At 37.5% G+C, this 72,089-nt stretch overlaps 4 protein-coding genes and 1 pseudogene across 4 annotated transcripts; 1 reads left to right on the top strand and 4 right to left on the bottom strand.

The window, feature by feature from the left end:
* Nucleotides 1-14,122: 14,122 nt before the first annotated feature.
* On the bottom strand, nucleotides 14,123-16,242 carry LOC100714401 (ubiquitin-conjugating enzyme E2 D2-like). Its single transcript, XM_063227078.1, has one exon. The coding sequence runs from the start codon at nucleotides 16,055-16,057 to the stop codon at nucleotides 15,614-15,616; it is 444 nt and encodes a 147-aa protein (XP_063083148.1). The 5' UTR covers nucleotides 16,058-16,242; the 3' UTR covers nucleotides 14,123-15,613.
* A 17,386-nt stretch (nucleotides 16,243-33,628) lies between these two features.
* LOC100731842 (olfactory receptor 1N1-like) lies at nucleotides 33,629-34,558 on the bottom strand. The gene has a single exon (XM_013153278.2). It carries the CDS (start codon nucleotides 34,469-34,471, stop codon nucleotides 33,629-33,631), a length of 843 nt encoding a protein of 280 aa, XP_013008732.1. The 5' UTR covers nucleotides 34,472-34,558.
* Nucleotides 34,559-56,924: 22,366 nt separating this feature from the next.
* LOC100732387 (olfactory receptor-like protein OLF4) lies at nucleotides 56,925-57,866 on the bottom strand. The gene has a single exon (XM_063256309.1). The coding sequence runs from the start codon at nucleotides 57,864-57,866 to the stop codon at nucleotides 56,925-56,927; it is 942 nt and encodes a 313-aa protein (XP_063112379.1).
* Nucleotides 57,867-61,245: 3,379 nt separating this feature from the next.
* On the bottom strand, nucleotides 61,246-62,175 carry LOC100714676 (olfactory receptor 1L6-like). The gene has a single exon (XM_003470802.1). The coding sequence runs from the start codon at nucleotides 62,173-62,175 to the stop codon at nucleotides 61,246-61,248; it is 930 nt and encodes a 309-aa protein (XP_003470850.1).
* A 3,841-nt stretch (nucleotides 62,176-66,016) lies between these two features.
* LOC100715140 (ribosomal biogenesis factor-like) lies at nucleotides 66,017-66,317 on the top strand (annotated as a pseudogene).
* Nucleotides 66,318-72,089: the final 5,772 nt, after the last annotated feature.

The following is a 72,089-nucleotide window of genomic DNA, read 5'->3' as shown; positions in this document are numbered from 1 at the left end:
CATTTTCTGAGATCATCTTCAATTTCCTTTTTCAGTGTATTATAGTTTTCACTGTATAAGTCTTTCACTTCTTTCATAGGAGTAATTCCTAAATATTTCATTTTTTGCTTGCTAATGTGAATAGTCCAGTTTCTCTTATTTCCCTCTCTGTGATTTTGTTGTTTGTGTATAGGAATGCTATTGATTTCTGAGTATTGATTTTGTATCCAGCCACATTACTGAATTTATTTATTGTATCTAAGAGTCTTTCAATGGAGTTTAGGGGGTCTTCTATGTAGAATATCATGTCATCTGCAAACAATGATAACTTAACTTCTTTTTTTCCTATCTTTACCCCTTTTATTTCTCTTTCTTGCCTAATTGCTCTGGCTAGTACTTCCAGTACTTTATTAAATAGGAGCAGTGATAAAGGACATCCTTGTCTTGTGTCCGATTTTAAAGTAAAGGCTTTCAATTTTTGGCCATTTAGTATGATGCTCAATGTTGGTTTGTCATAAATGGCCTTTATTATATTGAGGTAAAGACCATCTATTCCAATTTTCTGTAAAGTTTTTATCATGAATAAATGTTGGACCTTATCGAAGGCTTTTTCTGCATCTATAGAAATGATCATGTGATTCTTATTTTTGGCTTTATTGATATGGTGGATTACATTTATTGATTTGCATATGTTGAACCATCCTTGCATTCTTGGGATGAATCCCACTTGGTCATGGTGTATAATCTTCTTGATGATTTGCTGGATCCTATTTGCCAATATTTTATTGAGGATTTTTGCATCTGTGTTCATTAGGGAGATCGGTCTATAGTTCTCTTTTTTAGTTGGTTCTTTCTCAGGTTTTGGTACTAGAGTAATATTTGCTTCCAGGAATGACTTAGGAAGGATTGCTTCCCTTTCAATTTCATTGAATAGTTTGAGGAGTGTCGGCATTAGGTCTTCTTTGTATTTCTTGTAGAATTCTGCAGTGAATCCATCTGGGCCTGGGCTCTTCTTGGTGGGTAAGGACTTAATTACATTTTCAATTTCATTAACAGAGATTGGGTTATTCAACAGTTTTACATCCTCTTGATATAGCTTTGGCACTTCATATGCTTCTAAGAATCTGTCTATTTGTTCTGTGTTATCAAACTTTTGAGACTAGAGGTTTTCGAAATAGATGTTGATGATCTTCTGTATTTCTATTGGGTCTGTAGTGATTTCTCCTTTTTCATTTCTTATTGCGTGAATTTGAGCTTTTCTTCCCTTTTTAAAATAAGGTTGGCTAGGGGCTTATCAATTTTATTTATTCTTTCAAAAAACCAACTCTTTGATTCGTTGATTCTTTGGATTGTTTTCTTAGTCTCTATTGCATTGATTTCTGCTCTGATTTTTATAATTTCCTCTCTTCTTTTGGCTTTGGGCTTGACTTGCTCTTCTTTTTCTAGCTGTTTGAGGTGTAGCATCAAGTTATTTATTTGTATTCGTTCTGTTTCCCTGATGTGGGAACTCAGTGCAATAAATTTTCCTCTCAGGATGGCTTTCATTGCATCCCACAGATTCCGGCAAGTTGTATCTGCGTTTTCATTTTCTTTTAGGTATTGTTTAATTTCTTCTTTAATTTCTTCTGTGACCCACTGATTACTCAAGAGTGTGTTATTCAGTTTCCATGTATTTGCGGGATTTTTGCAGTATCTTTTATCATTAATTTCTAATTTCAGAGCACTATGATCCGATAACATGCAAGGTATGATTACAGCTCTTTTGCACTTGTTTAAATATGTTCTGTGAGCTAATATATGGTCTATTTTAGAAAATGATCCATGTACTGCTGAGAAGAATGTGTATTCTGATGTTGTTGGGTGGAACATTCTGTATATGTCTATCAAACCCATTTGTTCACAGGTATGATTCAGTTCTGTTATTTCTTTGCTCATTTTCTGTCTGGTTGATCTGTCCCTTGGTGTCAGTGGTGTATTAAGGTCTCCTGTTACAATTGTGTTACTGATAATTTGAGTTTTCATTTCTGTTAATAATTGTTTTATATAACTGGGTGCTCTGGAGTTTGGTGCCTATGTATTTAAGATAGTTATCTCTTCCTTTTGGAGTTTTCCCTTTACGAGTATGTAGTGACCTTCTTTGTCCTTTATTGTCATTGTTGGTTTAAAGTTCACGTTGTCTGCAAACAGAATGGCTACTCCTGCCTTTTTTTGGATTCCTGCTGCATGAAGAATTGTTTTCCATCCTTTGACTTTCAGTCTGTGAGTATCCTTCTGGGTTAGATGGGTTTCCTGTAAACAGCATATGGTTGGATTTTGTTTCTTGATCCATTCTGCTAGTCTGTTTCTTTTGACTGGTGCATTGAGACCATTTACATTAATGGTTATTACTGTTAAATGCTGGTTAATTGTAGGAATGTTATCTCTCTGCTGTTGCATCTTTATCTTTCGGTTCTGTTTAATTATTTGCTTTGCTTAGTGGTTTTTTCCTTTGTGTATCTAAACTGTCTTTCAATATTTTTTGCAGGGTTGGTTTGGTGTTCATGAAGTTCTTCAGCTGTTCTTTGTCATGGAAGTATCGTATTTCACCATCTATTTTGAATGATAGTTTTCCAGGATATATCAGTCTAGGTTGGAAATCATTTTGCTTTAGGATCTGGAATACTTCACTCCATGCTCTTCTTGACTTTATCGTTTGTGCTGAGAAGTCTGCTGTGATTCTGATAGGTTTTCCTTTATAAGTGATTTGTCTTTTCTCTCTGACAGCTTTTAATAATCTATTCTTGTTTTGGATTTCTGGGATGGTGATTATTATATGTCTGGGTGTAGTTTTATTTTGGTTATGACTATTTGGAGTTCTATATGCTTCACTGATCCTGATGTCAGTTTCTGATCCCATGCTTGGGAAATTTTCAGCTATTACTTCTCTAAATATCCTCTTGATATCCTTTATGTTGTCTCCTTCTTTTTCATTAATCCCTATCATTCTTATGTTATTCTTCTTTGCATCGTCTTGCAGTTGTTGAATTGTTGTTTCCTGATTCCTTGTTATTTTTAAAAGAACTTTCCTTTCCTGTTCACTAGCTGCAATCCTGTCTTCAAGGTCTGAAATTCTATCTTCACTTTCATTAAGGTGGTTTTTACAACTTTCAGTGGAGTTTTTTATTTCCTGTATATCTCTGTGCATCTGCATTATGTATTCTGTTAATTTCTTATATTGCTCGTCTAGGGATTCTATCTTTTTGTTTAGTTCCTCCAATTTTTTATCTGTGTTTTCTTTAGATATATTTAGAATCTCTTTCATTTCTTTTATCATTTCTTCTTTTATCTGGGAGATTATTTCGAGTGTGAATTTCTTTAAAGCTTCCTGGAGTTGCTTGTCAATTTCAGTAGCTATTGTGTCTGATATATGAGGTGGATGGGATATGTTTTCTTCTAAATACATTCCTCCTAGGGTTTCTTGAGATGGGCTGGAGGTTTGAGGTTGTAATTTGGTCTTTCTTTTTGTCATTTTCCTATATTTCTGTGTTTCAAGTGTTATTTGAAAGCTTCCTCAGGATCTGTTGAAAATCCCCTTCTATGTTTGCAGCTACTGAGACTCTGGCACCGCGCTACCCCAAGCCTTTGAGCCTGCAGAACCAATGGCCCTCCTCTGCCTGCTCAGAACTCCGCAGTTCCAGACAAGCTGGGCCTCAGGGACACTGTGCGCCCACCTGCCCCTTGGAAGCTCCACAGCTCTTCAATCGCAGCTGGGTTAGGGTACTCACCACAGGCCGCGGTGCCTCAGGAGCCTGTGATCCCTCCCTGCTTGCAGAGATATCCACAGTCCTCTAGACACACAGAGAGGCCGATACAGGCACCCCAGATCCGTCCATCTCCTCCTCTGCACACAGATGGCTAGGCGTGGCAGCAAAACAGGCTGGGCTGGGGGCGGGGAGAGAGGATAGTGTGGGCCCGCCCACCCGTCGGAAGCTCAGCAGATCTCCAAGTGCAGCCGGGATGGGGAGGCGGATGTAGTGGCCTCTAACCCACTGCTCCACTTCACTGCACCTGGAAGCCTGGGGGGTCCGGAACAGTCTGAGATTTGGGCAGAGTGTGCTGAGCACTCACCACAGGCCGAGGTGCCTCAGGAACCTGTGATCCCTTCCTGGTTGCAGAGATATTCACAGTCCTCCAGACATAGGAAGGGGCTGATGCAGGCACTCCATATCTGCCCAGCTCCTCCTCTCACCACAACTTTTTATCTACTCCTCAGTTGATGGACACTTGGGTTGTTTCCAAGATCTAGCGATTACAAATTGTGCTGCTATAAACATGGGTGCACATATATCACTGTGGTATGATGTTTTCAGTTCTTCTGGGAATATGCCTAGAAGTAGAATAGCTGGAAAAAATAGCAGATTTGTGAGAAATCTCCAGACTAACCTCCACAATGGTTGTACCACTCTACACTCCCACCAACAGTGCAGGAGAGTTCCTTTTTCCTCACAGCTTCTCCAGCATTTGTTGTTGGTAGTTTTCTTGATCCTGGTCATTTTTTCTGGAGTGAGATGGAACCTTAGTTTTGTTTCAATTTGCATTTCTCTAATGATCAATGATGCTGAACATTTTTTCATGTATTTATTTGCCATTTTCATTTCTTCATCTGAGAACTGTGTATTTATCTCAGATGCCCATTTTTGGAATGAGTCTTTGACTTTTAGGGATCTGATTCTTAAAAATTCTTTATATAGTCTAGACAGAAGTCATTTGTCTGAGGGACCATTCATTAAAATTTTTCCCAGTTTGTGGGTTTTCTTTTCACTGTGCTGGAGATTTCTTCTGACATGTGAAAACTCTTTAATAGGATGAGATCCCAGTTACTGATTCTGTGAAGTACTCTGCATGCAGTTTCTTTCTTGTTCATGAATTCTTTATCTACCTCTATGTCTTCAATATTTCTACCTACCTTATCTTCCAACAAATTTAGTGTTTATGTTTTAATATTTAGATCTTTTATCCATTTAGACTTTAGTTTAGTACATGGTGATAGGCATAGGTGTAGTTTTAGTTTTCAGCATACGGAGAGACAATTTTTCCAGCACCATTTATTGAAGATACTATCTTTCTTCCAGTGGATGTGTTTGGCCCCTTTTTCAAATATAAGGTGGCTGAGTGTGTTTGTAGCTGTAGTTATATCTTCAAATCTATTCAGTTGATCTTCAGGTGCTTTTATTCCAGTACCATGCTGATTTTATTACAGTAGCTTTGCAGTGTAACTTCAAGTCAGGGATTGTGATGCCTCCTACCTTGTCTTTGTTGCTTAGAATTGCCTTTGCTATTCTGGTTCCAGATGAATTTTAGGATTGATTTCTCTAGATCTGTGAGGTATGCTAGTGGTATTTGATTGGAATTGTATTCAACCTATATAACAATTTTGGGAGACTGTCCATTTCACAATGTTTGTTCTTCCTATCCATGAACAAGGGATGCCTTTCCATTTTCTGAGGTTGTCTTCGATTTCTAATTTTCCCTGAATAGATCTTTTGCTTCTTTTGTTAAATTAATTCCTAAGTATTTCATTTTGTTGGATGCTATTTTGAAGGGTATGGCTTCTCTTATTTCTCTCAGTGATTTTGTTGTTAATGTATAAGAATGCTGTTGATTTTTGAGTGTTGACTTTGTATCCAGCTATATTACTGAATTTATTTATTATGCCTAAGAGTCTTTCAATGGAGTTTTGGGCTCTTCTATGTAGAGTATCATGTCATCTGCAAATAATGATAGTTTAACTGCCTCTTTTCCTATCCTTACTCCTTTTATTTCTCTCTTATGTCTAATTGCTCTGGCTAGTATTTCTAGTACTATATTGAATAGTGATAATGGACAACCTTGTCTTGTTCTTGATTTTCGGGTAAATGCTTTCAGGTTTAATATGACGCTGGCTGTTGGGTATACATAGATGGCTTTTATCATATTGAGGTAAACACCAGCTATTCCAATTTTCTGTAAGTTTCTTATCATGAATAAGTATTGGACTTTATCAAAAGCTTTTTCTGCATCTATAGAAATGATCATGTGGTTCTTATTTTTGGCTCTGTTGATATAGTGGAATACATTTATTGATTTCCATAGGTTGAACCATCCCTACATCCCTGAGATGAATCCCACTTTATCATGGTGTATAACCTTCTTGAGTATTGGCTGCATTCTGTTTGCCAAAATTTTATTGAGCATTTTTACATCAATGTTCGTTAGGGAGATTGGCCTGTAGTTCTCTTTTTTAGTTGGGTCTTTCTCAGGTTTTGGTACTAGAGTAATATTTGCTTCCAGGACTGAGTTATGAAGAATTGTTTCCCTTTCAATTTCATTGAAGAGTTTGAGGAGTGTCAGCATTAAGTCGTCTTCGAATTTCTTGTAGAATTCCTCAGTGAATATATCTGGTCCTGGGCTCTTCTTTGTTGGTAAGGACTTAATTACATTTTCAATTTCATTAATAGAAATTGGGTTATTCAGCAGTTTTACATCTTTTTGACCCAGCTTTGGTATTTCATGTGTTTCTAGGTATCTGTCCATTTCTTCATGTTATCAAACCTATGATAGTAGAGGTTTTCAAAATAGGTGTTGGTGATCTTCAGTATTTCCACAGAGTCTGTGGTGATGTTACTTTTTCATTCCTTATTGCATGAATTTGAGTTTTTTCTTTCTTTTTAAAATAAGATTGGCTAGGGGCTTATCAACCTTATTTATTCTTTCAAGGAACCAACTTTTTGATTCATTGATTCTTTGTATTATTTTCTTGGTGTCTATTGCATTCATTTATGCTCTGATCTTTATAATTTTCTTCCTTCTTTTGGCTTTGGGCTTGACTTGCTATTTTTTTCTAGATGTTTGAGGTGTAGCACCAGGTTGTTTATTTGTGTTTGTTCTGTTTTCCTGATGTGGGAATTTACTGCAAAAACTTTTTCTCTGAGGACTGCTTTCATTGTATCCCACAGATTCTGGTAAATTGTATTTTCATTTGCTTGTAGATATTGTTTAATTTCTTCTTTAATTTCCTCTATGGTGTACTGATTTCTCAGGAGTATTGTCTTAGTTACTTTTTACTCATTGCTGAGACAAAATACCTGAAGCCCAAGTTGGGAAAGGAAAGGTTTATTTCTTACAGTTTTTTGGACGTCTCAGTCCATACTGAGTTGGCTCCAAGGCAGGCAGGCATGGCTGGGCTGCAGTTCACAGCAGCTGCAAACAGCAAGCAAGAACCAGCAAAGAGCAAGACACACCTTCTTCCTGCCATTGCATCATATCCTGGCTCCACCCCTAGGTGGATGTAGCACTATCACCATCAATCCAAGCACTAGACAATGAACCATCACAAATTCACAATGCAAAATCATGAGGCCTGGGGGCCACAGACATAAATCATGACAAGTATGTTATTCAATTTCCTTGTTTTTGTGGTGTTGTTGCAGTGTCTTTTATAATTAATTTCTAGTTTCATGATGCTATGATCTGATAACACACATGGGATAATTTCAATTTTTTTGCATTTTCTTTTGTATGTTTTGTGGGCTAGTATATGGTCTATTTTAGAGAATGTCCTATGTATTGCTGAGAAGAATTTATATTCTGATGTTGTCAGGTGGAAGACTCTTTATACGTCTATCAAGTCCATTTGTTCACAGGTGTGATTCAGTTCTGTTATTTCTTGTTAATCTTCTGCTGGTTGATCTGCCCCTTTGTTTCAATGGCATATTAAGGTCTCCTAATATAATTATTGATTATTTGATTTTTTATTTCTGTTAATCTTTGTTTTGTATAACTGGATGCTCCTGAATTTGGTGCATATGTATTTAAGGTGGTTATCTCTTCCCCTTGAAGTTTTCCCCTGACTAGTAGCTAGTGACCTTCTTTATCTTTTTGGATCATCCTTGGTTTGAAGTTCACCTTGTCTGCGAATGGAATAGCTACCCGTGCTGTTTTTTGGGTTCCTGTTGCCTGAAGTATTGTTTTCCATACTTTGACTTTTAGTCTATAAGTTTCCTTTTGGGTTAGATGGGTTTAGATGGTGTAGACAGCATATGGTTGGATGTTGTTTCTTGATCCATTCTGCCAGTCTGTTTCTTTTAATTGGTGAATTAAGGCCATTTACATTAATGGTTATAACTGATATATATTGGTTTACTTCTGACATGTTATCTTTCTGCTGTTGATTTTTTACCTTTCCACTTTGTTTAATTGTTTGTCTTGCTTAGTGGATTTTTTCCTATGTCTGTCTAGAATGTCTCTCAGTATTCTTTGCAGGTTTGGTTTGTTGGTCATGGAGTTCCTCAGCTGTTCTTTGTCATGGAAGTATCTTATTTCTCCATCCATTTTGAAGGACAGTTTTTCAGGGTACATCATTCTAGGTTGGAAGTCATTTTCCTTTAGGATCTGAAATACTTTACTCCATTCTCTCTTTTTTAAAAATTTTATTTAAAGAAAAGGAAACAAAAAAATACATGGAGATAAAAAAGGGTAGAAATAATACAAAATTATAGAAAAACAAATGGTAAGAAATTGATGGTTGATAAGTTACACATTGTCATCTTAGAAATAGCTGTTCATGTTATAGAATTAAAGTATTTAGAATGACATTCAAAAAGTGACACTACAAACCGTTCTGCTCTATGATCGAACAAAAGCTCAGTATTATGGTTATCAGTCCTACACATTTGTTTTACATCTCAAAGAGGGTAAGATCAAACATATCAAAACAGAACAAAACAGTTAAAAAAAACAATTTAAAGAAATACAGATTTCAAAGCAAGTCCACTGGAGACCTTCACTGTCCATCTAACTGTCTCTAGTTTCTTACAAATAGTTGTCCCCATCTTCACCCACATTATATACTTATTGCATATTATAGAACTAATCAAATCATTACAGGATGATGAAGGCTTTTTAGGTCCTCAAGTTCCAAATTAGGGAAGACAATAATAACCACCATCGCATCTCTCATTCTCTTTGTGATAGCTGTCCCCATCCCTACATATGCTGAAATTGAACTCAAGAAACCAGTCCAGTGTCCTTCTAATCAGCGAACAATGGTATTGCTAGAATTTATATCATAATGCTACAAAATTAGCCTTGGGTTTCTTAGTGTCTCTTCCTCTGAGTATCTGTTCATTACATCTTGCATTATATAGTCTGTTCCCATAAATAATTTTAAAAAAACCCATGTGTGAATTTCTACATATATATTTATCCTCTCTGTATTATAGGGAAAACCAAGTCATAGCAAGACAGCAAAACAATTTTCTAGAAAAACATACAATGGATAAGACATATAAGACCACAATATAGATGATCTTCCGTAGTTACTATGTTTTCTCTTGTTATTTTCAATAGATTTGTCCACAACACCGGCTTATTATAGTTAAACATAGTATCACCTATTTTTATAAAAACATAACTTTGACAGCATTGTAGGATTTGGGAGCTGTTACTAGTTAATACCAGTATGGATATCCTTTACATCTTGTCATCTTCAGAGTAGTTGCCTCTACTTTTAGGGTTGATACTAACAAGCATACCAAATTCAAATAAAATCAGCCATGGCCAACCCATAGTCTTATGATTCAGATTCAATTAAGATCAGTCATAGGAAGACAATGTAAGTAATACAGGATTTCAGTTTAAGTTAATAGGATAGTAAGGATAGTTACCATGGTATAACCTGCTATTTTTGGGTCAAGATGTCTGTGCCCTCAAATCTGACATGAGTGGACAGACCAGAACAAATTAAATTCAAACTAAATATGGTGATAAGACTACTGTGTCTTTTAAATCCTTATACACCTCTGCCTTTTTTTATAGTGTTTCAGAGCTGCCTTTTTTTATAGTGACCTCTGCCTTTTTTTAATAGTGTTTCAGAGCTGTCTATACTAAAGACTATAGCTTACCGTCTCTGCCTCATGTCTGCTACCCCACTTTTCTGCTATAATTTGTCCACCTTATTCCTTCATTCCACTGTCTGCCCCATTCATTGAGGCCTCTTTGCCACTGTTGCTGGAATCCTGGTATCCCTTCCTCTCTTTCTCTGTAATGTCCTTCAGCACTCTCTGTAGGGTTGGATTGGTGGCCACGAACTTCCACAGTTCCTCCTTGTCTTGGAAGCATCTTATTTCTCCATTAATTTTGAGAGAGAGTTTTGACGGGTATATGAGCTTTGGTTGCATATTATTTTCTTTCAGGAATTGGAATATTTCTCCCCACTCCCTTCTTGACTTAAGAGTTTGTGTTGATAAGTCTGCTGTTATTTTGATAATATTCCCGTTGTAGGTAATCTGCATCTTTTCTCTGGCTGCTTTTAATATTCTGTTCTTTTGGTGGATTTCTGGAATCTTGATTATTATATGTCTAGGCATAGATCTGTTTTGGTTGTAGGTAGCTGGTGTTCTGTATGCCTCTTTTATCTGGGTATCATTTCTTTTTGCTATACATGGGAAAATTTGCTTTAATATATCTGTGAATATTCTTTGTATTTCATTTTTGGTTGCTCCTGCTTCCTCATTCACATTCTTTATTCTTAAGTTATGTATCTTTTTGTCATCTTCAAGTTTTTGAATTGTTTCTTTCTGGTTCCTTGTTATTTTTAAGAGGCTTTTTCTTTCACAATCATATGCCATAAATCTCTCTTCAAGTTTCAAAAGGCTGTCTTTAGTTTCTGTCAAGGCATTTTGCCAGTGTTCAATGGAGTTTTTAGTTTCCTGGTATTCTCTTTGGATCTGTTTCATGTATTCTAAGTTATGTTTAAATTCTTCTTCAGAAGTTTCTCTTTCTTTTCTGATTTCCTCAGTTCTTCCATCTGTGTTCTCTTGGGCAGGGCTTGTCATTTCTTTAATTAATCTCTTTATATCTTGCCTCACTTGGATCAGGAGTACAGCTTTAAATTCATCTATGAGATCATGAAGGTATTTTTTAATTTCGGCGGATGCTGTGTCGAGTAATGGATGGTTACTGTGCTTGTTCTCTTCAGTGTTTACTTCTCTTGGGCTTATTTTCTCATGTTGGGCAGCTGGAGATTTTTTTTTAATTTTTATCTCTTGTCATGTTTCTGGTTTCTTTCAGACTGGAGTGTCCTGGGGGTCTCTGGCCCTCTCCGAATTGCTTAGGGCCTTTCGGAAGCGTGCTGACTTGAGTTTTTGCTGTCCTCCCCAATTTGCTGTTATCTGGGGTAGGCTGGGATGCAGGGGCAGTACAGGCTAGCCTCCAGCCTCTGTGCCAGTCAATCCGTAAATTAGGCTGTACTTTCTGGATGTCACTGAGTTGTGACTATTTTGTATCTGCTTATTGGGCCCCAAGCAGAGGCTTGGTTTAGCCCCAGTAGCTCCTGCCAGTTCTCTCTGTACCAGAAGCAGCTGACTAATGTCACTATGGCACAGGGTTCTGCCCAAATCCCAGCTGTTCTCTTCCAGACCTCTCTGTGACAGGAGCACCAGAACAGTAGATCTGCCCAAATCCAAGATGTCTTCCAGTAGTTCTCTGTATTGGGCATCAGGCTCCACCCAATTTCAAGATGTCTTCCACCAGACCTCCCTACAGGGGGACTTGCTGATGTCACTGAGCTGTAGGTGCTGCCCAACTCTAAGATGTCTGCCTCCAGACTCTCTGTTATTGATGTCCCCGTGGTGGCGGGCACTGCCCAGTTCCAAGATGTTCTCTGGCCAACCCCAGCAGCCGTGGGGTCCCCAGTACTCACCAGGGTTTGGCGCAGGTCCTCCTCCCGGGTCCACCACACACCACGCCGCCCGCCCTCCCCGCGCTCCCGGCACAGTGCGGAACGGTCAGAAAACTGCACAGCGTTCAGTTTTGGAGCTCCAGAGCCTTTCACAATCTCCTCTGGTGCAGCGGGGCAGTCCTGGCTGCTTCTCGGGGTCCCAGGTCTCAGTTTCTAGCAGTCACCAAAAGCCAACACAGCTTTTCCTGTTGGGTCCATGGGTCAGTTTGCTGATTTAAAGGTGCGGGATTTGTAGCCTCCTGTTATCAGCCTTCACAGTCTCAGCATGACTTTAAATCCTCCAGCTGCGCTGTCTTGGTTAATAAGAATCGTTATCCATTCATCTTGCCCTCTCCATGTTGTCATATTCTAGCTTCTAATATGATTTCTCCGGAGAGACTCTCCGCCTGATCCCCTAGCAAGCTGCCATTTTTTCTCGCTAAGTCTTGGTTTTAAGCATAACGCTCTACTCCATTCTCTTTTTGACTTCATTTTTTTTTGTGTGTGTTGAGAAGTCTGCTGTGATTCTGATGGGCTTTCCTTTATAGGTGATCTGTCTCTTCTCTACCAGCTTTTAATATTCTGTACTTCTGTTGGATTTCTGGGTTGTTGATTTTTATATGTCTGGATGTAGTTTTATTTTGGTTATGGTTATTTGGAATTCTATATGCTTCATTGATCTGTATGTCAGTTTCCATTCTCATGTTTGGGAAATTTTCAGGTATTACTTCTGTAAATAGCCTCTTGATATCCTTTGTGTTGTCCCCTTCTTTTTTGTTTATACCTATCAATCTTATGTTGTTTTTCTTTGCATTATCTTGCAGTTGTTGAATTGTTATTTTCTGGTTCCTTGTTATTTTTAAAAGGCCTTTACTTTTCTGTTCACTGGCTGCAATCATGTCTTTAAGATCTGAAATTCTAGGGCTGGGGATTTAGCTCAGTGGCATAAGCACCTGCCTTGCAAGCAGGCAGTCATGAGTTCAATCCCTGGTACCAATAAAAGGGAAAAAGACAAAAAAAAAAAATACAAAAGATCTGAAATTCTATCTTCACTTTCATTGAGGTGGTTTTGCCAACTTTGATGGAATTTTTGATTTCTGTATATCTCTTTGAATCTACTTCATGCATTTTGTTTATTTCTTATATTCTTCATCCAAAATTTCCATATTTTTGCATTGTTCTGCTAATTTTTAAACTATGTCTTCTTTAAATGTGTTCAGTATTTCTTTCATTACATTTATCATTTCTCCTTTTACCTGGGTGACTATTTCTGATTTGAGTTCTTTTATAGCTTCCTGGAGTTGTTTTTTTACTTCAGTTGATATCATTTCAGGCATTTCTGGTGTATGGCTTATATTTCTTCTGTGTCCATGTTTCCTATGCTTGCTTGGGTTGGTCTGAAAGTTTGAGATTGCATTTTGCTCTTTCATTTTGTCATTTTTCTATATTTCTGCATTTTGAGTGATCTTTCAAGGCTTCCTCCATGTGCTGAGATTCACCTGGCCCACTTTTGGCTCCTGGGGCAGACAGCGGGCAAAAACTAGCCGCTTGGAGTTCACTGGGCTTGAGCCAGTTAGGCTGCAGGGACTCCTGTGATTTCAGCTGTGATTTGTGGTCTTACAGCCTGGGAGTGACGTTCTAAGGCTTCCCTGTGTGCTGGGTTTCAATCTGTGCACCTTCTGGGTCTGGGACTCAATTTGAGCCTCTGCTAGCTGCTTAGAGTTCACTGGGCATGGCCCAGTTAGGATACTTGGTCCTCTGGAGCCTCCTTGGGTGGTTTCAGATGCAGGGTGTGGTCTTGCAGCCTGGGAGTGATGTTCCAAGGATTCCCTGTGTGCTGAATTTCAACCCATGCATGCTCTGGGCCTGGGCAACACTGCTTAATTTCTGCTTGAGAAATGTTTATTATATTTTTCCAATATGAATTTTAACCCTCAATTTTAAGTAATTACTTACATTATGAGAAGCCTATGAAGCCACTATCACCAATAATTAAATCAAAGATGAATGGTAATTTTTTAAAGAGTTAATGTAGCTAATACTTTAGAGTTTTACTATTTTGTTTTACTGATGTCAATGTAATGATTATTCTATTGCACAGCACTATTACAATTCCCAGTCACAGGAAAAATTATTTTCATTTGTTGCTATATTATTTGCCAACATTTTAGTTTGTACTTTGTGTCTGTTCAGAAAGAGAACCTTTTTGTGTTTGTGTTTTTGTATTGAAGCTATATTCACTTCCAAATGCAATTAGTAGCATATAATCTTTTTTTTTTTTAAATCCAAAAGCAACGGACATTTATTCCTCAGTTTTTGTGCAAGAGTGTAAAGATGCATTTTAAAGAACCTGATGGCTAGAGAGCATCGGCCATGGCCTTCAGGCTGGCCTGGTTTACAGTTAGATTTGGAAAAGGAAAAATGTAACTTGCCTAGTTCACATGAATGATGTTTCTGGCAAACACAGTTGTTTACAAGTTTCAAACTACATTTTACTATAGTCAAGGGAAGACTTCAAAAAGCCACATACAATACAATTTAAAACTGGATGAACATCCTTCTAAATGTTAGTGCAAAGTAATTATGCAGACTCTCCAATACAAGATTGTGCTCATGTTTCCCAGGTCTGGTCAAGTTGCACTTCTATAATTACAATCACAGAGGCTTAACTTACCGAACAGCAATGCCTTTGTGTTTTTATCTCTTACGCACCAAGGGAATGTCACAAGATTTTGGTGAAATGCAGCTTAGATTCATTAATAAATCAAATTTCTTAGTTAACAGTCATGTTCCCAAAATGCTGCACATATACATTTCATGAAAATGCTTTCAAGTTTGTGTCATAGTTCAATAAAATTACTCAAGGTTTTGTTTTTTTACTATGTAAACTGGAATTGTTTCATGATTTTGAAATGTAACCAGTATAATAAATGAAAACATTTTAGGAGTGGGGGGAAATCCACCACTAATCTCAGCTAGACAAAGTTCTTAAAATCAAAAAGCCTATTCACACAAAATTAAATGTAATGACTGTAGTAATCAGTTTATTACACAGATTAATCATTCTTGAACGTACCAGCTCCAGAGGAGCAATTGGGTCTTTAAATATACACAAGTATTTCCATCACATGAATTTCACCCTTACATCCAAAGAGACCTAAGCAGTTAAAAACATAAGAAAAATAAGAGCTATTAGCTATGTATTAACTGAGAAACCTCGTACAAACCAAAGAATATGGAGAGAAAGGGGCTAAAAGGACAAAAGTTCAAGGGGCAGAGAGATATAAAGAGTTGGGAACAAAGCCCATCACACTTTATGTGCTAATAGCTCCAATCCATTTAAATGTTGACCAGTTAAACTTAGACCTTCAAAATACAGGATGTGGGTAGAATTTAATCTGGTTGGTCGTAACTTTCAGCTAAATTGTAGGTCCTTCGGAATAAATGAATACAGAAACAGCTTCATGTTCTTCACTTTGCTTTTCATAACTGTTTGGAGTTTAAACAGATTCCACTTAAAAACATCTCCTACAAGTCAGTGGAGCTTCTCCCCACCCAAGCACACACATGTACCCACCACCCCTCACACCTTGCTGTTATCCAAATTTAAGTCAATATGGAAAGCTTTTTAGTCTCATATCTAGGTTATGTCTGAAGAACTGGCTTGTCACACATACACTTCTCTGCTAGGAGGCAATGTTGGTACAGAAGTACAGTATTTCTAGTTTGTTGTTTCCAAGTATGTACAACACGCAGCACTGCTGTATCAGGTAAACATGTGCACAGTGGAAGATGAGGCGTGGGCTCATAGAAAGCAGTCAAATGGAAATCAAAAGGACTTTCTCTTTCAGAGTTCCCCTATCTTTATTTGTAGAGGTTTTCCAATAATTTCTTTAATTACATCGCATACTTCTGAGTCCATTCTCGAGCTATTCTGTTGTACTTTTCTCTATCTGTTTTGTAGATCCGAGCAATCTCAGGCACTAAAGGATCATCTGGATTGGGATCACACAACAGAGAACAGATGGACAAGAGTACTTTTGAAATAGTTAGTGCTGGAGACCACTGTGACTGAAGAATATCAAGACAAATGTTGCCATTACTGTTAATATTTGGATGATAAATTCTTGTTGTAAATGCAACCTTAGGTGGTTTGAAGGGATAATCTGTTGGGAAATGAATTGTCAAGAAAAATACTCCACCCTGATAGGGGCTATCATTTGGCCCCATTATTGTAGCTTGCCAATGGAACATATCATCTCCAACAGGACCTGCTGAACACTGTGCTGGTGGGTCCCGTGCCAGATCATTCAATTCCTTGTGGATCCTTTTCAGAGCCATGGCGGGAGGCGGGTGGCGGCGGCCCCCCGGGGTGGGGAGGGGGGCGGGGAGGGACGGGGAAGGGACCAGGGGGCCTAAGACCGCCTCGGCGGTAGCGGGTCAGATGGTAAGTTCGGGAGCGCAGGTTAGGCAGGACGGGCTGAGAGCCAGGGCCCGCACAGCTTCCGGGCCCTCAAGGCTTCTGGGCCTGCCGCAGCGCTCACCGCATCACCCGGCGGCGGCTCCTTTATACGCTGCCACCCCAGCCTTCGCCGCCGCTGCCGCTGGCGCCCCCGCCACCACCGCCAGTAGCATATAATCTTTATTTATTCCTCAAACATTTCAAGAAGCTAACCAGTAGCCTGTCAGAGATAATTCTAACTCATCAGAAAACTGCACTGGATTATAATATCCCCTAAATTCTTAAATGTTTTTTATTGGCTACAACTTGTCTCATTTCCAACTGGTTATTTTGCATTGGTTTTAGGAAATAATATATTCATTTTGTTGGTTTTTAAAATGATCTTTATTTTGGCTCAATCTAATACTTTTTTCTTATTTCCTTTATACTGTCTTTTACAACTTTAGACTGTTCCTTTTCTCAATTTCTTATGAATAATCTATGTTCCTGAAAAACTTTTTAGTGAGGCTGAATTGCTTTCATCTGTTGTACCTTTATATTTAAAATATTGCTATTTTATTTTATTTTATTTTAAAGCTTTTTTTTTCAGTTTTATTTAAGGAGAAAAAGAAAAAAAACAGAAAAAGGGTACAAGTTATACAGAATTTCAGAAAAAAACAGTAGGAAATCACTAGTTAATAAATTACATATTGTCATCCTAGAAATAGTTGTTCAAGTTACAAAATTAAATCATATAAAGTGGACATTCAAACAGTGAGACTGCACACAGTTCTGTTCAATGATCCAACAAAACTCAGTAATATGGTTATCTATCTTATACACTTAAATACACATGCAGTTATATCCTTTAGAGCACTTTCTTTTCCTCTCTTTTGTACAATGACAATTACACATTTTGGGTTTTATTACTCCCAATATTGCTATTTTATATGTTACCAGATATTTCAGTTGTTTTGATAGGTTTCAATTTTAAGATCCATCAAAAATATCACTTTACTATATTTAAAACATCAATATTAATGCCAAACCATGATTTTTCTACTTTCAGTAAGCTGTAACTCAAATCAGGCTTTAGGAGACTCAAAAAATGATGACTTGATAGGAAGCTGGATAGAGAACCTCTGTGGGAAAAACAGCTCAGATGCTAGAATTTGACAACATGGAGAGGGCCAGACGATTGGAGAATGAGTCTTATTAAGCCAGAAGAAAACCAAAGGGAAAAATAAAATTAGGAAGAGGAAGGAAAAGCATGGGTGGAGGGCTGAAGCCTGACATGCTCACTGAGACCCATTCCGTGCTGGGTACGCCCTAGCATTGGAGAATCCAAAGTTGCACCAAAGCCGCAGCTGCCAATAACGGGAGTTGATGAGTCCAGGACCCTTGACAGGAGCATGCAGCACAGTTTGGAGTGGAGCCAAGGTGGAGAGCTTTATTGGCTCTCGGTGAGTACTGGAAATTGGGTCCCGGAGCCCTGCGGAGCAGCCAGAACCTCCTGGCTGCACTGGAGGAGGCCTTGGAGAGGACCATGCACCTGGGCGCCAAAGCCGGCCACTGCACAGTTTTCTAAAGAGGCAAAATGCTGATCTAGACGTGGAAAAACCACATCAAGCTAGAATCTAGCTCTGCAGAGGAAGGAAAAACATGAGTGAGGGCTGGAGCCCTATGCGCTCACTGAGACTGGTCCATGCTGTGCTGGGAGCACCGTGAAGTTAGGTGATTCAAGGTCGAGCTGAAGCCATGGCCACCAATTACAGAAATTGTTGAGTTCCGAGCCCTTTGCTGGAGGATGTGGCACAGCATGGAGTAGAGCCAAGATGGAAAACTGCATTGATTCCTGGTGAGTGCTGGGGATTGGGTCCCGTGGCTGCTGCTGCTGGCTGGAGGACATCTTGGAGGTGGGCAGAGCCTGGTGCTGTGGTGGTGTCTGTTGGCTGTCCTGGGCATAGAGAGGATTGGTGGGATCTGATGGGGCTGAGCTATGCCTCTGGTTGGGACCCAGTAGCCAGGGACAAAACTGTCATAACTCTGTGACGTCCACAAGGTACAGCCTAAGTTGCTGAAGGAAATTGTGGGGTGACTGGCTCGAGGCTTGAGGCTAGCTTGCACCATCCCTGCATCCCTGTGTGTACCTCAGATAATAGCAAATTGGGGAGGGCCACAAAACCCCAGTCAGCACACTTTGGAAAGACCCTAAGCAATATGGAGAGGGCAAGAGACCCCAAACACACTTGTCTGAAAGAAACCAGAAACATGACAAGAGACAGAAATAAAAAAAAAAAAAGCCTCTAGCCGCTGACCCAGGAGAAGTAAATACAGAAGAGAACTAGTGCTGTAATCATGCAATATTAGACACAGCATCAGCGGACATAAAGAAATACCTCTGTGACCTCATAGATGAATTTAAAATGTACTTCTGATCAAAGTGAGGCAGGATATAAAAAGAAATGATAAGCTCCTCCCAAGAGAATACAGATGGAAGAACAGAGGAACTCATAAAAGGAAGAGAAACCTCTGATGAAGGATATAAACAAAATCTAGAATACATGAAACAGATCCAAAGAGATTACCAAGGAAACTAAAAACTACACTGAAAACTGGCAAAATGCCTTGACAGAAACTAAAGTTAGCCTTTTGAAACTTGAAGAGAGATTTATGATGTGTGATCATGAAAGAAAAGATCTCTTAAAAATAACAAGGAACCAGGACAAAACAATTCAAAGGCTAGAAGATGATAAGAGGATTTATAAGTTAAGAGTAAAAAATGTGAGTGAAGAAGCAGGAGTAACCTCAAATGAACTACAAAGACTATTCACAGATATAATTAAGGAAAACTTCCAAAGCAAAGGAAAAAAAAATGATATCCAGATAAATGAGGCATATAAAACACCAGCCACCTAAAACCAAAACAGATCTACACCCAGACATATAATAATCAAGATTCCAGAAATTCACCACAAGAACAGAATATTAAAAGCATTAAAAGCATCCAGAGAAAAGAAGCAGATCACCTACAAAGGAAAAATTACCAAAATAATGACAGACTTATCAACACAAACTCTCAAGTTGAGAAGAGCCTGGGGGGGATGGCCCAAGCCCTGAAAGAAATAAACCCCCAACCAAGACTGATGTACCCAGAAAAACTCTCTCTCCAAATTAATGGAGAAACAAGATATTTCCAAGACAAGGAGGAACTGTGGGCATTCATGGCCACCAACCCAACCCTACAAAAAATACTGAAGGATATTCCAGAGAGAGAGGAAAAAATATGAGGATTCCAGCAACAGTGGAAGAGAGCCCTCAATGAACAGGGCAGACAGTGGAATGAAGGAGTGAAGTGGATAAATAATAGCAGAAGGATAGAATAGCAGAAATGAGGCAGAGACAGTAAGCTATAATCTTTAATACAGATAGCCTTGATACACTAACAAAAAAGAAACACAGGCAGAGTAAATTAGGAGGCAGGATCCATCGAGATGCTCTGAATAGGAAATACACTCAACCTGAAAGAGGGTTAATAAACTGAGAGTCAAAGATGAGAAAACAATGTTATATGTAACAGGAAACCAGAGAGAAATAGGGACAACTCATCCAGCAACTGCAGATAGGTTGGAGAGTCATAACACTTTTGGGCAGCATAGAACTACACAGCTGGAAGGAAGGAAAACCTTGTGGCTTTAGTAAGTAAAGGAGTACAGCTCAAGATCAAGCTCAGGGGTAAAAAGGTTCAGCAACACTAGATAGATAACAGGTTGACCCCCTAGTCTAAAAACTAAAGGAGCTAGTGGAACCCAAAATATACAAAGCATCCTGAGAAAGGAAAAGGGGAGGAATAGCCTAAAAAAGAAGGCCAAGGACATTGTTAAAAGTGTATCAGGATTTAAAAGCCACAGTAGTCTTATTGCTCTATTTAGTTTGATTATATTTTGTTCTGGTCTGTCTACTCATATGAGATTTGAGGGCACAGACATCTAACCCAAAAATAGCAGGTTATATCATGGTAACTATCCTTAATTTCCTATTAAATTAAACTGAAACCCTGTATTACTTACATTGTCTTACTATGACTGATCTTATTTGAAGCTGGTTTGTTAGACACTATTTTGCCTTGACTGATTTTATTTGAAGTTGGTATGCTTGATAGTATCAAGTCTAAGAGTAGAGACAACTATTCTGAAGATGACAAGATGTAAAAGATATCCATTCCAGTTTTGATTATTAACTGCTTTCAAGTCCTACAATGTCCTCAAAGTTGTGTTTTTATAAAAATAGCTATGTAATGCTATGCTTAACTATATAATGCATGATGATGTGGACAATTCTATTGAAAATAACAAGAGAAAGCATAGTAACTACTGTAGATTGTGGTCTTATATGTCTTTTTCATTTCATGTTTTTCTAGGAATTTGTTTTGTTGTCTTGTTTTGATCTGTTTTTCCCTAAAACACAGAAAGGATAGATATAAATGTAGAGATTCACACATGGGAAGAATTTCTAAGTTATTCACGGGAACAGATTATATAATACAGGTTGTAATGAACAGATACTCTGAAGAAGAAGAGACACTAAGAAACCCAATGCTAATTCTATAGCATTATGATGTAAAATCTAGCAATACTATTATTCACTGTTCAGAGTGATATTAGTCTAGTCTCTTACGTTCAATTTCAGCATATATAAAGATAAAGACAGCTACTATGAAGAGAATGAGAGACACTATGGTAATCATTATTGACTTCCCCAAAATCAGGTCTTGAAGACCTAAAAAACCTTCATCATCCTGTAATAATTTGATTAGTTCTATAATATTCTGTATGTATTCAACGTGTGTGAAGATGGGGACAACTATTTGGAAGAAAACTAGAGACAAGATAGACAGTGAAGATCTCCAGTGGACTTCCTTTGAAATCTGTATTTCTTTAAATTGTTTCCTTATGAACTGTTGTTCTGTTTTGTCATGTTTAATTTTACCCTCTTTAAGATAAAAAACAAGTGTGTAGGACTGAGAACCATATTACTAAGTTTTTGTTGGATCTTTGATCAGAACTGTTTGTAGTGTCATTATTTGAATGTCACTTTGTATGCTTTAATTTTGTAACTTGAACAACTATTTTTTTTGACTTTTTCCTTTTTATTGGTACCAGGAATCGAACTCATGACTCCCTGCTTTCAAGGCAGGTGCTTATGCCGCTGAGCTAAATCCCCAGCCCCTGAGCAACTATTTTTAAGATGACAATATGTAACTTATCAACTAGTGATTTCTTATTGTTTATTTTTCTGAAATTCTGTATTATTTCTGCCCTTTTTTCTGTTTTTTTTCCTCTTTAAATAAAAAAAAATCAGCCTCGTCTCATTTTTTTCTCACAGAAGAGAAAGGAGAGAACATATCTTGGTGTATTTACATTTTTGTAACATAATCTTCAGATTGAAATACATATTACCAAAGAGCCGTATTTTATTAGAACATAGCCACATTCTGTTTAAGGAAGATTCCCAGCTCTAAGTGTACATGCAACATTTCTTTGATTCTATAATATGCTGTAGAATTGGCATCTGTCTACTCTTGTTTCTCCAAAGAGATTCTAATTTTCCCAGGCACATTTCCTTCTCGTGTAGTAACTACACTTCTCTACTGAACATTAACAAAAAGATTAAAGGCTTAGGGACCAAGAAAGACTAAGTTAGTTTCCAGTGTTGGCTTCTCCACACAGCAAAAAATTGGTAACTGAGTCTCCATTTCCTCTTTGAAATTATACCATATCCACCTTACAGTGTTCTTGAGAAACCGTTATGGAAAATACAGGATCAAGTATCTAACGCACAGTAAATTCCTCATTTCAGAGCAAAAACTATGGAAGGGTCTTCCCTTAAAGGATCATTATTTTCTTCCTGGTATATGGAATGGGATTAGATGAGGAAGAAATTCACGTCTTCTGATAGTCCTGCAAGTTGTCAACACTGGAGTATAACTAGATTCATGATTTCTGGTGGTTGTATAGGGAAAAGTATTTCTATTCTCTGTAGACAACTGTCAAGAGGCAAACATGATTAATTTTTTTGTCTTTTGAGACAGAGTCTCACTATGGGGTTTAGGCTGGCCTTGGGCCTCACTTTGTAGCCCAGGCTGGTCTCAAGCTTGCAATGATCCTCCTGCCTCCTGAGTGCTGGGATTACAGGACTGTGCCACCCAGACTGGGGCAGAAATGATTATGAATGCTATTACCTATTTGGTGAGACACAAACTTACAGGCATGATAAATCCTACTTTGATTCATTTTATAAATTTATGTTAATTAAAGTGGTACAGCCAACAGGTGATACATTCCATTCTGAGGAAACTTAGGTGAGGAAACCTATTTACAGAGGGCTTAAAAACCATTTGTAATCCCAAGTTAAAAGTGCTTCATTCTGTTTCTCTTAAGGAATTTCAGAACAACGATCCTGAATCATCGTTTCCTAGGGTAATCTATTTTTTTTTTTTTTACCCACAGTACTTGTTCGAAGTTCTTTTCCTTCAGGTGCCAGAGTAGAGTTCTGCTGATTTTTTTGAGCTAATTTTATCCCTTAGGTTTTCTTTGGAATGTACCCCCAAATGAGCTCTTCAACTATCAACTAGACTTCAGTTTCTTTTTGTAAAGCAGAAGATTATAGTGGTGTCATCATTTCTCTTCTTACAAGGCCTAAGTAAGTAAATTAAACAATGTATTATAAACATGAAGCCTTCATAAAACTAAGGATCATGCAAAGCCAATCTTTTAACGACTACAGATGATTGTTTTTTTTATCATATTGACACTTTTGTTAGTTGATAATTTTCACTACCAACTCTATATTATTTATATTAAACATAAAAGACTCACATAATGTGTTATTTGTATTTCTCTATTCAGAGGTGATAGAAACTATAATAACTACAAAAATAACTAACGTATTTCTTATATATTATTAATTATTCTGTAGACAATGATAAAACCTGAAAATCAATTTTATCTTTCTTTAAACAAAGTTGTTAATATGGAATTCTCACATATATACCCAATATTAAGATAAAGCTAACCCTCTTTTAAGTTTCTGGAGCATTAAGCTGATTCTGAAACAAAAAGTCCAATAACTAAATAAATCGGTTACTGATTAATAAAGATCTTCAATAGCTAATGTCTCAAAAAGACTTAAAGACAACATCTGCATAGCATTCATCACGTAATGACTCCTAATTAGTCATATGGACAATTGTCATATGGAAAAATGATAATATTCTGATGCCAAGATGAAGTGTATTTCTTTTTATTTTTTTCAATTTTTTCTGATACTGTGATCTTGTGCTTGCCTGGCAGGCTGTGTACCACTGAGCTATGTTTGTGGCCCAATTAAGTGGATTTCATGCTTGCTATTCTCTAGTTTTGAAGGTGGCTTTCTAAGTATTTGTTCTCCTCAGGAGAGTCTGCCTTGTAGGAGGGGAAGCATCTGGTAACAGTTGCTGATAAAGGAAATAAGTGTGAATTGAGGCTGGAGCTCTGCTGAAGTGTGATCATGTTTTAATAAGATTGCTTCTTATAATGTTACAGTTCTTCTAGCGGCAATGAATTTGTAGGTCCTCGCTGTTTAAAGTCTTTTGTTGTTGTTAGTAAGTCAGTGGCACAGAAACAAGACAAAGTGCATCTAATCACATCTGAGCATACGAAAATGGATGTGTGGTCCATTCCTGCAGTCCGTGTTATCAGTAAGTGCCAGCATCCATCACGTACACATTTGAGACTGGACCTCTTCTCGGGGAGGCTGCTGCTAGACTCCTTCCACACACAGACCACCGCACCCCACATCCAGCCATTCCTCAGGCAGGACAGGAAGATGAGATACCCCAAAGAGGACTGCCAGCAGATCGCCGAGGTTGACGTTGGCCAGGAAGACATGGGTATGTGTGTTTGTGTGTGTGTGTGTGTGGGGAGTCTCTGCAGCTTGGAGGGGACCAGTACCAGCACCAGCAGGCTGCTTCTGCTGTCCAGCAGCCCGAAACCGAGCAGCAGCCCAAGGCGCTTGCAGATGCCGGGCTGAAAAGCGGGCTGGCTCAGCGTCCCAGTCCATGCGGACCTCTGCAGTTCCTGGAGTAGGAGCCTGCTCCTCTGAGAAACGTTACCTGATACTCATTTTCGAAACTTATTTTTGTTCTTGACAGATTTTTGGTGCATGTGTTTTAAAGACATTGTTTCATTATTTTCTGTCTTGCATGGTTTTGATGAGACATCTACAATTATTTTTGTTTGTCTATATGTAATAGTCTTGTTTCTCCTTCCCAAGTCCCTGATGCACATTGCTAGTTATATTCAAGGTTTCCCAGTGTTTTAAAAAAATACAACTTTTTAAGTTCTATGTAAGCTTTTCCTTGAGAATTCTTTGAGCATTGCATACTTCTGATGTATTCTCTTGATAAGTTTGGGAAATTCTCAGGAATTATATACTCAAAGATCTTTTTTTGTGTGTGTCATGGTCTGTCACTTTTCTTCTTCTAGGATTTAAACTTCACTTAGGTTGTACCATGTTATATTGCCCCATAGATTTTTTTTTTGCTTCATTTTTTTCCTCTTTGTGCTTCTATATTGGATTATTTCTAATGAGCCATTTTTAAATTCTCTTATTTTTCTGCTTTATCTAGTCTGAGGATAACCTTTCCAGATAATTATTTCTCATGTTTTTATTTCTAGCATTTTATTAGACTTCTGACCTCGCATTCTTCATTTTTTTGTGCAGATTAACTTTTATGATATCCTTTAAAATATACATAATAGATATTTTAAAAATACTTTCCCAACTGTTACGATATCTAAGCCATCTTTGAATCTGGTCCTATTGTTTCATCTTTGACAATACATTTTTTCTTAATTTTTGTGTTTTGTATATTTTGATTGAGCAACAAACTTTTTGTGTAAACGAACACTAAATCTATTGGAAGACAAGTTGGGTAAAAACCTTGAAGACATAGGGGTAGGTAGAGAATTCATGAACAGGAATCAAACCGCATGGGAAATACTTCCCAGAATCAACAACTAGGATCATGTCTTATTGAAAAGTTTCTGCATGTCTAAAGAAATCTCTAGCATAGTGAAAAGAAAACCTACAAACTGGGAAACAATCTTAGTGAACTCTGCCTCAGACAAACGATTTCTGTCTAAAACATAAAGAATTACAAAAAATCAGAGCCCCAAAATTCAAAGATCCAATCCAAAAATGGGCATCTGAGATGAATACATAGTTCTCAGATGAAGAAATACAAATGGCAAATAAGTACATGAAAAAATGTTCATCATCACTACTCATTAGAGAAATGCGAATTAAAGCCACACTGAGATTCCATCTCACTTCTGAAAGAATGGCCATGATCAAGAAAACTACCAACAACAAATGCTGGAGAGGCTGCGGGGAAAAAGGAACTCTCCTGAACTGTTGGTGGGAGTGTAGACTGGTGCAACCATTGTGGAGGTCAGTCTGGAAATTTCTCAAAAGGCTGGGATTGGAAGTCCCATTTGATCCAGCTATTCCACTTCTAGGCATATTCCCAGAAACACTGAAAACATTATACCACAGTGATATATGTGCACCCATGTTTATAGCAGCACAATTTGTAATAGCCAGATCTTGGAAACAACCTAAGTGTCCATCAACTGAGGAATGGATAAAAAAGTTGTGGTATTTTTATACAATGGAGTACTACTCAGCTGTAAAGAAGGATCACACTGAGATATTTATAAATAAATGGATGCAACTTGAGACCATATTCACAAGTGAAATAAATCAAACTCACATGTATAAATACAGAATAGCTTCCCTAGTGTAAGAAATGATAAGAATACATAAAAGTATGTGGTGATCATGACTCCCCATTCCTTTGAAGCCTTATAATGTTTTCATTCATTAGTTGGAATGGTTTTATTCTGGGTTTGTCTTAGTTACTTTATGATTGTCGCTGAGACAAAATACCTGAAGCCCAAAGTTGGGAAAGGAAAGGTTTATTTCTTACAGTTTTTGGAGGTTTCAGTCCATACTCAGTTGGCTCCAAGACAGGCAGGCATGGCTGGGCCGCAGTTCATGGCGGCTGCCAACAGCAAGGGGGAACCAGCAAAAAGCAAGACACACCTTCTTCCTGCCATTACATCACATCCTGGCTCCACCCCTATGTGGGTGGAGCACTGACACCATCAATCCAAGCGCTAGACAATGAACCATCACAAATGAACAATGCAAACTCATGAGGCCTGGGGGACACAAACATAAACCATGACAGGGTTGTTTGATTTTATTGCCTGTGATGGTATGAACAGCTATTTTGAAGAAAAAAAGGCATTATAATAGCTAGTGATGATTTAATATCATCTTGTTTTGAAGTCTCACCAAGCTTTTGTCCTTTTTTCTCCATCAGTTTTATCATGTTGTATCTTATTGGATTTTATTATATGTGATAGTATAAACAAAATTTTTTATAGACAAGAAGATAATATAGTAGCCATTTTTCTTTTTCTGTTAGTTGGTTCTGAATACCCTGCAATACTTTCATTCTCTTGAATGGTTTTACACTGTCTTGTTATGTTTGATACTATAATATATGAAGGTATACTCAAATATTTCAAGGAAAGAGACACTATGGTAGCTACTGTTATGACCAATTGTCTTGTGGTGAAACACTATGTTGCTTAAATTGTTCTGTTCTGACTTGTGTTGTTATGTCCTCTTTTATCTTAATCTTTTTTTAAATTAAAAAAATTTACTCAGCTAAAAAAAAGAAACATGTGTGCTTTCATAGCATTATTTATGATAGCCAAGAAGCATAAAGAAACTTAATGTCCTCCAAGTGAGAATGGATAAGGAAAATGTGGTTTGTTAGGTACCCTTATCTGCAGAGGACATAGTCTAGGATTGGCAAACAGTAGATAGTAGCAGTAGATATTAGCAAACCCTATTTATACTATGTTTCTTCCCCACATATAGAGAAGTAAGATACAGTTAAATTTATAAATTTTAAGTGCAGTAAGAGATTAACAACAGTAGCTAATAATAAAATGTAAGTTATAACAATATAGTTAATAAAAGTTATTTAAACTTGTCTATGAAAGTTTCCATTTAATATTCTTGGGCTTCAGTTGGCCATGAGTACCTGAAACCATGGATGGGGGCTATTGTACATCCATCCATACAGTGCAATGATACTTGGCAATAAAAAATGAAGCACTGATATATGCTGCGAAATGAATGAATACTTGAAAACCTTACGCTAAGTGAAGGAACCAGACATGATAGATCACATGTTGCTTGATGCTATTTATATGAAATGTCCAGAATGGGCCAATGTACTGATATCGGATTGATAGTTACAGAGGGTAGTTACAGAGACTTGGAAGTAACCATTGACAGTCTCTCCACTAATGGAGGGAGTTTGAGTTTTCTGTGCTTGTCAACCCTGTTATTGTTCTTTTTTATTAAAGATGTCATCATGGAGTTAAGTAGTTTTGATTTTTTGTTTGCTGTTTTCACTGGGGTGGTGGGAATTGAGCTCAGGACCTCACACTTGCCAGGCAGGTGCTGTGCCACTGACCTAAATCCCCGACCCTGCTAACTGTTTTTTGGTGTTGAAGATTGAACCCAGGGCATTGCACATTCTAAGCACATAATTCATTCTGAGTCTCACCCCTGTCTCTGCCACTTGTACTTTTTCTGTGAAAGAATGTCATTCAATGCTTTGCTTATTTTATTTTATTTGGTTCTGGGAATTGGCTTTGCTCATTTTATTCATTTATTCATTAATTGGTTACGGGAGGTCAAATACATGACCTCATGTTTGCCTGGTAGGCACTTGTGCCACTTAGCTAAAACCCTGGCCCACTTTGCTCATTTTAAATTTGGTTATTTGTGTCTTTATTGTTGAGTTGGAAAAGTTCTTTAACAGTATTCTAAGTATAGCAATACTGTACTTCGGTTCATGAATACTTTTGCTCAGGAACAATTTGGTTTGTGAACAGAAGCATTTGGCAAAATTTTGCTTCCATTCCCAAACTCCACATCAGATGACCAGTGTGACCTCAGCCATCTTCCCTGCACGAATATGAATGCAGCCAGGTTCACCAGAGTCATGGAACAAATTAAGTTTGTGAGCTAATGTACAGCATCTCTTACCACACATGCATTTGCTTACATTTCTCTTTTCTGGTGATTTGTTTATTCACCAGGTCTTTACATTTGATGGCATTTTATCTATCTATGTATATTGTTATTTGTCTTTTGGTGTCATATCAAACAAAACCATTGCCTGATTTTAAGGTCACAATAATATGTTCTATAATTTTTTATAGGTTTTGTAGTTCTAACTCATATTTATATCCATTAATCATTTTGTATTAACTTTGTATGTGGGGTGAGGCAAACATCCAACTTTCTTCTTTTACATGTAGTTATCTAGTTACCTCAGCAGTATTTACAATGCTTTCCCCACTGTTTTCCTGGTGCCCTGTCAGAGCATAACTTTATTATGAACATAAGTGTGGATTTGTGGAGTCTCAATTCTATTCACTTGATCTATATATCTATATATCTATGTACCTATAAATATCTATATCTTTGTGCAAATACCAAATTGTCTTTTTGTGTGTGTATATCCTTTTGAGACAAGGTTACAGGGTTTCACTATTCAGGATGGTCTTGAACTCGTTTTGTAGCCCACGCTGGCCTCAAATTTGCAGTGATCCTCCTACCTCACCCTCCCGAGTGCTGAGCTTATAGGCATGTCAGCCACACCCAGCCCACTTTGTCTTGGTTTCAATAGTTTTGTGGATCATGGTGAGTTGCCCAGTCTTGCCTCCAATTTACAATCCTCCTGCTTCAGCTTCCTTGGATCTGGAATCAAAAGTGTTCCATTGTGCCTGGCTGTATTATTTCTTTTACTCCTTCTGAATGTTGGGGGATGAGGATAGAAGGGAAGGGTGAATATGTGCAGAAGAAAGGTTAATTACATCCAGGTGATTAAACAAGAGGCTGGTATGAGAATAATTGCTGTAGATAATTTTAGATTTAATCTTTGTGAGACAAAATAGGGAAAGGTGTGGCAGAGGAAAAGCAGCATTAGAAAGAAATTCTGTAAGGGAAAATGCTCACGGTGTGTATGATGATAGTTCAGAAATAGTCGGGCTTCTATCTCTAAATAATTATGTGACAGGAAAAGGAAGAGAAAATCCTGCAAAAAGTAAGAGGGGATATAAAAGAAGGGAACCACTGATATCATTCCAAAATTCATATTTTCACATTCCATTCATGTATCACGTTTCATCAAAAATAGCACACCTCATATGGAAAACCACTGAACTGTATATGTTCAAAGGATGAATTTTGAGCTGGGGATATAGTTCAGCAGCACGGTGCCTGCAGAGCAAGTGTGAGGTTGTGAGTTTGATTACGGGCGCACACACACACACACACACACACACAAAGAAAGATGAATTCTATGGTATATGAATTATATATCGATAAAGGTGATAGTGAAGAACAACATACTATACAAAAATGAAAGAAATTCACTGTGAGAATTTTCTAACATTTGTAGAAGAGTCACAAGGTAGAAGGTTAGTGGTTTATTGTATGTTAGTTTAAAACTTTCTTGTGTCAATGAAAGTGGCAAGTAGAAGAGAATGGAGCGGGCTTCAGGGAGGGCCCTGTGGGATGGGTGTGACCCCAGTATGTTATAAACCTATATGAAAATCACGTTTAAAACAAATCCTTTGTAAAATTAACATGCACTAATAAAGAAATAATTTTTATGTCAAAAAATTTTAAAAAATGAAAGGGGGGAAAATGGTGAAATTTTGCACTAGAAATAACGAAGAGTACAGTTTAAATTTTTAAAATAAAACAACTTAGTAACATGGTCCATCACTAAAACATACCAAATTATGTTAACAAGTTGGAAAACACATTAATTAATGTATTTATTGAAACAATAATTTAGAACAAAAAGAAACAAACAAAATGGCACTGTTTTTTGCTGAACATATTAACAAATATTGAGGCCAATATTTGAACCTAAAGTAGGGTGAGGACATCAAGAAATAGTACTTATAGACTGTTGTTTGGAACATAAATGATTAATAGTTTGTGAAATATTTTGATCAGATTAATCATGAACTGAAAGCATCCATTTCTTTCTTTTGAATTGGGAGTTTAAATGTATAGTTTATTTGTAAAGACTTTCATCATATTATAATTTAAAAACCTAAAATATTGGAAGAAATTGTCTTTTTTGGCATTTGAATATGGTACTTCGGTTATATGAATCATTTTACATGCTTCTGGTATAGAATTAATTATACAAGTGTTAATATTTTCTGTTAAACAAGTAAATTAGAATTTGGAAAATAAAGAACAAAGTGTTGTCATAACTAATCAATCTGTCTTCCTGAGTCTCAGTTTTTATTTTATTTATTTTTATTTCTTTGAGACAGATTGTTGCTATGTAGTTCAGGCTTGGCTTAAACTCACTATGTAGACCTATATGGCTTTCCACTCACAGTGATTCTCCTGCTTCAGCCTCCCAAGTCTGAAATTACAGGCATGCAACACCATAGTAGGCTGAATCTCAGTTTTAATTACAGAAGTTTTTCAGATAAGCCACTTACTATTTGCATGTCTTTGTTTCTTTTCTAGAATATTCTTCACCTTTCAGGCCAAACATACTATCTCCTACTTTATGCCGTGGGCTCCATGTTGAGGCCAATTTGTAAGAGTGCATTTCTTTCAAAGCAGGTTTAGAATTGATTCTGAAGTTCAGTGTCTTTTTTTTATTAAAAAGAAAAATTAAAAAAGAAGGAGATTAAGATAAAAGAGGACATAACAACATAGGTCAAAATAGAACAATTTAAACAACATAGTGATTCACCACAAGACAACCCAACATAACAGTAGTTACCATAGTGTCTCTTTCTTTGAAATATTTGAGTATGCCTTCATATACTATCAAACATAACAAGACAGTGTAAAATCATTCAAGAGAATGAAAGTATTACAGGGTATTTAGAACCAACTAACAGAAAATGAACAATGGTTACTATCTTATCTCCTTGTCTATAAAAATTTTGTTTATAGTATCACATATATAAAATCCAATAAGATACAACATGATAAAACCGATGGAGACAGAAGAATGAAAGCTTGATGGGACTTCAAAATCAGATGATATTAAATCAGCACTAGCTATTATGATGTCTTGTTTTCTTCAAAATAGCTGTTCATACCATCACAGACAATAAAATCAAACAACCCAGAATAAAACCATTCCAATTAATGACTTTAATAAATGGCGCTGGAAAAACTGGCTCTCTATATGCTGAAAACTAAAACTATCACCATGTACTAAATTAAAATCTAAATGGACCAAAGATCTGAATATTAAAACAGAAACAATCTGTTGGAAGACAAATTGGGTAAAAACCTTGAAGGCATAGGGGTAGGTAGAGAATTCCTGAACAGGACTCAAACTGCATGGGAAATACTTCCCAGAATTAATAACTGGGATCATCTCTTATTAAAAAGTTTCTGCATGTCAAAAGAAATCTCCAGCATAGTGAAAAGAAAACCCACGAACTGGGAAAAAATTCTTAGTGAGCTGTCCCTTCTGTCTAAAACATATAAAGAATTAAAAAAAAATCAGACCCCCAAAATTCAAAGATCCAATTCAAAAATGGGCGTCTGAGATGAATACACACTTCTCAGATGAAGAAATACAAATGGCAAATAAATACATGAAAACTTCAGTGTCTTGATGGAGGTCACGATATCTCTCTAGTCTCTACAGAACTTTTTTTTGCTTTTCTTTTTTCTTTAAAGCATTTCTTGTCCTTGGAGATGACTTTGTAATACTACTCCATGGTCCTACTAGGGTTTCTCCCAGAAGCCATCTGGTCTGTTGCCCTTTTTGTGCCCCCCGTCTTTGGATTGAATGTGCTTGGATACATATACCAACCAAATCATGTGATTCCTGTACCAACCGCTAGTCATTTCCTCTCACGACTACACCTCCGTCGTTGGTTAGCTGCTTTTAGCCCAGCCCTGACATGCCATACTCTTCATTTTTTTGTTTCTTCTTCTAAAGTTAAGTATCCACCCTCCCTTGAATGCATGCATTGAGGGCATGGAAGGGCATTTTACGGTGCAGAAATGTCTTCCCAAGGGAAGTAGTCTCCACAAAGCCCCCTTCATGTCTTTGTTCCTCAGGGTGTAAACGAAAGGCTTTTAACATAGGAATGGACTGTAACTGAGAGGTGTCTCTTTAACTAATAATCACACACTGCCGAAATCTTTAGATATGATCCCAGGTAGGTGGCTTGGACCAGTCCCTGGATCTATCTGTACTTGATTTTCTCTACCAGAAGTCTTGCTAAGTCTCGGTAAAAAGTATAACTTCTCAGTTCAGCTTTTATCCTACAGAGATAAATCCCTGGGAATGATCAGCTTTCAAAGCTGCACCTCGAAACAGGCCCTGAGGCTCAGAGTGCTTGGCCCTTTCAGGTCCTGTCAGCATTTCTGGTTCCTGGGAGGGTCCTCTTAGTCAGGACTGAGCTGCTAACCAGGTTGCCTCTCAGAACCTAAGTGTTGTCAGATAGTTATTTTATGTGCATCTCGCTCTGTGATTGAATTTTCTGGACAGCTGTTCTGACTCACTAAGTCACCTTTGATCAAGAGTGACTTAACGATTCCCTAAATTTGAATAAACTTTGGAAGCTCTTTCACTTCACTATAGCCCCTTAACCTCACTTTCTTTATAGCATTTACAGTAGAAAACTTACATTAATAAATTCCTTTTTCTGTCTCTTTTTGAAAAGATTTCAGAAAGATCTTTCTCATTTTGTAACCCAGGAATTCCTTTCTCAAGATCCTGGGAGCCATCTTTTGGAAGAGGAACTGTCAAGGCTGGTGGTCCCGTCTTCCAGGCTCCGTGGAAGGGCAGAATTAACATTTTCATAGACATTGCTTTGTTCCAAATTCTTCTGATTTAAAGAGATGAGAAACTTATTTATCCTTTGGCAAAGCCAATTAGCAAACACAGATAACCTATGTTCTTTGCACCACTTTAAAAGCATCCTGACCATTGTTTCCTTGGACTCATATTCAGACCGAATTCCCATCTCTTGCCTGTATTGCAATGGCTTTGAATTGTCTATTTAAAGTTGTATGGCATATTTTTTTTTTTTTTTTACTGTGACATCCTGTAGAGATTCCTGGCCACTGCATCTCTCCAGGATGCAACTCTCCTTGGCTACTTGGTCCTACTCTAATCCTGCCAACTCAAGCATTCTCAGTCTGTTAAATTTGCTTGCAAACTGAGCATTTATTCTGCTTTGAATTCAAGTTCTTTATAAATTGCAACCAAGGAATCCAATTAGAAATTTCCAAGAGTCTGGGCTTCTATTTTGAGGAAGTACCCTTTATTCAGTACAGTACTTTCCTAAGTTAAAGAGTTTCCACAAAGCTCGCTTCATGTCTTTGTTCCTTAGGCTGTAGATAAAAGGGTTCAACATTGGGGTGACCATTGTATATACAATGGATGCCACCATTCCAGTGTCTGCTGAATAGGAGGATGATGGCTGGAAATACACTAGAAAGACTGTTCCATAGAAAAGAGAGATCACTGTCAAGTGAGAGCCACAGGTGGAGAATATCTTGTGCTTTCCCCCAGCAGAGCGAATCCTGAGGATGGTGTGCATGATGTGGGCATAAGAGACCAGGACACAGGTGAGAGGGACCACACCTGAGAGGGCAGCTTCAGCAAACATCATGAACTGAAATGTATGGGTGTCTGAACAGGCGAGCTTGAGGAGTGGGGTTACATCACAGAAAAAGTGTGGGATGGTGTGGGAGGCACAGAAGGAGAACTGAGCCATCATCGAAGTGAGTGAAAAGGCCAGCAGGTTGGAGCAGAAAAAGGATGTGGCCACCAGCAGCAGGCATCGTTGAGGACACATGATTGCTGTGTAGTGTAGAGGAAGACAGATGGCCACATAGCGGTCATATGCCATCACAGCCAGCAGGAAGTCATCCAGCAGGGCCAATGCCATGAAGAAGTACATCTGCACAAGGCACCCAGTGTGGGAGATGGTGTGGCGCTGTGTGTGGATGTTCACCAGCACCTTGGGGATGATGGTGCAGGTGAAGCAGGTATCGATGAAGGAGAGGTTGGCCAGGAAGAAGTACATGGGGGTGTGGAGGTGCTGGTCAGAGCCAATGGCCAGAATGATGAGTATATTTCCCAGCAGGGTGGTCAGGTGCATGCTCAGGAAGAGCCCGAACAGGAGAGGCTGCTGCTCTGGGTATTCAGAGAAGCCCAGGAGCAAGAAATCAGCGAGTCTGCTTTGGTTGCTATTTTCCTTATAAAGCAGAGGAATTAGCAGAAAAACTTGGTTAAATAAACTAGGTTTTAAAAATTATAGGGCCCAAGATTTGTCATTTTTTCTTTGCGGAAGTGATTGAGACTGACCATGGATTATAACTGCCCACTCGCAAATACGTAAAAATAAGAGGAGTGTGGACTGCATGGTGAAGCATGGGGATGGGAAGCTATTTGGATTTCTAGATTCTGTCATGTGAAAACCTACCTCATATATTGTTTGAACGAAGCAAAACCAGGATTCACCTTTGAATATCTCTTCAAGTTTAACTCCCTTAAAAATCCCCTTAGAACAATTGTTTCAACCTACTGTCTTACTGCAGAGATTACTGCAGGGTAATGAATTTCTAAATTTTAGTAGACACTACAAAGGGTTCTCTCTCTCTCTCTCTCTCTCTCTCTCTCTCTCTCTCTCTCTCTCTTTCTCTCTCTGTTTTGATTGAGACGGATGACAGAAATTCTTCAGGGAGGAACCAGCTAAAACTTAAGGATATCTAGGGGTGCTGGCAGTGCTCTGTAATGAGTTGATATGTATTTGAGAAAGTTGCACCTGAAAAGACTTTTATCATTAAGGATGCCTTTTCATTTTATCATGAACATCACCACTAACATCTATAGTTTAAGAACTGGACTTTGGTATCTTGGAAACTGGATAGGAATTCCTTTTTGCTCTTTATTCTCACTCTGCTCTAGGCAAATTAATTCCCCTCCCTGAATCTTCATTTTCCACTTGTACCATGTGTACATTTGGGGGTTTGATGCTATTATTGAGGTGATACACATGCAAAGCAGGTGTTCATGAAGAACAGTGACAACTGTCATTTTTAGTAGCATCTGATGAAATCTGACCTGGGACACTGTATAATGTTAGCATTAGACGATGTGCTGTCCAGTTATGTTCCTTAAATACCTTTTAAGTTTGGTTACTACTTGCTCATGGGAGCCTTCTTTTTCTTAACACATAGACAATAACAATCTCACCTGATGGGTTTGTTGAAGGAATCAAATGCTGATGTCATCTGAAGTTTCTTCATGAGTTGTGATGTGCAATAAAAGGAATAATTCCAGCATCCCTGTGTGCTGGTGTAGAGAAACAGATCCTGAAAATGAACATTGGTACAGCATGTGCTAATGTCAAGTTTGTTTAGTGTAAAGAATAAAAGTTAACATTTCTTCTGGAGTCTGACAGAATTTCCCCACTGTTTATGTGATCCTGAGAGTCATTTGACTTCCCTTGACTTTACTTTCTTTATCCATTTTAATGGGATAATAAAATAATTTACTATTTAAGGTTGTTATGAGGATTAACTTCAGTAACAACTGCAAAATATTTAGAGCAAGGTGGTCACATAGTAAGTGCTCAGTAAGTGTCATTCATTATTACTAGCATTTTTAGCAAAATGAAGGTAACCTGGACTCATGGTCTTGTCTTAGTTACTGTCTGAGTGTTGGATTTATGAATAGAGAACTGCCAATATTAGGTAAAGATCATTGTCTCCACTACTATGTCACCACCACTGCCACCATTATCTTCACCACCACTTCTGAATGGTTCTGGTTCTATTCAGAGCTATAATGGGAAAACATGTGTTTTGGTATCTGGAAAGCAAGTTATCAGCTTGGTCAAATAACTTAATTATTAGAGCCAAATATTATTAATTTTGTAGTGGGAATGAATGTTACTCACCAGCTTGATTATTTAAGAAAGGGATGTGAATGAAGCTGGTAAGGTATAAATGGATACAGGAGTTAATTATTGGTGAAGACCTGGTATGGTGGTTGACAGTGATTTTGGGAACCATAATACATTCCCATGAAGTGAGAATAAGTTGAAATTTTTCAGTGTTCAGATGCTGCGTACATCTGATGGGGGACTTAGGGAAGGGAATGACCTCAGGCTGGACCATCAGGGATCTGACACTTACCAATCATTATTAATGTGAGTTAAAGGTGCATAGTGAGATCATCAAAAGAGTGTAAAGAAAATAATTCAAACACTGCTAGTCACCTGAATAATAGCTGAAGGAGACAAAAAATGATAGGCAGAGAGAGAGAGAGAGAGAGAGAGAGAGAGAGAGAGAGAGAAAGAAATTGGGAGAAATAATTCAAACACTGCTAGTCACCTGAATAATAGCTGAAGGAGACAAAAAATGATAGGCAGAGAGAGAGAGAGAGAGAGAGAGAGAGAGAGAGAGAGAGAGAGAGAGAGAAAGAAATTGGGAGAATGAGAAAAGAAGCTGTATGTACTTCTCTCTGTCTCTCCCTCTCCCTCTCCTCTTCCCTCTCCCTCTCCCTCTCTCTGTCCCTGTCTCTCTCTGTCTCTTCCTGTGTGTGTGCAGAGGTGTGTAAATGAGCCTTAGATAGATTCTGCTTTCCCTTTTCATCTCTATGCCTCAGTCCTTACCTGGAGACACTGGCTAGACTCAGACTAAGGCACTGCCACCAAGGAGACTGAGTTTGCTGCTCTGTTGTCAACTCCAAGAAAACATGGCCAGAGCCCTAGAGCCTTCTCACATCTTTTGGAGCAGCATAGAGTAAGTCTCAGGGTTTTGGTGACATCTCCGGACAGGAGCCAATAGGAGCTCTGACTTTTCATATGCCATGCCTCCTGGGACCCAATCCCAGTCCTGCTAGTTAGAGACAAAGTGGGGCAGTTGTCCAATAACCAGATGTCCCCCCTGGACTGTGGCCCCTTGAGTCCTAGCAGTGTCACTGATGCTCCTCCATCCAGATGACCAGGTCTGGGATCCACAGGGCCACTGTCCCTGAATTTTCTCTGTATGAGTTGCAGACTGATTTTGTCATTGTCCTTGTCAGCCCTCACACTGTGTAGGCCCCTTTCATGACATGGTGTCCAGCATTTCTAATCAAAGCCCAGCCGTCGTGTATAGAATGTAGTAGCTCCAGAAAAGAAATAAAAAGTAAAAAATAAAATGGATCAGAGGTCATGATCATTACTTTCAAATGCCATTCTTATTCTCTGGAATCTCAGGTAGCATAGATTAGACTAACATGTAGATTCTATACTTGGAGCAGGTGCTATTTTTAGATTTATGCATTTTTTGTTAAATATATCTACTATTTAAATGAATGATAATTTAATGCCAATTTTCTTTCTGCTCAGTTGAAATAGTAAAGGACTCCATCTTTTTGAAGCCCTGTGTGTACCTTTTTCCAATCATAATTTGGTCTTCTCACTTTAGAGAACTCCCTTTGTAAGTACTGGGTACCATTTCCTAAGTTTGTAGTTTTTGCCATAAGTTCTTTTATGTCCACCAGTATACTCTGGATTAGCCTGTTAGGTCTTTTGTGAATGGAATGATACTTCTTTGTATTGTTCAATTGCTGATTTTGTTCAACACTGTTCTTTTAGGTTCACTCATGTGGATTCTTGTAGCTGAAGGGCCTTCATGTCCACTGCTGTCTTACACAGGCTGATGTTCCTTCATTGTACACTCATTTTGCCAGCTGGATTTCAGAGGTCAGAACTTTTGGAGTTGGGACGGTGTGTATGTCACTCAAGATTTTCTCAGCAGATCCTATACTGATAATCAGTAATAAAACACACACTATTTTTCACAACAGAATGAATGTTTCATAACTATAACTAATTACTAAGTACAATTAGTAAAGACTATAAGTAGCCTTGTGTAAATTCAAAACACGATTTGCTGCTACATGGGTTCAACACAAACTATAACAACATTTTTTGGGGGGTCAGGCCTTTTTGGGTGATAGAAACAGAGATAGACATTCCTGTTGTTGTATAGTAGTTATCTTATTATATGCACTAAAAATTAAATAGTGCAGTAACACATAGAAAAAGGTACAAAGGATAAACATACAACACAAGAAGTCATCAGAAATCTATTATATATTTTATGAGTAGAAAAAAGGATCTTGAAGACTCCAGATATAATGATAAGAAGATAAAATTGATAATGATCATGATTTTATTTATACATACTGCAGACATGTTTTAAAATTCACACCATACCTCACAAATATGTAGAATTATATTTAAAAATTTCAAAAAATGTTTAAAAACATGGCAGTTCTAATTACTCTGATTTTATCATTACATATTATGTGCATGTATCAGATTATACTATATACATAAATATATACCATTAAAATAATAATTAGCAAAAATACATGAAAAAGAAAACATTTTAAGGTTTCACTGAAAGGAAAAAATCAAATTATATGAAATAAGAACTGGAAATTCCAATTCCTAAAAATAGATTAATGAAAAGTTTACAGTTATGGTATAATTAAAATAAAACAGTCACCTAAGTATCACTTTCCAGGTCAAGAAATAGAAATTTGCCAAAGGCTGAAGCTACTTTTGTGCATGCTGATCAGCATTGTTTTCCTTCCTGGAAGTTAAATTATCACTCTCCTCCTTCTAACAATTTAATTTAGCCTTAATGTCTTTTGAACTTCTTGTAAATGTGATCACACCCAATGTATTGTTTTGTTCTTTGTGGATGTTGTTCCAAATTGCCCACTGGTGTGATTATCCAGCTTTTTGTGGGTTTTGGTACTTTGTTCGTGTCCAATATTATGAGTTGCTCCATGATTCAATGATACTGTGCATTACTCATGCAATCTACTGTTGAAGGAATAGCTGGTTTTTGCCTATTAGCAATACCACTGTAGTGATCATTCTTGTACGTGTTTCTTGATCCCCATGTCGTTCCTGCCTGCTTCATGTGAACCTAGACGTGCAATGGCAGAATTTCCCAGTTAAATTTCTACCAGCAGTATGTGAGGGCTCCACTCCTGTCATATCCTTGATAACACTTGGTGTCAGTCTTTTTTATTGTCATTTGGAGTGTGTGTGTATACGTGTGTGTGTGTGTGTGTGTGTGTAATGTGTGTGCACGTGCATTCTTGCATGCCCATCTCCTGCTGGACTGATTTCATATTTCAGTGATAAATCATGAAATCAAGCACTTTTAAAAAAATTTATTTAAAGAAAGACTAAACAAAACAGAAAATGGATAGAAATAATATATATGTTCAGAGAAAAAATAAACAGTTAGAAATCACTAGTTAATATTTATACTGTCCTTTTATAAATAGTTGTTCAAAATACAAAAGTGGGACATATAAAGTGGGAATTCTAACAGTGAGACTGCAAACAGTTATGTTCAACTATCCAACAAAAACTTATAAATATGGTTATCAATCCTATACACTTTAACATACATGTAGTTATCCATATCTTCAATTATGTTGAGATTGAACAAACCCAAGCAGGCTAATATCACTCTGAACAAAGAATAATACTATTGCTGGGTCTGACATTATGACACTCCAGGATCAGCACTGGGTACTTTAATGTCTCTTTTTCTTCAAAGTATTTCTTCATTTCATCATGTGTCATAAGATCAGTTCTCATAAACTGTTTATAGGTTCTACACATGCATAAATCTTAACATGTGTTTCTATCCTTTCTATATTAGAGGGAGAAACAAAACAAAGCAAGACAAAACAAAACATATTCCTATAAACACATGAAATGAAAAAGACATATAAGACTGTTGTACAAGGAGTTCTACCATAGTTCCTGTGTTGTCTCTTGTTATCTTCAATAGAATTGGCTATATCATCAGACACAGTACAATTGAATATATCAGTATATAACGATATTAATAAAAACAGAACTTTGCATATTAGTATAAAACTTCAAAACCAGAAAGTAAATCATAGTGAATCTTATCATCTTCAGTGTAGTTACCTATACTCTCAGACTTGATACTATCAATCATCTCAGTGTTAAATAAAATCTGTCAATACCAAACAGCAATTAGACAAACCAGATTTAACTAAGATCAGTCATGATAAAACAGTATAAGTCATATAGGGTTCCAGGTTAAGTTAATAGGAAATTAAAAATGATTACTGTGCTGTATCCTAATGTTTTTGGGATAGCTGTCTGTGCCCTCAAATCTAATGCAAGTAGACAAACTAGGAAAGAATAAAATCTATCAAAAAAGAATAAAATCTATCTAAGCAGAGTGGTGTGAGTAATGTGGGTTTTAAATTCTGATACACTATTAATAATATCTTCTGCCATCTTTTTTAAGACTCTCCCTCCCCTTTCACTTCCCCAGGGTACACTGTGCATTTTTGGGTCTCACCAAGACCCTTGGTTTTAAATTGGGGGGGTAACCTGCTATTTACTTAAGTGGTACTGAACCTTCTCTCACTTGGACTTGGTCTCTAATTGTATTCCTTTACCTATTAAATCCGGTCTTTCCAACCTATCCACAAATACTCGTCTATTTGCCCCTATTATTCTCTGATTCTCTGTCACATAGAGTATTGTTTCCTCACATTTGATTTTCAGTCCATGTACTCTTTTTCATGTTAATTATATTTCCTAAAAATAGCTTCTTGGTGGACCCTACTTCCTGATCTATCTACATGTGGTTCTTTTTTTAAATTTAGTGTGTCAAGGCCTTCTATATTAGAGATTATAACCAACCTTCTCTGCCTCATTTCTGTTATGCTCTTTTTTTGCCATCAGTTGTCTGCTTGTCTTCTTCATTCTGTTTTCTGCTCCATTTGTTGAGGCCTCTCTGCCACTTTTCCTGGAATCCTAGTACTTTTCTCTCTCTCTAGAATGCCCTGCAGTATTCTCTGTAGAGTTTGATTGGTGGTCGTGTATTTCCCAAGTTCTTCTTTGTCTTGGAAGCAACTTGTTTCTCCATTAATTTCTAGAGACAGATTTTCAGGGTATATCAATCTGGGCTAGAGGTTATTTTCTTTTTTTTTCTTTCTTTTTTTTTTTTTATTTAAGAGGAAAAAGAGAAAAACACAAAACAAACCAAAGCGGCGTAAGGGTACACGCAATACAGAACTACAAAACAAAACAAAACAAAACAAAACAAAACAAAACAAAACAAAACACCATAACAGTAAGAAATTACCTGCTAGTAGATTACACACTATTTTCTTGAAAATAGTTCCTCAAATCACAGTATCAAAGAACACAAGGTGGACATTCAAACAGGGAGACTGCAAACAGCTGTGTTCAATGTTCCAAAAACATTGATAAAGTCAGCTATTTAACACCCCCAAACACACTTGCTGTTATATCCGTTAGAGCTCTTTTTCTTTTTTTTTTTCCCTCTCTTTTTTACAACAAAATTTACACATCTTGGATTTTATTACTCCTTAGTGCTTATTACTTTCTTTGGGGGGGGGGGAAGAATACAGTCAAATATGGCAAAACAAAGCTGTCAGTCAATACCAAGGATAGACATAGCGCATGGTGTAGAACAGAGTACAAGTTTATCAACAATGGTTATCAACGTTGTCCCTTGTTTCCTTAAAAAGAATTGTCTATCTTATTAGATATTATAAAGTTGGACAAAACAGTAGAGAACAAGACCAATAAAACTTAGGCATTGTAAACATTACAGGACTTCCAAAGAAGACAATAGTCAAACCAGAATGGGTATCTTAGTGAATCTTATTGTCTTCAAAGTAGTTGCCTATGTCTTCAAACTTGATACTATCATATAGAATGGAACAGAGTCTAATCAGTCAAAACAAGATCGTGGGAGTACTACAGGACTTCAAAACAAGTTAATAGGAAATCGAAAAGAGTTACTATTTATATATCCTAATTTTTTTGAATTTTTTCTTTAATTAAGACAAACATAAGAAATGACTAAATAATTTTTTTTGAAACAATAAGGGGGAGATTGAGATAAAACAGGACATAACAATATAGCAATAGAGGTCGCAGCATGACTGTTTCAATAACCTAGTACTTCACCACCTTATAACCTGACTTAATAGTAGTTACCATAGTGTCTTTTTCCTTGAAATATTTGGATAAAATGTCATATACTCTAGCTTCAAACATTTTCATATCAAGAAGCCCAGAAAAAAGCCTTTCTAATTAATGAGTGAAAACTTTATAAGGCTTCAAGGCCACCTAATGGGGAATCATGGTTACCACATATTTTTATATATTTGAATCATTACTTACATTAGGGAAACTATTCGGTATTCACACATGCGAGATTGATTTATTTCACTTATGAGTATGGTCTCAAGCTGCGCCCATTTATTGATAAATATCTCAATGTGGTCCTTCTTTATAGCTGAATAATACTCCATTGTATAGAAATACCACAACTTTTTTATCCATTCCTCAGTTGATGGGCACTTGGGTTGTTTCCAAGATCTGGCGATTACAAATTGTGCTGCTATAAACATAGGTGCACATATATCACTGTGGTATGATGCTTTCAGTTCTTCTGGGAATATGCTTAGAAGTGGAATAGCTGGAATAAAAGGGATTTCCAGTCCCAACTTTTTGAGAAATCTCCAGACAGATCTCCACAAAGGCTGTACCAGTCTACACTCCCATCAGCAGTGCAGGAGAGTTCCTTTTTCCCCACAGCCTCTCCAGCATTTGTTGTCGGTTTTCTTGATCCTGGCCATTCTTTCAGGAGTGAGATGGTATCTCAGTGTGGTTTTAATTTGCATTTCTCTAATGACCAATGATGATGAGCATTTTTTCATGTATTTATTTGCCATTTGCATTTCTTCATCTGAGAATTGCATATTCATCTCAGATGCCCATTTTTGGATTGGATCTTTGAATTTCGGAGGTCTGAGTTTCTTTAATTCTTTGTATGTTTTAGACAAGAGGCCCTTGTCTGAGAGAGAGTTCACTAAAATCTTTTCCCAGTTTGTGGGTTTTCTTTTCACTATGCTGGAGATTTCTTTTGACATGCAGAAACTTTTTAATAAGAAGTGGTCCCAGTTATTGATTCTGGGAAGTATTTCCCGTGCGGTTTGAGTCCTGTTCATGAATTCTTTACCTACTCCTATGTCTCCAAGGTTTCTACCTATTTTGTCTTCCAATAGATTTAGTGTTTCTGTTTTAATATTCAGATCTTTGACCCATTTAGATTTTAATTTAGTACATGGTGATAGACATGGGTCTAGCTTTAGTTTTCGGCAAATGGAGAGCCAGTTTTTCCAGCACCATTTATTAAAGAGACTGTCGTTCTTCCAGTGAACCTGCTTGGCTCCTTTATCAAAAATAAGTTGGTTGAGTGTGTTCGTAGTTGTGGTTGTATCTTCTAATCTATTCCACTGATCTTCAGGTCTGTTTTGATTCCAATACCATGTTGATTTTACTACTGTTGCTTTGTAGTATAACTTCAAGTCAGGGATTGTGATGCCTCCTGCTTTGTCTTTGCTGCTTAGAATTGCTTTTGCGATTCTAGGTCTCTTCTGGTTCCAGATGAAATTTAGGAGTGATTTCTCTAGATCTATAAGGTATGTTGATGGTATTTCTATTGGGATTGCATTGAATCTGTATAACAGTTTTGGGAGAATGGCCATTTTCACAATGTTTGTTCTTCCTATCCATGAGCAAGGGATGTCTTTCCATTTTCTGAGATCATCTTCAATTTCCTTTTTCAGTGTATTATAATTTTCACTGTATAAGTCTTTCACTTCTTTCGTAAGAGTAATTCCTAAATATTTCATTTTTTTCTTGCTAATGTGAATAGTCCAGTTTCTCTTATTTCCCTCTCTGTAATTTTGTTGTTCGTGTATAGGAATGCTATTGATTTCTGAGTATTGATTTTGTATCCAGCCACATTACTGAATTTATTTATTGTATCTAAGAGTATTTCAATGGAGTTTAGGGGGTCTTCTATGTAGAGTATCATGTCATCTGCAAACAATGATAATTTAACTTCTTCTTTTCCTATCTTTACCCCTTTTATTTCTCTTTCTTGCCTAATTGCTCTGGCTAGTACTTCCAGTACTATATTAAATAGGAGTGGTGATAAAGGACATCCTTGTCTTGTACCCGATTTTAAAGTAAAGGCTTTCAATTTTTGGCCATTTAGTATGATGCTGGCTGTTGGTTTGTCATAAATGGCCTTTATTATATTGAGGTAAAGACCATTTATTCCAATTTTCTGTAAAGTTCTTATCATGAATAAGTGTTGGACCTTATCGAAGGCTTTTTCTGCATCTATAGAGATGATCATGTGATTCTTATTTTTGGCTTTATTGATATGGTGGATTACATTTATTGATTTGCGTATGTTGAACCATCCTTGCATTCCTGGGATGAATCCCACCTGGTCATGGTGTATAATCTTCTTGATGATTTGCTGGATCCTATTTGCCAATATTTTATTGAGGATTTTTGCATCTGTGTTCATTAGGGAGATCGGTCTATAGTTCTCTTTTATAGTTGGGTCTTTCTCAGGTTTTGGTACTAGAGTAATATTTGCTTCCAGGAATGACTTAGGAAGGATTGCTTCCCTTTCAATTTCATTGAATAGTTTGAGGAGTGTCGGCATTAGGTCTTCTTTATATTTCTTGTAGAATTCTGCAGTGAATCCATCTGGGCCTGGGCTCTTCTTGGTGGGCAAGGACCCAATTACATTTTCAATTTCATTAGCAGAGATTGGGTTATTCAACAGTTTTATATCCTCTTGATCTAGCTTTGGTACTTCATATGCTTCTAAGAATCTGTCTATTTCTTCTGTGTTATCAAACTTTTGAGAGTAGAGGTTTTCGAAATAGGTGTTGATGATCCTCTGTATTTCTATTGGGTCTGTAGTGATTTCTCCTTTTTCATTTCTTATTGCATGAATTTGAGCTTTTTCTTCCCTTTTTTTAAAAAGGTTGGCTAGGGGCTTATCGATTTTATTTATTCTTTCAAAGAATCAACTCTTTGATTCGTTGATTCTTTGGATTGTTTTCTTAGTCTCTATTGCATTGATTTCTGCTCTGATTTTATAATTTCCTCTCTTCTTTTGGCTTTGGGCTTGACTTGCTCTTCTTTTTCTAGCTGTTTGAGGTGTAGCATCAAGTTATTTATTTGTATTCGTTCTGTTTTCCTGATGTGGGTACTCAGTGCAATAAATTTTCCTCTCAGAACGGCTTTCATTGCATCCCACAGATTCCGGTAAGTTGTATCTGCATTTTCATTTTCTTTTAGGTATTGTTTAATTTCTTCTTTAATTTCTTCTGTGACCCACTGATTACTCAAGAGTGCGTTATTTAGTTTCCATGTGTTTGTGGAATTTTTGCAGTATCCTTTGTCATTAATTTCTAATTTCAGAGCGCTATGATCCGATAATATGCAAGGGATGATTTCAACTCTTTTGCATTTGCTTAAATATGTTCTGTGAGCTAATATATGGTCTATTTTAGAAAATGATCCATGTACTGCTGAGAAGAATGTGTATTCTGATGTTGTTGGGTGGAACATTCTGTATATGTCTATCAAACCCATTTGTTCACAGGTGTGATTCAGTTCTGTTATTTCTTTGCTCATTTTCTGTCTGGTTGATCTGTCCCTTGGTGTCAGTGGTGTATTAAGGTCTCCTGTTACAATTGTGTTACTGATAATTTGAGTTTTCATTTCTGTTAATAATTGTTTTATATAACTGGGTGCTCTGGAGTTTGGTGCGTATATATTTCAGATAGTTATCTCTTCCTCTTGGAGTTTTCCCCTTACGAGTATGTAGTGACCTTCTTTGTCCTTTATGGTCATTGTTGGTTTAAAGTTCACGTTGTCTGCAAACAGAATGGCTACTCCTGCCTTTTTTTGGATTCCTGCTGCATGAAGAATTGTTTTCCATCCTTTGACTTTCAGTCTGTGAGTATCTTTCTGGGTTAGATGGGTTTCCTGTAAACAGCATATTGTTGGATTTTGTTTCTTGATCCATTCTGCTAGTCTGTTTCTTTTGATTGGTGCATTGAGACCATTTCATTAATGGTTATTACTGTTAAATGCTGGTTAATTGTAGGAATGTTATCTCTCTGCTGTTGCATCTTTATCTTTCGGTTCTGTTTAATTATTTGCTTTGCTTAGTGGTTTTTTCCTTTGTGTATCTAAACTGTCTTTCAATATTTTTTGCAGGGTTGGTTTGGTGTTCATGAAGTTCTTCAGCTGTTCTTTGTCATGGAAGTATCGTATTGCACCATCTATTTTGAATGATAGTTTTGCAGGATATATCAGTCTTGGTTGGAAATCATTTTGCTTTAGGATCTGGAATACTTCACTCCATGCTCTTCTTGACTTTATCGTTTGTGCTGAGAAGTCTGCTGTGATTCTGATAGGTTTTCCTTTATAAGTGATTTGTCTTTTCTCTCTGACAGCTTTTAATAATCTATTCTTGTGTTGGATTTCTGGGATGGTGACTATTATATGTCTGGGTGTAGTTTTATTTTGGTTATGACTGTTTGGAGTTCTATATGCTTCACTGATCCTGATGTCAGTTTCTGATCTCATGCTTGGGAAATTTTCAGCTATTACTTCTCTAAATATCCTCCTGACATCCTTCATGTTGTCTCCCTCTCTTTCATTAATCCCTATCATTCTTATGTTATTCTTCTTTGCATCATCTTGCAGTTGTTGAATTGTTGTTTCCTGGTTCCTTGTTATTTTCAAAAGATCTTTCCTTTCCTGTTCACTAGCTGCAATCCTGTCTTCAAGGTCTGAAATTCTATCTTCACTTTCATTAAGGCAGTTTTTACAACTTTCAGTGGAGTTTTTTATTTCCTGTATATCTCTGTGCATCTGCATTATGTATTCTGTTTGTTTCTTATATTGCTTGTCTAGGGATTCTATCTTTTTGTTTAGTTCCTCCAATTTTTTATCTGTGTTTTCTTTAGATATATTTAGAATCTCTTTCATTTCTTTTATCATTTCTTCTTTTATCTGGGAGATTATTTCGAGTTTGAATTTCTTTAAAGCTTCCTGGAGTTGCTTGTCAATTTCAGTGGCTATTGTGTCCGATATATGAGGTGGATCGGATATATTTTCTTCTATATACATCACTCCTAGGGTTTCTTGAGATGGGCTGGAGGTTTGAGGTTGTAATTTTGTCTTTCGTTTTGTCATTTTCCTATATTTCTGTGTTTCAAGTGTCATTTGAAAGCTTCCTCAGGATCTGTTGAAAATCCCCTTCTATGTTTGGAGCTACTGGGACTCTGGCGCCAAGCTACTCCAAGCCATTAGGCCTACAGAACCAGTGGCCCTCCTCTGCCTGCTCAGAACTCCGCAGTTCCAGACAAGCTGGGCCTCAGGGACACTGTGCGCCCACCTGCCCCTTGGAAGCTCCACAGTTCTTCAATCGCAGCCGGGTTAGGGTACTCACCACAGGCCGCAGTGCTTCAGGAACCTGTGGACCCTCCCTGGTTGCAGAGATATCCACAGTCCTCCAGACACGCAGAGAGGCCAGTGAGGGCACCCCAGATCTGCCCAGCTCCTCCTCTGCAGACCTATGGCCAGGCACGGCAGCTAAACAGGCTGGGCTAGGCTGGTAGTGTGGGCCAGCCCACCTATCGGGAGCTCAGCAGGTCTCCAAATGAAGCCGGGAATGGGGAGGCTGATGTGGAAGCCTCAAACCCACCTCTCTCCTTCACTGCACCTGGAAGCCTGAGGGAACTCCAGCAGTCTGGGCGCAGAAATCCAGAGTCCTCCAGACACGCAGAGAGGCCAGTGAGGGCACCCCAGATCTGCCCAGCTCCTCCTCTGCAGACCTATGGCCAGGCGCCTAGAGGTTATTTTCTTTCTGGGCTTGGAATATTTTGTTCCAGGCTCTTCTTGACTTGATGGTTTGTGTCAAGAAGTCTCCCGTGATTCTAATGGCCCTTCCTTTATAGGTGATCTGTTTCTTGTCTCTAACAGCTTTTTTTTTTTTTGTCTTTTTGAGACAGGTCTCACTGTGCAGTTCAGGCTGGCCTTGAGCTCACTTTGTAGCCTAGGCTAGTCTTGAACTCACAATGATCCTTCTGCCTCAGCCTCCGGAGTACTGGGATTACAGGCGTGAGCCACCACACCCAGCTTGTCTCTCACAGCTTTTACTATTCTGTTCTTATATTAAATTTCTGGGATCTTGATTATTATATGCCTGGGTGTGGCTCTGTTTTGGTTGTATGTGGCTGGAGTTCTGTATGCCTCATATATCAGAATGTCATTTCCTTTTCCTATGTTTGGGAAGTTTTCCTTAATTATTTCTATAAATAGCCTTTGTAGTTCCTTTGTTTGTACCCATGCTTCTACATTCACATTCTTTATTCTCATGTTATAGATCCTTTGGTTATCCTCTAGCTTTTGTATTATTACTGCTTGTTCCTTTGTTATTTTTAAAATGTTTTTCCTTTCATAATTCCACATTGCAAACCTGTTCTCCAGTTTGGATAATCTATCCTTAGTTTCTTTCAAGCAGTTTTGCCATCCTTCCATAAAGTTTTTAATTTCCTGGTAATCTCTTTGAATCTGTTTCATGTATTCTATATTTTCTTTATATTCTTCATCAAATGGTTCTCTCCTTTGTTTGAGTTCCTCCATTCTTCCATTTGTGACTTCTTGAGGGGTGCTTAGCATCTCTTTTATTAATCTTCTTATATCTTGCTTTACTTGGCTAACTATTTCCCTTTTGAACTTATCTGTGAGGTCCCGAAGATATCTCTTTATGTCCACTAGTGCCGTGTCTGATATTGCATGTTTGCTGTTCTCATTCTCCTTTGTATTTACCTATCCTGGGCCAATGTTCTCAGGGTTGGGACCTGGGAACTTTTTGTTGTTGCTTCCTCTTCCCACCTTTTTTGTTTCTTCCAGGAGACCCAGTTTCTTTCTTTGTTGGTTACAGTTCTTCTGAATCATGCTGGCTAGATGACCCTTCCCACTTGCAGTGTGCTAGTGAGCTGTAAACAAGCGCAGCATATGCTGGCCCCTGCCCTCTGGATCAGTCAACCTGCAGAGGCCTTCACTGCGTTAGTGTGCATGCCTCCCCTTAGGGTCAGTTAATCTGCAGAGGACTTCACTGTATTAGCGTGCACTGCCTACCCTCTGGATCAGTCAAGCTGCAGAGGCCTTCACTGCATTAGTGTGCGCTGCCTCCCCTCTGGGTCAGTCAACTGCACAGGTCCATGCAGGTTCCCCGCCAGCTCAGCTCTCTGTTTGGCTCACTGTCCCCTGACCCCAGTGTGACTACGTTTCCAGTAAGTCAAAGCGGTGGGAGCCTGGACTGCTCGGTAAGTCACTGTCCCTCAAGTTCTGGCACTACAGCAGGAGCACTTTAGTTGTTTCAATAGTAGCACTGCGACTGTATGTTTGATTGGTTCTTCTCACCTTAGTTTCTTCTTGGGACAAGAGGATTTATCTCCCTTTGTTTGGGACTTCCCACCCTGTATTATGTTGAATTCTAAGTTGACTATGTCAGGTAGCCTCTGTAGCTTGCTGTTATCTATCCGCCATCTTAGTTTTTTTTTTTTTTTTTTTTTTTTTTTTGGTTTTTTTCCTTTTTATTGGTACTGGGGATCGAACTCACGACTGTCTGCTTGCAAGGCAGGTGCTTATGCTGCTGAGCTAAATCCCCAGCCCCCCCCATCTTAGTTTTTGAGAGTGAAACCACTGTTAAAATACTGACCAACAATTTTATTTCCTAATTTCAAAAATGATTATTAAACTTTTTTCAATTTGTTTTAGTTTTTATTTTATTCTTATTTATTTGTAAAGCTATTTAAATGTCCTAGGTACTAGTCTTTTGCTGACTATATGTACTACAAATATTTTTTCTATCTTTATGACTTACCTTTTACTCTTTTTACAGAGCTGTTTCCTAAATGTTTTTTATTTTAATTTATCAAATTCATCACTGTTATCTATTCCTAGCTTTATGTCTGGATTATGTAGAAGTCTGTTATCTGAGTTCAGGAAGATATTTTCTAGTATTATTTATTAAAAAATTTTTAATTTCCTTTTTTTTTTTTTTTGTCTTTTTCCTTTTTATCGGTACCAGGGATCGAACTCACAACTGCCTGCTTCCAAGGCAGGCATTTATGCCACTGAGCTAAACCTCCAGCCCTTAATTTCACCTTTTACAATTCTTTTTTTTTCATATTTTGTGTGAAAGTTTGGAAAAGTTTTGCAATGATCAGATGATTTGAGTGTGTTTTCTATATTAACAGGGAATTTGGTACATTAATAATCTAGCTTGTAATTTTAATTTAAATTATGGAATTGGTTTTCTTTTGCAGTTTAAGTTGGCAGGTGCCAGCATATCCGATGAGGTTTGTAGACAGAACTGGAGAATTTTTTTTTTTTTGTCTTTTTCCTTTTTACTGGTACCAGGGATCGAACTCACGACTGTCTACTTGCAAGGCAGGCGCTTATGCCGCTGAGCTAAACCTCCAGCCCCAGAACTGGAGAATTTTAAGAAAATGACATTCAGTACATCTCTAAATCTGAATTATTAACCTACACATTGTTTAAAAGTAGAAGTGTCTTATCCATTAGGTTTGTGAGTCAGCTTTGTCAGGCCCCTGCAGTGCTTGAAAAAGTCAGACCTATTAAATGTACAGATATGGTTCAAGGTGCTGCGGTGAATTTAAGCATCAAGCTTCAAAGAGGAGTCGAATTTAATAAATGTGAGTTAACTGAAGTGGCTTCTTTTATTTTGTCCATTTCTGCCACCTAATGAAACTTCTTTGTCAACGATGCAGTTGTGCAACTCAGCAAAAGCGGCCTTGATCTCCCTCACAGAGCTGTCCACTTCCTCCTTGACCCTGACTCTGTAACTGGGTAGGGAAACAGTGCAGCGTTGCAAATCCTTCACTGATTTTTCAGTATTTGAGCCTCTCTCTTTTTTTTTTTTTTTCACCAATGCATTTGGTTTTATCTCAAGATGAGCCGTAGGGGCATTGGACTTAACAGATGTTTTTGCCTTGGGCTTGCTGGGCCCCAGGGATGCTCAGCTGACCGCTGTGGGCCATATGACCTCTTTGCAGTTCCATGAATAGGTTTGGGGTTCTCATCTAAGGACAGTTTCTGCTGTAGTAGCTGCCGCTTTCTGCCAGCCGGTGCAGTGCCTTGAGAGGCTCCTTGAGATGGAGATCTTCTGCTGGGCGAGGGGGGTGAGGGTGGGGTGTTGGAGGGTGGGGGGCAGGGCGAGCCTCTGTCCAGGTTGTCCTCCTCACAGCCGCAGGCCAGGCTGCTCTGCACCTGGCAGTAGCACCGGGGGCTGCCACGGCGTGGACCCCACCTTCGGCCTCTCTGCCTTGTCCTTGGCATCTTGGTTGCCTTGATGCGGCTTAGATTGCTTCTTTTTCTTTTATTATTCTTTTCTCCTGTCATATTCCATTCTTTGAGAACTTGAATTGCACTGCCATTGATGAAGGCCTGGACAGCTTTATCCAGATTAGAATCAAACTGCTGTAGCCGCAGGACTATTTCGTGATTGCTTTCGTTGGTAACTACTGACTTAACTGCGCAGATATTTGCCTTGACGTTCACATGAGTATTGAGTTCAGCCATCTTGCGTCTCTTGGAATAAGGCTGGGGGATTCCTAGAGATGCTCCCGAAAGCAGTGTGGACTCTGGAATGTTCTCAGCTTGCAGACTTGCGCCCTCCTTCTGGCTCCAGCTGCAGAGGCAGCAGCGGGTCCTCCTCAGCGCTGCCCCCCTGAGCTCACAATTCTTTAACCCACCTGAAATTGATTTTTCCTTCTCTTTTCCTGTCTTCCCTTCCATTCCCTTCTCTCCTGGACTCACCCTGCCCAACCCAGCCTCCTCTCCTCTCCTCTCCTCTCCTCTCTTCTCCTCTCCCTGAGCCCTACGTTTTGAACTCGGAATTTTGCACATAATAGGTAAGTGTTCCACCACAAAGACCACCCTTCAACCCTGAAACTGATTTTTGTATTTGTTGTGATGTAAGGAAGATTATTATTTTCGATTTTTACAAAAGTCACCTAAGTATAAATGCAGGTGCACCTGCCTTTATATACTCTTTTAAATTGCAAAATGTGAAAATGTCATTTGTGAATAAAATGTAGTTTTGCTTTTTCCTTTGTAGTACTTATGTCTTTTATTTTTTTCCACCCTCCTGTCCTGGATGTGACTCCAAGTAGAGTGTGAAATCGTTGTAGTGAGAACTAGTAGTTTATCATCATTGTGTACTATATACGCTTATTTTAATTGATTTTTTATTTTAAAAGTGGTAAAACAGAACAGTAAAATGAAACAAAACAAAATGGTAATACGACATAGGAAATCCATATCGTTATGATATTGCATATTGCTATCTTCTAAATAGTTGCCCTGAGCACCGACCCCAGGCCTGCAAAGTCAGTCAGACAATGTAAATGTCAGGCTGCTTCCCTACTTCAGTTACTCGGTGGTTATCATCTTACCTGTGTCCCGTCTGGGCTCCCACAGATAGTGCGGCGGGGCTCCGGGGTGGCTTCCTTGCTGCTTCTCCCTGGCCGGAAGGACCCACGCTGGCTCACAGTGACACCACACAGCTTCCTTGCTGCTACTTTAATTGATTTTTAAGTATAATGTTTTATTAATTTTGCATTTCTGGGGAAACTCTATTGGTTATGATTTAATATACATTCTACTGTATTGCAACTGTGCTCTAATAACTGACTTTGGGTTGGGAAATTTATAGTAATGAGTGAGATTTGCCCGTTTCTCATTTTTTGCCATGTTCTCATTGCCTGTTGAGTATGGAAGTGATGCTGATCTCATGAGGAGAGTTGCTGGATCCTCCCTTATATCTTTTTTTTTTAATTTTTTATTTAAAGAGAAAAACAAAACAAAACAAAACAGTAAAATGGTACAAGTAATACAGAATTTCAAGAGAAAAAATATACAGTAAGAAATCATTAGTTAATAGATCACATATTATCATCTCAGAAGCAGTTGTCCAGATTACAAAATTAAAGCATACAAAGTGGACATTAAAGCATACAAAGCTCTGTTCAATGATCCAACAAATACTCAGTAATACAGTTTTCTATCCTACACACTTAAATATACATGCAGTTATATCCTTTAGATCACTTTCTTTCCTCTCTTTTTTACAATAACAATTACACATTTTGGTTTTTATTACTCCCATAGTTCTTATAACTTTTTCTTTGAAGAGGAAAAACAAAACAAAAAACAAAACAAAACAAAGCAGAACAAAAAAACCCCCAATGTGACAAAGCAAAACAGAGTCAGTTAGAACAGGAGGATGGACATAGTATATAATGTAAATAGAGATTACCAGGTGATCAACAATGGTTATCATTATGCCTCTTGCTATCTTAAAAAGAGTTGCCTGTATCATCTCGTATAAGAGAATTGAACAAAACAGTACAGAACAAGACCAATAAAACCCACATTGGAGACCTTACAGGACTTCCAAAGAAGATAATAGTCAAACCATAATGGGCATCATAGAATATCTTGTTGCCTTCAAAGTGGTTGCCTATACCCTCAAATTTGATACTATTAAACAAAACAGAATATAATAAAATCAGTCAGAACAAGATGTGTCCTCCCTTATTTCTTATTTTTAAAAAGCTTTTGCAAGGTAGAAGTGATAGTTTTCTTGGATTGTTTATAAAACTCACCATTATAGCCATTTGGACCTGAAATTTTCTTTGAGGAATTGATTTTGTTTACTGATTGAACTTTTTCAACAGTTATAAATTCATGCAGGTTTTCTATTACTTCTTAGTTTTGATGAATTAATTTTCTAGAATTTTATTTAATGAGAAATTTAGAATTATTTGTTTAGAGTTATCCAAAAAATTCTTTATTTAACTATCAGATATGTTACTTTTTATTTCTAATACAAGTTATTGATATTTTCCCCATATACTCACTTCACCAGAGGAATGTAAATTATCTTTTCAAGAAGTAATGCTTTATTAGCTGTCCTTTCTCTCATATTTTATTCTAGGATGTTATGATTTGCTTTCATGTTTTACTTTTATTTTATTTTTCTTGATTTTATTGTTCTTTTTATAACATCCTAAGATGGAAGTTTAGCTCACTATTTTGCAATCTTTATTTTTTTGCTAACATTTGCATGTAATGTTGTAAATTTCCTGTGTTGGTCTTTGTTCAGGTGAAAAAATATTATTCTAGTAGCCATTATGACTTATTTTACTTCTACATTATTCCTAGCTGGCTTCCCAGTTATCACAAATGTAGAGATTTTTAGTTATATTTTGTTATAATTTTTCACAGAACTGTATCTGGATGCACAAATCTGCATAATTTGATATTTTTTGAGTTTGTTTTATGGCTCAGTCAGTGAGCAAGTTTTGCAGTTTTCTAAAGATTATGTTCTCTGCAAGTGTTAAGTATAATGTTCTATCCATGTTCATTAGGTGAACATTGATAATTATGTCACAACCTGTATCATTACTGAATTTAAAATAACCTGTTCAATCAATTACCATGAATGTATTAAAATATCACAATAAGAATGGATTTCTCTATTTATCCTTCTTCTATTAATTTTTCTTTATGAATATTTGTGACTCTTCCATTCCTAAAAAATGTAGATTGTTATAGTTTCCTAGTGAGTGAAAGGTTTTATTCTTATCACGTGAATCTTTGTAATAATATATCCAAGTATATGTTTAAGATTATAGAGACACTCATATTTTTATGTCTTACAAATTTTCTTGTTTATAATCTTTCTCTCTTTTTACATACCTAAATATTTGGTGAAGTATACAGAAAATGTACAATACCACTCATGCATTCTGTAATGACTTTTTCAAAAGGAACACTATCAGATCCCCACCACCCAGGCTGTGAAACAGAGCATGACCAACACCAATGTTCCTCTTTACATCCCTGTCCAGAGGTAGTCAATAGTTATAATTCTGAGTAACATCACACAAGATGCAGAATAATAATTTCTAAAAAGTACAAGCGATATGTTGAGAGAGAACCACTTTAGTGATATGATTTCTTTTTAAAGTAATACATAATTATATTAAAAATAATATATTCCCCTAGGAAATAAAAAGTGTTGACTATATGCATAAATTCCACATAGAGAAGCATTTTTAAGTTAAAGCTCTGGAAGACAAGTTGACTTGATAATATACAAGATAAAATAATATAAAGATAAAAACTACCTTCCAGAAGAAAATTACAAAGGAAGGAACTGAGTCACTTAGCAAGACAGAGAAGACAAAGATAATAATATGTTTGATGTGAAAAAAGCCTATATAATTCAATAATTCTCCCTCCTCAGATAATGAGAGGATGACATGAACAAACAATAGGAGAGTTAAAAAGTTTGGTTAACAGATACAGGAAAATAGTTCCATCACCAATAATCAAAGAAATGAAAATAAAATCATAGAAATAGCACTTTGGCCTTTCTTTTCTTTCTTTCATTCTTTTTTTCAGTGGTGCTAGGATTAATCTAAGTCCTTCATGCAGAGCTACATTCCAACCTTATAATTTTTTTTTAAATTTTGAGACAATGTCTGACTAAATCACTAAATTGTCTAGGCTGCGCTTGAAATTTTGACTTTTTTGCTGTAACCTATTAGATTGTTGGAATTAGAGGCCTTCACTATCATTAACTATCATATTAATAATTATTAAGGAGAAAACTTTAACATCAAAATCCTAGAGGTTACAGATAAAAGGCAGATTAATTGGAAAAATATTTTTATGACGTCTTAAGGTAGACTTTCAAAATACATAAAGAGCCCGAGAATATTTTACTTAGGTATCTTACTTCTTCAAACAGTTATGGCAATGGACCATAAATATAAAAAAGATTTCAGAAACTTTCACTGCATCATTTTTTGTAACACTGAAAGCTTAGAAACTCCTTAATCGTCTGACCACAGTGAAAGATTATATGAATCATGACCCTGTCTTCTGATGTAATCTTGGTGAGCCAAGTTTTCAAGAGAATGAATAAAAATACGGAGACAACTCATTTTGTAAGACTAGTTGAAAAACTATATATGATTTCACTCATAGCATGTTACAAAAAAGTTAGAATTAGAGACAGAAGAAAAATAATATATCAATAACTTGTTTAAATGAAAAATAGTGTTTTCTTTTTCCTACTTATTTATGATTTACAAATTTATATAATGAGTATTATATAAAGTACAGTCAATAAAGCAAACCAGAGTTTAAAAACTAAAGAACCAAGGCCTTGTCCTCACAACTAATAATCACTCCCTGTTAAGGATCTTAGACCTAATCTGCATAGGTGGTTTATTCCAGTCTCCTGATCTAGCTGTGCTCAGTTTCTTCCAAGAATTGTTCTTGCTTTTTGAGTTCCAGCAAATAGCATATATTTTTGATTCAGCTTTCTTCAATTAGAGGTTACTCCAGATAAGTAAGATATTTTCAGATCTGGGATTGGAAATGCTCCCTGTAAATGCTCAGGCCTCTTGATCCTTGCCAGATTTTGTCAGGATTTCTTGTGTGCTGAGACCTCTTAATCATAGATGAATGCAATTGCTGTTCTGCTTCCTCCACTCTGGGGAAGTACCCTTTATCGAGTATTGCATTTTTCTAAGCCAAAGAGCCTCCATAAAGCCTCCTTCATGTTTCGGTTCCTTAGGCTGTAGATAAAAGGATTCAGCATTGGGATAAGCATTGTGTATATCACAGATGCAGTCATTCCAGTGTCTGCTGAGTAGGACGATGATGGCTGGAAATACACGAGAAAAAGTGTCCCATAGAAAAGAGTGACCACTGTCAAGTGAGAGCCACAAGTAGAGAAGAGTTTGTGTTTCCCCCCAGCAGAGGGGATCCTAAGGATGGTGTGTGTGATGTGAGCATAAGAGACCAGGACACAGGTGAGTGGAATCATGCCTGAGAGAACTGCTTCAGTTAACATTGTGACCTGAAAGTGATGAGTGTCTGAACAGGCAAGCTTGAGGAGTGGAGGTACATCACAGAAAAAGTGTGGGATGGTGTGGGAGGCACAGAAGGAGAACTGAGCCACGAGAAGAATGAGGGAAACGGCCAGCAGGTTGGAGCAGAATGAAGATACAGCTACCAGAAGAAGGCAGCACTGGGGACGCATGATCATGGTATAGTACAGAGGGAGACAGATGGCCACATAGCGGTCATACGCCATCACGGCCAGCAGGAAGTCATCCAGCAGGGTCAATGCCATGAAGAAGTACATCTGCACAAGGCACCCAGTGTGGGAGATGGTGTGGCGCTGTGTGTGGATGTTCACCAGCACCTTGGGGATGATGGTGCAGGTGAAGCAGGTATCGATGAAGGAGAGGTTGGCCAGGAAGAAGTACATGGGGGTGTGGAGGTGCTGGTCAGAGCCAATGGCCAGAATGATGAGTATATTTCCCAGCAGGGTGGTCAGGTGCATGCTCAGGAAGAGCCCGAACAGGAGAGGCTGCTGCTCTGGGTGTTCAGAGAAGCCCAGGAGCAGAAAGTCAGAGACGGCAGTTTGATTTCTCATTTCCATATTTATTTTTGGTACTGAGGATTGAACTCATGACCTTGCACTTGCCAGGCAGGTGTTTATGCCACTGAGCTAAATACCCAGCCCTCTCATTTCCATTTAAAGTAGAACAGTGGGTAAAAAATATTGCTCAGATGTAGACTCTAAACATTTATATCATTCAGGGCCTTTCATCTACTTTCTGTGATGTTTTCAAAGGTTGTAGAAGTAAACTGGTGTGTTTTGAGGGAAGGCACATAAACATACCCAGAAGTGAGAAGCCCCAACTATAATGAGAGATCTCGTTAGGTTGAATTTTGCATTTTGGTTATCAAATAAGTTGTCCTGTAGACTTTGTCTCTGAAGATGAACTGGAGATGAAGGGGAAGAAATTTCTTAAGTCTTAGTCTCCCCTTTTTCTCTTCCTTTTTAAAATAAGAAAACTATCAATTTCATAGGTTTGTGATACTTGAATGTAGTATCTTTACTAGAAAAAGTGTACTTGTGTATGTGTGTGTTCTGGCAGTGTGTGTGTTAGGGATGGAAAAGGTATTGATTTACAAAGATGGGTCACAGCTGGGCCTCTGATATTCTTGGTAAATGGGAATCTCTGCTGTGCTTGGGCAGTGGTGCAGAATGATTCTGAATGCTGTCATAACTGAGTGGGCTGAGAGTGAAGAGTGCAAGAATAAAACAGGTCATGGAAAATTTTACCACACAGTTACAGTAGGAAAATCAGACTCTATTTAGTTGAAAGTGAGGAAGAGGCAGAAAAGGAGGAAACGTTAGGAGAGACAGAGAGAGGGAGATGAAAAGAATAGGAGAGAGACATGATAGATAGATAGATAGATAGATAGATAGATAGATAGAGCTTTTGTCTTTACTTCTTGTCTTACCTGGAGAGTTTGCTCATCCTCAGAGCACCATTGCTGGGTGCTGAGTCTGCCCTTCCTGTTTTGTCTACCTTCTCTACTTCTCCTGAAGAGGACGGCTGGGAGACTCAAGCGTTTTCCTTTTCTAACATAACAACGACTAAATGCTTGGATCTGGAGCAATCTGTTCTCAGGAACAGGGGCCTGGAAGATCTACGGGCTTTTCACAGGCAGTGTCTCCTGAGATCCAGTCCCAGACCTTCTGGTTAGAGACAAGATGCGGCAAATGTCCAATTGACTAGCTGTCCCCTCTGGGTCCAAGAGTCGTGAGTTCCAGAAGTGTCAGGAATATTTCTCTTTCAGAGTAATCAGGCCTGGGCATACCCTTCCTGTGGGCAAAGGAATGGGAGAGCTCCAGCTTTCCCCACCTTTGTCTTCCACAAAGTCCTCACATTCTATTTAGGTTCCAATCTGTGTTAAGGGAATCTCTCAGCTCCCAGCAAGTAAATAATAATGTGTACCTAGCACAGATTTGGTATAGATTGGGCAGCACAATCATTGCTTTCAAAAGTCCATAGTTCTACCAGGTAGAAATACCAGAAGAGAGAGATGACTCATATATACAATCTAGGGAAGTTATAAGGGCAATATTATTAAAATAATTTTTAAAAGAACATAGTGCATAACATACAAAAAGTGTATAAAAACACCAGAACAATTTTATTGTTTTACCTTCTATCACTATATACATATGACATGCATTATATTTGCCCATGTTTGTCCTTTTCATGAATGAAATGATTCATCTTTCAGTCCATATGTTTTTCATACCCATGTTGGAACTCGTAGTTATAGGTCCTTCTTTTTCAGTGCTGTGTAGGAGATGTTTATACTATCATTTCTACTACTGCAGGGTTTTTCACTTTAGAAAACAGTATATCTACAGTTTTAGAAAAGAACACTCGTAGATCTTAGTTATTCATAACAACTGTGACCATAGCCACATAATTATCTGTGTCTGGAACTGGTACAAAATAAGTTTGTTGAAACTTGATAAAATATTTTTTCATTAATTTTTGGATCTCATAACTGGTGAAGGGATTGTGAACTTGTATTTATTTGTGAGGTTGTATTATAATGTATTTATGTAGTCTAATGTTGAACATGTTGTTTTCATATCTTTGTCATTATTCAAAATTTATTATCTTAAATGGAAAACCTGTTAGTCACTTAAAAATGCATTAATGACATCTGAATTAATGTGGCCTAGTCTTCTGTACTATTTCATCTCAAGAAAAACTCCTGCAAACAAATTGGAGAAACGTTTTGATACCACCATCTTCTAAGGAGAACATCTCTACAATAGCAATAATTTATCGTTTTCTTTTCTATTATTGATACTTTAGTGATAGCCCAAGATTTGTTGTTTCAACAGAAAGGAGTCAGAAACTGGGATTTTGTTGTTTATCACACTTGAATCAGATTGAATTGTATTGCATTTATTTATTTTTTGAGACAGGATCTCACTGTGTATTTCAGGCTGGCCTTGAACTCATGACAATACTTGTGCCTCCCATGTGCTGACATTGCAGGTGTGCACCAGCACACCCCGTCATTGTTAAAGTGAACTATAAAACCACAATAAGTGAAAGCAGTATAGATGTTCATTTTGAACTTATGCCATAAACATCTTACACAATCTCCTGGTACCCCTGCTCAAGTTTCTCCACAGTGTGTACCAGGCATAGCATTTTTCACTGGGCATTGATTAATGCACTAGCTTATGTCTTCCATGGAGCAATACCAAGATATGATTAGAGTTATGTATTAGTGAGAGTTCTCCACAGGAATACAGGTGCTGTAGTACAGCGCCCAGGCCTGGGAACCCAAGGAGATAGTGGTGTAAGTCCCTGTTCAACATTGAAAGACTGAGAATCATGAATGGTGATGTTCGAATTCAGAAGATGGCTATCTTAGATCAAGAAAAAGACTGAATTCACCTTTCCTCTGCCTTTTGTTCTATTAGGGTCCTCAGTGGATTGTACGATACCCACCCACAACAGTGAGGGTGATCTTTACGCAGTCTATAGATTCAAGTGATAATATTTTCTAGAAACAGCATTTGAGATAAGCTCAGAAAAAGTGTTTTATCAGCTATCTGTACATCCCTTAATTTAGTCAAATCTATGGAAAAGTTGGCCACCACATTGCTTAAGAGATTTATTAGGGAGGCAGTGTGAGAAATCTTTCTGACTCGCTTTGTGATCTATGGAAGAAAAGAAGGAAGATTGGAGCAGGAAGAGCCTTGATGTGCAATTAAGAACCAAGAAATATTTGTCCAATGAGAGATTCTAGAATCAACATTGTCCATTAGGAAAGCCCCGTATTTCTCTCGAAGGGGTCCATCTCGGTAACTCTGCAATGCTCAGTATTGGCTAGGAGCAGCCTGTATGACTGTGGCCATGGCAGAGACATGGAGGTTCATTGTTGAACTAATGATTAACTCCAAGAGCTAATAAAATACACATATTTTATTCTGTTCTCCTAGCCAATTTTCTCAAGGCATGTTTCATATCCTTGTTCCTAAGGCTATAAATGAAAGGATTCAGCATGGGAGTAACTACCGTATAGATGACAGTGACCACGCGGTTCTTTGTCACTGAGTAGGTAGATGAGGGGCGGATGTACACGGATATTATGGTACCATAGAATAGTGCTACAACTGTTAGATGAGAGCCACAGGTGGAGAAGACCTTGTACCTGCCTCCCCCTGAAGGCACCCTCAGAACAGCACAGGTGATGTAGACATAAGAGATAACAATGAAGATAAAAGGGCTCATAATCACAAAGGAGCCCTCCATGAAGGCCAAAAGCTCATTGACAGAGGTGTCTGAGCAGGAGAGTGTCAGCAATGGCTGGACATCACAAAAGAAGTGGTGGATGACATTGGGCCCACAGAAGGAGAGGTGGCCCATGAGAATTGTGTGGATGAGTGAGTGAAGGTGAGAAACCACCCAGGATGCAGTCACCAGCAGGAGATAACACCTGGTGCTCATGATTGTGGTATAACGCAGTGGGTTACAGATGGCCACATAGCGGTCAAAGGCCATGGCAGCCAGGAGGAAACTGTCTGTGATACCAAAGGCCACAAAGAAATACATCTGGGTGAGGCACAGGGTAAAGAGGACAGTCTTTCTCTGTGTCATCATGTTCAGTAACATCTGGGGCACAATGACAGTGGAGAAGCAGATGTCTACCAGGGATAGGTTGGAGAGGAGGAAGTACATGGGAGTATGTAGGTGGGCATCCTGCCAGATGGCTGCAATGATGACTGAGTTGCCTACAATGTTGACAAGGTACATGACAAGGAAGCTGGCAAAAAGCCACAGCTGTTGTTTGGGATCAGTGGTGAGTCCTAGAAGGAGGAATTCGGTCACGTGGCTCTGGTTTTCCCTTGGCATTGCTGACCTGTAAGTAGAAAACGTATGAAGGAAAGTTAGGTGTGTCCTGGCTTGGAATCATTATCCTGATAGAGGGAATAGGTACCTCACGAGGTTTTCCAGTTTGCACACTGCATCAGGGGAGCCATTCTGCAGACTGCCAGATAGTCTATGATACAACATCTTAGCATTTACCTTTGATTTTGCACTAAATTTCGTGAGTTTGAACAAAAGCTTCAGCTCTTCTTTCTTGTCCAAAAGGTGAAACTTGGATATCCACATTCTTAGGCCATTTTGAGGACAAATAGTAAATATTGTAGAAAAAGTGTTCAGAAAATAATCATTTGGCTCAATTTCAAAGGTGGTGTATTTATGACATATCATTTTGCTCTTCTTGGCTTCAGGTACAACTCCTGTGTACAACACCATCCTCCTCTTGATGCTTATGGCCAGGATTTCTTTTCCTTTTCTTCCTTCATAAACAGAAGGGGGAGGGTATCCTACTTTTTTCTGTAGAAGTCATACAAACATTTTAGGAACTGTATTCTGGGATCAAAGTCTATTTTGGGAAAATATATTTTTGTAATTTATTTGAGAGCTTCATTATGGGCAGAAATATTAATTTAAGAGTAACTGCAACTTGGAAATTTGACATGTCCATCAGGGCATGGAACTGTCCAGGTTGGGTATAAAATATTTCTGGCAAAGGGAGCTTATTTACGTAACATTGGATTTGATCTTTCATGCAAGTGGGTGGCATTAAGGAAGAGGTAAAGGAATTAGGAAGTGGATGTTCTTTTAAGCAAGAAGAGTGTAAGAGGTGGTATTGTGGGAAACAGAAAGGTGACGTTGTATTATGGCAAAATACACTGAGAGATATGAATAAGAAGGTGCTGAGACTAAGGAACTGGCTTCTCATTCCCAGAGTCTGGAAAATTCCAGGCTCCGATGTGGCAGGAATTGTGGCACACAAGTCATTTATCAAGGTGAGGAGTCAATTCAAATGCAACAAGCCCAGAAAACCACGAGGGCATAATGTTAGCAGTCAGCATCCAACTGGTTGAAAGTGAGACCACTGAGTAACAGAATGCACATTTTTGTGCCATCTCCAACATTAAAATGACCCCTTGGGAAGTTGTTGTTAAGTTCATGTAAGATAACATATTTAAAAAGTGTTGAGATCTATCATGTTCTATGCAAATGTTACTCAGGTAAATAACAATATTTCTTATTAGTTATTTATACCTAATTGTATGCAGCTAAAATATAGCAGATGAAGTCTAGAGGCCGGCAGCAGGTATGGGGGTTAGTGTGTTTGCAAGGACTAAAAGGAGTCTGCAATAGTCTCTGGAAGGAGTGAGCTCCTCTTACACTTCAGTCCCTACATGAGCTGAAAGAGGCAAAAGATAAACATGGTGCAAAACTTAGATACACTGGATTTGCCTGGGGAGAAAAGGAAAAGAACAAAAATTCTCAAGAACTTTCTGCTCTTTAGGACCGTTACCTTATGAATACGTCAAAGTGACTACAGTCACTTTAACAAATTACTATAAACTAAGTGACTCTAAACAGCACGAACTTATTGTCTTGCATTATATAGGTCAGACTTCTGGGCTAAAATCAAGGTTTGAACAACTCAAAGATTCACATAAATTTTTCTGGTCTGTTGCACTATATCATGACTACAGTTAATGGTAATGTATTTTACATTCCAAAAGTGCTAGTGGAGATTTTATTTATTTATTTATTTTGAAGAGAATGAAATAAAATGAGACAAAACAAAATGGAGTCAATCAAAACAAAAGGATGAACATGGTACATGACTTAAGAACAAAATGCAAGGACATCAATAATAGCTACCATAATGCCTCTTGTTATCTTCAAAAGAATTGCCTATATCATCAGGCATAATAAGATCAAACAAAACAGTACAGAACAAAACCAATTAAAAACAAAAACAATGTAGACATTAGAGGGCTTCAAAAGAAGATAATAGCAAAACCACAATGGGAATTGTAGTGTATCTTATTGTCTTCAAAGTAGTTGTCTATACTATCAGACTTGATACTATCAAACAAAACAGAATAGAATATAAATCAGTCAAAACAAAACAATGAAAGCAATACAGGGATTCAAATCAAGCAAATTGGAAATAAGAAATGGTTACCATAATATATCTTCTAGCAGAGATTTAAAAAAATTATTGTCACAAAAAATTGGTGAGGTGTTGTAGATGTTAGTTAGCATGGTTGAGTCTTCTTTCTAACGTGTAGATAGAACAAAATTCTACTCTATATTCCACAAATACACAGAGTTTTATTTTGTCAATTAAATATTTCAAAAGAAAGATAATTTGAATTGAAGTTTTCTAGAAAAACTTCTAAAAGACATGCCAGAAAAATATGAATGATAGTTAGAATCAATGGTCTGTAAATTGGTGGTAAAAAGAGAATTAAGAGCAAAATTTGATGACCTGGAATACCAAAAATAACAAAGATTAATGATTAATAGAGCCAAGATAATATTGTAATATGGTGAAGCATGATTCCAATAATACAAGAAATTAGAAATCTAATCTCTGGAACCTTTAAGTAGTTTCTTATAGGAAAAAAGGTACGATCCCTGGTACCAAAAGAAAAAAAAAAGAAAAAAGTTCTTTGCAGATGTGATTATGGATTTTGTGTGTAGGGAATTGTTCTGAATTATCCAGGTAGGCTCTCAATGCAATCACAAGTGTCCTTATAAGAAGAAAGAGTGACTTGGCGAATAAAGAGAAGCATGTGAGGGAAGTAAAGGGAAGAAAAGTCATAAAGATGGAAAGCGGTTTCTTGTTTTCCAGGTTGAAGTGATGCGACTCTAAGTTAAAGGATGTTTGCAACCTGCAGAAGCTGGAGGAAGCAGGGAATGGATTACCTTCTGGAGCCTCAGGGGGGTCGTGGTCCCACTGACCTTAGTTTCAGCCCAGGAAAACTGATTTTGATTTAGGGGTTGAGAACTTGGAAAAATACAGCTTTAAGTCACTAAGTTATCCTTCGTTAAGTAATCATCGAAAAGTAATATTCCAGCCACATAAAAAATGAAATAGATTTCTGGCAAGACTGAAAATAGTAAGTTTTGCAAACAAAATTAGAAAATCTAGATGTAACAGAAAAATTTCTATAAACACATAAAATAGAGAGGAGTAATATGAATATACTAACTAATGTAAAAAACTAGAAATGCTAGTCAAAGACTTCTTGAATAAATTTAAGAAAAAAATCCCTCAACTTTAAGAAAAACTGCATATCAGAATGATTTTAAGGTACATTCAACTAAAGTTTAAAAAGTGTTCTGTTTTGTTCAAGTTGTTCCAGAAACTAGGAGGAAGAAACACCTTCTCAGCTCATTTTACTAGATTAGTTTAATCCTGATTAAAAAACCAAAAAAAAATTACAGCTGTGTCCTCATTTTATTCAAAAATATGGTGCAAAATTCTAAATTAAGCAATGGTTAAATGAATTCGGTTAGCACTAAAGTATATCCCATGAATAAGCATGTGGGTCCCAGTCATGCAAGGATGGTTCAATATAAAAATATCCATCAGTATACTTTTTGACATTAATAAAATACATGATAATTTCAGTTGAAGCAGAAAAAATTTCAAAGTTCAGTACCTGTTTATGATTATGATCTTTAGCTGACTAGGAACAGAAGAAAACTTCTTTAAAATTTTGTAAAAAACATGCAGAGACAAGCCCTGTGACATATATCATTTTCAGTAAAAAAACCCAAACGCATATATATATTCCATTTAAGATAAGTGAATAGGGGTGCACATGGCATCACCTCAAGCATGAGCAGCTGCACGCGGAAATCAAAGACAATGGCCAAGAATAAACTAAGAGGGCAGAAGTCCAAGACAGTATTTCACATAGCCAACCAAGAATGCTTTAAGTCTAAAGGCAAAGCAAAATCAGTTACCTCTAATCTTAAGAAGATAAACATTGTGAATGATGAAAAGGTTTGCAGAATGAGTAATGTTTTTGTAAACATTCAGAAGGAACTCGCTCACTTCTCAAAAAACCTTACTCTTGAAACTGCAGAAAGAGCTGGTTAATCAGCAGCATCATGAAAATGAACTGATTAATGTTGATGAAGCTGCAAGATGAATGGCTCAATTGTAATACAGTGGATATGTATCAAATAAACAAACTTAATGAAATAAGCATTTTATACAAACAAAGATCAATAGGTTGGAACACCCATTATCATCACAAGTGTTTCGCATGGTACTGAAAATCCTGACAAACATTGTAAGAAGAAAAAGCCAAACAAACAAATAGAAAAAATATAGAAAATTTTCATCCTTTAAAGAAAGTAAGATTATTAAAAAAAGAACAGAGTCAACCAATGAACTACTAGAATAGTGTGATTCTTGATATATGATCATTTTATAAAATAGTATTTCTTTACATTAGAAATAAGAAGAATACATAATAAAAAGATGCTACTCACTGTTGTAGCAAAATCTTTAAAACTCTAGGAATTAATTTATCTAAGGATATACCAAACACTATGAGGAAACACTTTTAACTAAAGAGCAAATAATATGATTGAAATAAATGGGGAGAAAGTGTATCTTCTTGGATGTAAAAAATGTTATTTTATTCCCAGATTAATCTATAAATTTAATTCAATCTTAAAATACCTGTTGGATTTTGAAAGTCCTTGATAAATTTATTATCATGCTTACATGGAACAATAAAGACTTGGAAGTAGCCAACTTAAATTTAAAAATGACAAGTAAAGAGAGACGCCTGTCTTTTCAGAAGTTAAGGAAAGTTAAAGTTTGCAATGATATGGAGTAGTGTGGTTTCTTGATGCAAGAATAGATAATATCCTCGGCATGGTGGTGCATACCTGTAATCCTAGCACTTGGGATGCTCAGGCAGGAGGATCATTGCAAGTTTGAGACCAGCATAGGCCACAAAGTGAATTCCAGGCCAGCCTGAACTGCATAGTGAGACCTTGTTTTAAAAAGACAGAAAAATAAAAACGAGGAGTGGATAATAGACCTATGGAAACAGGATAGATAAAATGTAGAACAGAAAGACTGACATTTATGTAAGAATTTTGTAGCACTGAAAACACCAGTGGAAAAAGGATGGAATGCTGGAGTACTGAGAAAAACTAGTTCAACGCAGTAAGGATAATAAATGAAAATTGTTATCTAACATTATACACCCAGGTGGCATCTAGATGTACCATAGTTTTACATGTGACACAAGAATCTATGCAGAAAAAATATGGCAGAATATCTATGAATTAGAAGGGAAGAATTTAAACAAGACTCATAACATTGAAAATCTTAAAGGCACAAATTAAATTGATTACCTCATAATTAGAAATAAAAAGTCATACAAAGGACAGATGAAGTGCTAATAGCTAGACTATTGAATTATCATTCTTATTTCAGAAGGAAAACTATAAGCCCTTCCACAGAAAAGTGTAGAAGGTACCAAAAGGCTAACAAGTATATGAAAAGGTGATAAAATTCATTGGTTGGCAGAGAAGTGGAAAAGTAAACAATATTTTACTTTACATTTTTGCCTTAGTAAACATTGGCAAGGAAAATAAAGACAAATGTTAGTAGGAATATGAAAATATAGGGACCCAAAGTGACAGCCAGTGTGAGTGTACACTGGTGTAATAGTCTGAAGAGCAAACTGTCTCATGAACGTACCATGACCCAAGCTTCCTGAATGTATGTCCCAGAGATCTCCAGACAGGCATACAAGCTCATGGGTGAGGATAGTCTTGTAGTCATTTGCAATAGTGGGGACTCTATGATATCACCTACAGTCAACTCTATTGTATCACAAGCTATATGGCATAGTTGAAGCTCTGTGTGTGTGGTCATGTTCTTCATTTTATAATGTGGGGTCATAGGAGACAAATGATATAATGGTACTTCAGTTCACAAAATTAATTTTTTCCACAATTATAGTCACATACAGAATAGAATGAGAACCGAATCAAATTTTCCCATGTGATCAACACTGAACCTAACCATTGGACTTGACTTGGTTCTCGTCCAATTCACTTTATGATCAGAATCACGGAAAGAACTAAGTCTGTGAAGTAAAGGAACACTGTATTTGTGAAATCCTAGATTGTTGGAGTGGAAGTGATTCTAGAACTTTGTTTTCCAATTGTGTTCTCTAGGAGACTCAGAAACCACTCCAAGAAGGTTCAGGCAGATGAGGGGACTGCTGAATGGAGGGGCTCTAGGTCTATTTTTTAATTGTGAGAATTCTATTTATATGTTTTGTATATTGAATAACTGCATAAGTAGCAGTATGAAGGTGGTTGAGAATAATACATTCATTTTAACAGGGAAAAATCAAGGCTCAGAAAGGTGCTATCACAAATTATCAGTTGAAATGGTGTGACAACCCAGGGCTTACCAGAAGTTTTCTCTTCCCTGATCAACCTTGTGTGTGATGTTACGGTCGATGCTGTTCAAGATGTCCAGAGGCTGGGTTGAGGGCATAGAATCTGGAGCTTTTCTCGGCAGCACAGCTGTAGGGTCAACTGGGAGCTGGGTGGTGCATCAGGGCAGTTACAACATCCCTCCCAAAGTATAAAACCCCTTTTTAAAGATATTTTGCACCAACAACAAATCCTTCCTGTGCTGTACAAGTGGAAGAGAAGGAAAGGAGTGTGGAGACTGTTCTGTTAGGAGTATAGGCAGGATGCTTAAAGTTTAATTGGTACAGGCAGATGATCTCGTTTATAGTCTCAGCTGCACCGAGCCTCAGGTTCCATGCTTCTAAAAAGAGGATCACACAAAACAATTTCTCAGTTTTTAGTGCTCTGCAACTGCAGGATTTAAGTATAGAGCTGGTATTAGAAATAATTAGCTACTGACAGAGGAAAGTGTTGATGACTTCCAGGGTGGCCAGTTGAGGGTCCAACAATCTCTGCTTCATGGACTTCTGTGACTAGAAGAATGGGGTGGGGCACAGGGAGAAGAGCAGAAGTCTCATACTAGACAGAGAAGGAGAGGAACCAAGCTTGGTGTGAGAGGTGACAGGACTCACTGTACTCTGGAAGTTGTGTGTGTATGATTGTCATTTCAGTCACATTTTTCAAATGTGACCCCAGACATGAGGAGCATGTGGCTTTTCTTTATCCCCACCTGCCATGGCATCTATTTCAGGTTTCACTAAGTGGTGAGGAATAGGGGGAGACCTGGAAGAAGGTTATTGTTCTTCAGATAACCTCACCCTAAGGAGATAGGCTGTCTTCCATCCACTAACCCCAGGGAGCTCATTAAGAATAGAGGCTTGGGAGAATAGTAGAGATTGCAGAATATTAGGATTAACAAGTTTCTTCAGATACTTAAATAGAGATAATTAGTAGCTTGTTATCATCTCGATTTTGAAGGAGATTGAAGTACTTAAGTAGAGAGGATTTGGTCCTGGGATGCTGGCAGTGGTGGCAACAGCAGTGGGGGGAGGTTGTGATTCCATGGGAAAGATCGTTTGGATGAAGATTCCTGGGATCTAGTCAGGCCGAGTAGCTACAACTTGAGGCGATTCATAACTTCTCTGAATTTTATATTTCTTATTGATAGAACATACTTAGTAGAACCAGTGAGTTAGACATGGCTACTTGACTATAGACTGAATCCTATGAACCATGAGCCAAATGAAGCCTCTTCTCCTTTAAGTTGTGGATGTTGAGTATTGTGTTGTAGTGATGGACAAACTGACTAATACAGCATCTTAGTATTATTATGAAAATTATTTTGGTGTCATGACTCTTGCTACAGTCTTTGGGACTCCATAACTTTGGACCATAATTTGAGAATCACTTCCTCTCTTCTGCTTAGCCTTTGGTGAATTCTTACCTTATGTAGTAGTTTTACATATTTTGACATTCATATGAGACATTCATCACACTTTATATGCATCTTGGATGAAAGCTAAACAAAGGTGTGGTAGTTTACTTTTTCAAGAGATGATGGACTTACAGGCACATTTATAAAAGATTTTCCTGTGAATAATTTTTAAATGTTCCTATGCAAAATTGACTGTCCAGCTAATGTTTCAAACATATTATTGTGTATATCAATGCACATTTAGTGTGATCTCTTAGCACTATATGGAAATGTATATATCATCATACTATTAGGGTGTAATGTTTGGAACACAGCCTGTCTTCCCTTACTCTCCTATCCATAGAAGAGTTTAACTCAGCATATGTTTTTCTCTCTGCTCCCATCTCAGTGGAAAAGAAAATCAAACGAGAAATTCACCATCTAAGTTCCTAGGAGGCGTTCATGTTTGAATACATTATCCAGTGCTCTTTCTCTGTTATCTGTCTCCATATACAGTCATGCACTACATCATGGTGTTCCAGTCAACAGATTACATACGTGGTGGTTACATGAGATTATATTGTCTAGTAATGCAGCTTAGTTTGTGCAAGTATATTCTACGATGCTTGTAAATTGATGAAATTGTTTAATGATGCATTTCTTAGAATGTGTTCCTGTTGTTAAGTAATGCATGACTATACTTACAAACAACATTATCTGCACGCCTGTAATCCTAGCACTCAGGAGGTTGAGGCAGGAGGATTGTTGTGAGTTCAAGACCAGCCTGGGCTACAAAGCGCACTCAAGGCCAGCCTGTACTATATAGCGAGACCTTGTCTCAGAAAGACTCCCCCTCAACAAAACTAACGAGCCAAACAAAAAAAAAACCTATATTACATAGTAGCCACAAACAAAATTGAACACTTCTGGGTTTGATGTCTAATATTCTACTTGTTACCATGGGAAACAAGACTCATTTTCTTAATTTATAAAATGAGGATATAGTAGCACTCATCTCAGCATGTCATTTGAGGGTTACATACAATCAAGCAAACATTTAGCTTAAGAAGCACTCAATGAATGCTACTACCTTAAGGTAGAATTATATAGTGCCTAAAATTCTATAATGTTCTTCTGGTATGGTGAACTAATTAGAAATTCACAAAAGGCCCAAAGTGAAAACTCTATGTAATTCAGTACCAGGATACTTTATCTTCCCCGCTTCTGTGATCCCTAACATTTTTCTTATCTGTTTTATATCTGTTTTACATTTACCCATGTGAAAGGTGGCAGAATTACCCTTGGGAAAGACTCTGGTTCCGAGAGACCAAAGATGAGATGCCCCCAAGTAGTGAAAGAAAGCCACTGACACACGGAGGGGACTGGGGTTGCTCCTCTGCTGGTTTTGAGAAATGCTTGATCTCACCACAGATGATTTCTTTTAGAGTTTTACACTGCCCCATTTTACTTTATCTCCTTGACAACCTCACATGGTCGTGTCTACTTTCCTATGTTAAACACAGTCTCCCTGCTACTGGGCATAATAATTTTTTTGTACTGGAAATCAAACTCCCCATGACACACCATCCAGTATAAGATTTATTAAAATTTTGCCATCTTGCTTTATTTGTACACTTTAACCCTATTTGCTAGTATTTTAAAATAAATTACAGATATTGCATGATTTCATCATGTACCTCAGGATACAGGTATAAGAAATAAGAATGTGAAAACCTGAAATATCATCACTGTTCTTAAAAAATTGACAATAATTCACTCATACCACTTAATATCGAACTCATATCAATTTCTTAATTATCTTAGAATTTATTTTTTCTGTTTAATTGAATCAAAATTCAAGTATTGTCCATGTTATGGTTCTTAATCACACCAGTCCTCTTAATTTTTTGTTCTTGTTTATTGACACTTTTTTAGGAAGCACTGAAACTAGCTGGTAATTTACCCATTTTTCTGTCTCTTTCAAAACACCTGATTTGAAACAGTACTGCTTAATTCTAAGAAAATAATTAACAGAAATTAGAATGCTTGCTTCATTTTTCATACCTTTTCT

This window comes from Cavia porcellus, unplaced genomic scaffold (assembly GCF_034190915.1).
Source record: "Cavia porcellus strain 051 isolate PalLab524CR breed Dunkin Hartley unplaced genomic scaffold, mCavPor4.1 scaffold_1, whole genome shotgun sequence".
Taxonomy (NCBI): Eukaryota; Metazoa; Chordata; class Mammalia; order Rodentia; family Caviidae; genus Cavia; species Cavia porcellus.
This window is presented reverse-complemented; position numbering and strand designations above follow the sequence as displayed.

Coding starts and splice junctions, on each gene's coding strand:
- LOC100732387 (XM_063256309.1), bottom strand. CDS start 57,866: ATGGAAATGAGAAATCAAACTGCCGTCTCTGACTTTCTGCTCCTGGGC.
- LOC100731842 (XM_013153278.2), bottom strand. CDS start 34,471: ATGCACCTGACCACCCTGCTGGGAAATATACTCATCATTCTGGCCATT.
- LOC100714401 (XM_063227078.1), bottom strand. CDS start 16,057: ATGGCTCTGAAAAGGATCCACAAGGAATTGAATGATCTGGCACGGGAC.
- LOC100714676 (XM_003470802.1), bottom strand. CDS start 62,175: ATGCCAAGGGAAAACCAGAGCCACGTGACCGAATTCCTCCTTCTAGGA.